This window comes from Amborella trichopoda, chromosome 8 (genome assembly GCF_054954075.1).
Source record: "Amborella trichopoda isolate Santa Cruz 75 chromosome 8, AtrichopodaSantaCruz75HAP2 v2.0, whole genome shotgun sequence".
NCBI lineage: Eukaryota > Viridiplantae > Streptophyta > Magnoliopsida > Amborellales > Amborellaceae > Amborella > Amborella trichopoda.
Window position 1 is genome coordinate 3,839,948 of NC_142343.1, and position 55,842 is coordinate 3,895,789.

The 55,842-nt window shown below is 34.5% G+C and overlaps 3 protein-coding genes and 2 long non-coding RNA genes across 12 annotated transcripts in view; 1 reads left to right on the forward strand and 4 right to left on the reverse strand.

Annotated features, from left to right (window-relative positions):
- LOC18440223 (protein NRT1/ PTR FAMILY 5.6) overlaps positions 1-1,676 on the reverse strand; it is a 4,112-nt gene extending 2,436 nt beyond the window's left edge. The window contains exons 1-3 of one of the 2 annotated variants that reach the window (XM_006850375.4): positions 1,491-1,676; positions 1,131-1,348; positions 1-399 (exon numbers count right to left, since the gene is read on the reverse strand). The exon at positions 1-399 is cut by the window's left edge and continues 155 nt beyond it. In XM_006850375.4, the coding sequence (XP_006850438.1) occupies positions 1-399; positions 1,131-1,348; positions 1,491-1,617 (744 nt within the window). In that variant the 5' untranslated portion in view covers positions 1,618-1,676. The remainder of the gene's footprint in view (positions 400-1,130; positions 1,349-1,490) is intronic. The other variant, XM_088873410.1, reaches the window with a different exon arrangement.
- Positions 1,677-15,905: 14,229 nt separating this feature from the next.
- LOC18440224 (ras-related protein Rab2BV) lies at positions 15,906-24,511 on the reverse strand. Of its 2 annotated transcripts, XM_011627289.3 has the most exons (3): positions 24,136-24,511; positions 23,823-24,014; positions 15,906-16,775 (listed from the first exon to the last, which is right to left on the reverse strand). In XM_011627289.3, exons 2-3 carry the CDS (start codon positions 23,985-23,987, stop codon positions 16,290-16,292), a joined length of 651 nt encoding a protein of 216 aa, XP_011625591.1. In that variant the 5' UTR covers positions 23,988-24,014; positions 24,136-24,511; the 3' UTR covers positions 15,906-16,289. The 2 variants fall into 2 exon arrangements, with proteins under 2 accessions (XP_011625591.1, XP_006850439.1); XM_006850376.4 differs by having other exon boundaries at positions 23,823-24,511.
- Positions 20,653-24,377, forward strand: LOC148780716 (uncharacterized). The gene is made up of 2 exons (XR_016060390.1): positions 20,653-21,938; positions 22,293-24,377. It is a non-coding gene; the product is annotated as an uncharacterized LOC148780716 (long non-coding RNA).
- Positions 24,512-33,482: 8,971 nt separating the features above from the next.
- LOC148780717 (uncharacterized) lies at positions 33,483-33,783 on the reverse strand. The gene is made up of 2 exons (XR_016060395.1): positions 33,717-33,783; positions 33,483-33,684 (listed from the first exon to the last, which is right to left on the reverse strand). It is a non-coding gene; the product is annotated as an uncharacterized LOC148780717 (long non-coding RNA).
- A 360-nt stretch (positions 33,784-34,143) lies between these two features.
- Positions 34,144-50,536, reverse strand: RECQSIM (RECQ helicase SIM). Of its 6 annotated transcripts, none has more exons than XR_016060391.1 (17): positions 50,292-50,536; positions 48,437-49,290; positions 48,085-48,304; positions 47,885-47,995; positions 47,441-47,630; positions 46,870-47,152; positions 46,322-46,548; positions 44,561-44,617; positions 44,207-44,287; positions 43,552-43,615; positions 41,551-41,650; positions 41,362-41,445; positions 38,066-38,153; positions 37,074-37,190; positions 36,788-36,880; positions 35,201-35,606; positions 34,144-34,878 (listed from the first exon to the last, which is right to left on the reverse strand). XR_016060391.1 is itself a non-coding variant. In XM_088873412.1 (16 exons), exons 2-16 carry the CDS (start codon positions 49,131-49,133, stop codon positions 35,310-35,312), a joined length of 2,709 nt encoding a protein of 902 aa, XP_088729538.1. In that variant the 5' UTR covers positions 49,134-49,290; positions 50,292-50,536; the 3' UTR covers positions 34,932-35,309. The 6 variants fall into 6 exon arrangements, 2 of the variants coding, with proteins under 2 accessions (XP_088729538.1, XP_088729539.1); XR_016060392.1 differs by having other exon boundaries at positions 48,437-49,343; positions 50,292-50,402; XR_016060393.1 differs by lacking the exon at positions 34,144-34,878 and having other exon boundaries at positions 34,932-35,606; positions 44,207-44,399; positions 50,292-50,486.
- Between the last annotated feature and the right edge of the window lie 5,306 nt (positions 50,537-55,842).

Genomic DNA, 55,842 nt, shown 5'->3' on the forward strand with positions numbered 1-55,842 from the left:
CACCATATACCTATAATAAGGGGTCCCTAAGAGTAGCAAAATTATAGCAAGGGCCAATGCTGCAGTTAATATGGATTGAGCCATGCCCCAACTAACATAGTCTTGAACATAGACCACAACTGTGACCCCCAAAATAACGCCGCTACATAGGCCGAAGTACCACCAATTAAAGAAGGAGATCTTCTGCTTTCTCTCTTCTGTGTGTTGTTCGTCGAATTGGTCGGCTCCAAAGCTTTCGAGAGATGGCTTGTGGCCGCCGGTGCCCAGGGAGACAAGGTAGATGGCGACAAAGAAGGCCACCTCGTGTGCTCTCATGGGGTTGTGGGTGCATGGCTGGGTGGTGCACGTTGCAGGTTTGAGGGCTGGGAGGAATTCAGAGAGGGTCAGGAGGCTCAAACCCTGTAAAGAACCAAAGGTTGTGAGAGAGAGAGAGAGTGTGTATGTGTGTGTGAGAGAGGGAGAGAGAGAGAACCCTTCTCTATGTGCGTGTGAAAAAGATATGACCCTTCTCTACTGTTGGGACTAAGGAGTAGCACCTTGGTGTACCATACTCACCAATCATGTCTAGTATATGGTACAGCTCAACAATATCCACCGTCAGGTCCAAATAACCGATGGCTGAAATTAACCATAATACTCCATGAAGCACAATCACAGGATGTGGTAAGTCATCACCCACCATCGTTGGAAATGGATGGTGTATGTTCCAGTGCTCTACGAGATACAATGTACCATAGGTCTATGGTATATTTTCCTATTTTTTAGTAAAAAAATTATATATATACAGGGCAGCATTTTTACTTGTAGAAGTAAGGTTGCTTAATCTAGAACATCTATTTTAGTTAGACACTATAGATTTGATTAAGAAGTTTTATCAAAGAATTGATATTGTCTTAGAAGATGTACCAAACTTATACTATTCAATTGAAGTACACATTTTAAACCCCCTAATTTTTGAAGTACACATTTTAAACGCCATAATTTTTTCATTTTTACAATTGCTACGTTATATAAACCACACCCCTTAAATAATAAAAACAAAGTAATATTAGTACTTCTGTGAGCACTGAGCAAGAGGCCAACAAAAAAGCAAAAGCAAAGGAAGGTGCTTAGGGTTTAAAGAAGCTTACAGCAAGGTATATAATGGAGGAGATGAGGATAATGGGAAATCTTCCCATGTAAGAATCAGCTAAGAATCCACCAACTAAAGGCATCACAGTTGTCACACCTAACCAATTATTAACATTTTTAGCAGCAACTTTCACCTCTTGATGAAGGATTTTAGTGAGATAAGTGATAAGGTTTGATGCAATCCCAAAGTAACTGAGTCTCTCACTAAACTCTATGCCTGAAAGAAATCACCATGAGAAAAGCAAGAAACAGCTCAGTGTCTCACTAGAAGAAGTGCAAAGTGCAAGACATTTTTAGAGAGAGAAAGGTGTTTGACAAAGAACCATGGCCAACAATTCATAACATTTATGTACCAATACCTATGATGAAAAGAGCAGCTTTCCATCCACCAGTTGAAGCTCTAAGAGGAATTCTACAATTGTAATCCACAGAAGAATCATAGACCCATTTCTTGCTGCCCTCATCTCTCTCTAACCCAATCTCCATCTCTCAATGGTCAGCTCTCAATGCAACAACCCTAAAGTGTAGAACCAGTGCTTGCTGATAAAAATAAAGAGAAACCCACCTCAATTTATAGCAAAAAAACATTCCACATTTTCCGTATTCTTTATTCCAGGGTTTTGACTTTCAACCCTACTAAAGCCATTGCTAGCCTCAAAATCCATGACATGACTACATTGGCAACCCATTAGGCCATCTGTAGAGAGAGAGTTAAAAATCATTGCAAGTAAGAAACACCTGTTAGGCCTTTGAGCCCATGGACTTGGATTCCTATTCGTCTTTCTCTTCTTCTTTTTTTCATGTTCTTTAGTAAGTGCCATGAGTCATGGCCTTTCAAAGAGCCTATGCACACTGTAGCTTTCAAGAATTGCGTATGATATTGTTATTTTGTTGGAGTGGATTTGATAGTGGACCTGGAATAATGGAACCCAGTTTCAAGAGTAATTGGAGTTTTGACACAAGGAAAGGAAGGAATTTTAGGTGGGTAGGAGAATTTTGAAAAAGAAAAAAGCTGGAGCAAAAGGGAAAGTTGTTATCCCTTCATTTAGAATGGCATGTTATGTATGACCAAACTCTCCAATCAAATTCAAACAATGACATGTAGATCTCCATCATCACTATATATGAGAGTGATTTCATGCAATAATTTTATGGTAATATAATAAATCAATCCTAAAAAATACATGGGTCATTTGTTTGACCCCAGTTTTTAAAGGAAAAAGCTGTGAGGCTCTAAACAATCAAATTAAGGCGCATCTCAAAAATTTCATTAGAAAATGTTGTTTCGATGCCCAAATATTCTCAAAGTGATCATCTTGACTTCAAGATACATAGCCATGAGAAAAATATGAATTTCAAGTTTTGGAAATAGTGCATCTTGTAATGCATTTTTGGACCGTCAATTTTTAAGTCTTTCAAGTTTCATAGATCTGCTCTATCTATACTATATTTGAAGCTTTAAATGTTATAATTAGATATGAAAATATGTTTTAAGGCTATCACAAAGATCTCTAGTATTCAAACCACATTTCTCAACACTATTTGAAGGTGTGCTTTACTTTGATTGTTTAGAGCCTTGGCCTTATAAAAACCTCACCCATAATTAAATATACAGTCTTTCCACTGTAATGAGCTATCGTAGGAAGAATTTGAAAGCACACTATAGAAATTATTTTTTAGCCCAATTAATATAAGTCATCCACTTTATAAGATACTTAGATTTAGGCTTTAGAAGGAATTTTTTCCTTTTCAAATTTTTTAGATAGATTTATTATTATCAGATTAAAAATATTAAAAAAAAAATTTGATTTTGTATTCATAAAAGCCTAGATCTTGAAATTCACCAAATGAATGGTCTAAATTCATTTGTGAGGGAACTCATTTTTACCATATCTGGGGCGCAAATTGAATTTTAATTTTTTTAGATTGATTATTAGGGTGAAGAAAATGTGTTTATAAATTTGAAGTCATACAAATGCCACAAACATTATATTTTATAGGTGTTTTTTCATCATATTATGATGATACTATGACATGGAATTATTTTCTCTATAGTAATATAATGAGACAATATTAAGAAACTACGCTAGAGCGATTTGTTTTATCTCAAATTTTTAATATACACTCTTTTCATTCTACTGAACAATCACAAAGGATAACAAAAATTTTAAGAAACATCTTAGAAAGTGATTTTTTAGCTCAATTAATAGAGGCCATCCATTTTAGTGAGACCCTTAGATCTAGGCCTCAAAAGGATTTTATTTTCTTTTTTAAATTTTTTAGGTTGCTTTATTATTATTAAATGAACATTGTTAACAAAAGTTGATTTTGTATTTGTAAAGGCCTAGATTTTGAAATTCACCAAATGGATATTCTAGATTCATCAGTGGAGGGACTCATTTTGAGCATATCTAGTGCACAAATTGAATTTTAATTTTTCTAGGGATTGATTCTTATGACGAACAGAGGGTTTGTACAATTTTTAGGGTCATACATATGCCGCAAACATAGTTTTCTAAAAGTGTGGCTCATTATGTTACAATAATACGGTGACATGAAATCGTTCCCCATCTATATATATATATATATATATATATATAATCTTGAGATCGAGATAATCAGTTTTAAGATTTTCACTGCCTGAACCATATTTTCTATTGGGTTTTTGAAGTGCACCTTATTTTATGCTATAAAATTGATGCCTTGTATAAACTTTTTCTTATAGGCAGGGGTGAAAACATTGGTGTAACCATAACCAAGAATTAAATGCTCCTTGAAGAAAATTATATAAGAGTGATTTACCTAATGATAAAGTTGCATGAGAGAGAAATAATCAAATTTAAATACATTTAAGAAAGAACAATAAAATATCCTTAAATGGTGTTTGTGCCCATGGATAATGGATTTGAAGTTAGAATCCCCCTTATCCAAATTAATTGGATTGTCTAGCCTGAGTCGGCAAAAGGATGATGTAGGACCATATAGTGGGCAAACATTATTATTTTACCTAATCTAGGTATACAGAGGAATTTGAGGGTTAGCAAGCATAAAGAGAGTTCTACCATCTTTTTTGGTTTTGTTTATCAGCCAGCATATGCTCATTTTTATGTACTTTCAACTAATGATCAAATAATCTCCAACTGTTTCACAAATGATTCTGATTACCACTTTCAGAACAGCAATCTATGAAACAAAAACCAAAATTAAAAAGATAATTAAATTATACCTAAACAAGTTCAAGAACATTGCTCCGGCTCGGGACTTTGATGCAGATAAAAAATGGGTTGATTCAAAATCTAATCTTATTTTTCACATTTTTAGTTTTTAGATATGTGGGTAGATTTTTTACTAATTTTTTAGTATTATATTTATTTTAGGAGTTAGGGTTATATTTCTTCTTTAAATATTTTTTAGTTACTTCTTTATTTTTTGAGTAATGATCCTATAGGACCTTCCCCCACCAATGTGTAGAACCCAAAGGATCACCATTAAAATTGATACGGATCTCTAAAAAAGTTATCACATGAGTGTAGAACTTGACTTTTTCTATAGATCCGTGCCAAATTTAATGGTGATCCCTTTAAGTCCTACACACATGGGTGTGAAGGGATCCTATAGGATCATTTCTCTTATTTTTTTTAGAAGATAAACAATTCCATCATTTTTTAATAAGTATTAGCAAGTCGCACTTTCGTTAAGTATTAGATAAGTTCATCTAAGCATTAGATAGAGTTAAGCCTTGTAGGATGGTTTGTTTTAGATAATATTTTGGAGTAGTTATCCATTAGGGAAAAAGAAGATACGTTTCTATTAAGAGGGCTTGGTAATAATTATCTTTCTAGGAGACGGTGGTTTTAGATAGATTTGCCTCCTAATTATTGGGTTTGATGTTAAGATGAAAATAAAAGTGGCTTGAGGTCATTTCTTTCTAGGAGGGATAAATAGGTTATTTTTTTTATTATTTTTAAAAAAGGTTGGTTTTTTACCTGAGAAAAACGTTGACGTTTTTTTAGGAAGGATGATCCTTTGCTGTAGTATGGAATTCTGTTTTAAAAAGGAAGCACGTTATTGTAAAAGGGAGATTGAATTTTACGGAATAAAGAAAGTGTTTTTTTGGAGAGAGAGGCCCGTGGGTGTTGTTTTTTCTCTTGCGTTTATGGGCCAATACCGGAGTACTCATATCCATGCATTTTATTCTTTTTTTTTGATTTCCTCCACAATTTTTATTGCTCTCTCTTAAACACAGTTATTTTTGTCGGTGTTGTTTGCCAATATATTTTATACTGCGTCAGACTCGAACTCTGCCTGCTTGAGGCGAGTAATTTGGGTGAGTCCACTCTCTAGTGTAGTGTATCGGCAACTAAAAGACACAAAAAACACAAAAAATAAAGTTTATTAAAAATAAAATAAAAATAGTAAAATCAAACTAAAATTTTAATTTAAAAGTTCAAAAGAAAATGGAAAAAAATGTATAAAATATGGATTTAAAAAATGGATTCAAGCCTTAGTGGTATTTCAGAAACATTGAACTTACATATAAATTATTTATAGATTGATATTAGAAATTGATATGTTTTTTGTTTTTTATTTTTAAATACCCCGGATGGCTTGGCAAGGGTCAAGCCTGAGCGAAATTCCACCATGGCCCAAGTCCCAGGCCTACAAGTGTACATGTTCTAGGTTAACTGAAAAGTATAAAAGATGGTGTTCATCTTTGATTGGAGAAAGTAGAGAAATATGCTAGTCGGTGACAGAAGTGGAGTTGTAGTACTTAGCAAGACTCTGGTTGTGAAAAGGAGATACTCACCTCCCATGGTGGCCAGCTTTAGTTTCTGCTGAAGTCATTGATAGCATACAGCTCTGAAGAAGACATTAGCTAACCCATATGGATTGCAGAACATTCGGCAAGAGTGAGTGTGATGTAAGTCTGAGCATGCTTGCCATGCCATTTTTCTCGCTTATCATCAGTGTTTTAGATAAAGGAATTGGGTGTAGACTCGGGCACAATGGGGTGGTCGTCGACATTCGAAAATTAGGTGAAAAAAGAAGAAAAAAGGTATCCGCTTGGTTCTGGACAACCCGGAGTGATTCGTCGGTTCGGGGCCATAAAGAACCAGGGACCCTCCATTTCCAAGTCGAATTAGGTGACCGATGTCCCACCTTTGGGTTGGACCGATGTTGTCAAAATCGCTTATGGAGGTCTCTTTCTTTGGCAAGAAAAGGGAAACACTTAGGTTCTTCGGCAAGTCTGTGAGCATATTTCTAAAACTCCAAAAATAAAAATATTACAATCAACTTGATACTTTTGTAATTTCTTTGCTTTTTGTTTTCTAATATAAAAGCATATGTTATGAAGTTATTAAAATTAAGGAATTGCTTTTCTGGCATTTTGTATATTCTATGGCTACGTCTATGAAATTTTTAAATATATAATGGGTTTTTCTGAAAAATTTACTTATATACTTATTTTAATCGAACCATTTTTGTAACCGTATTTCATTTTCACCGCATAATTTTATCTAGTCAATGACGCTACCTTTTCTTTCTTTCTATCACCACCAGCAAAGTGATTAGACCGTGGTTCTGGACAAGGTTATGATGGTAACCATAGGGTTCATTTTTTACTTTTCCTGGTGGAATTTTAGTTAAAGAACATAATTGCAAGAGGCTCAACACTCATATTAACAAAACAATGATTACAACTATAGGGGCATGATTTGGGAGGAAATTTTTTAGGGAAATGATCAAAATACTTACATTTTACCCATATAATTTTGATTTTATTACAAAAAAACATATCATAAGTTGGAATAATTATAAACGTGTAAACATATTAGATAATACATCTTTTAAGATGATTTCCCATTTTCCAACCAACTAAACTTGAGCTGAATTTCGACGGAATTTCGATACTCAAAATTTGCCTCAAGCAGGCAAGGTGACAATGGACTGCGACCCGACCCGAGACCTGAGGGGTAAAATTTATCCGGGTTCATGAATGGGTCTAAAAATTGGACCCGGTGGGTCAGGTTTAAGTCCAAATCCTGGACCTGAACACTATTCAAGCCCAGGTCCAGGTTCCAATATATAAAATATATTTAAATATAATTAAATACATAAATATTTTAATTTGTGAGTCGGGTCCAATCTGGGTTGAGGTCCCGCATTATATTTTCAGGTTTGGGTTTAGGTCCGGTGAATCTGCCCCCGGTCAGGTCCGGGCCCAGTCCCATATCATTTTTTCGGGTCCAGGTCTGGCCGGACCCAGACTAGACCGGACCCCTTGCCACCCCTGAAGCAGTGGAGACTATAATTTCGAGAAACGTTCAGTCAAATTTCAGAATTCGGCCCAATTTTTGCCTGCATCCTCATTCGAAAATGTAATGGTCGATGGAAAGGGATACTAAGCAATGTCCCTTCAAAAGGATTTCTATTTGGAGGTCTCAGCCGTAGCTTTAGGGTTCAACTTTCAATGAAAAAGATGTGACAAATTTTCCTATCGCATTTGACTTTGATGCCATTTTGGGGCCTCCGAATCTTACAACCCAATCTCCATATACTTTGAGAGATCCAGAGAGGCCCTATGTCCATAGATTGACAGACCGTATATCCACACACAGAGAGAGTGCATGCTGCACTTACATATTCAATATTAGAGAAAGTGGAGGGTGGACAGTAGCTCTTGTCCTCTTACAAAGTCCCTCTTTGAGAGAGAGAGAGAGAGAGAGAGGGAGAGAGAGAGAGACTCAATTGGTTGTTTATTTAGAACAAGACAACAGGTTATAATAAGGCTCGGGCCTTATGAAAAAGGCGAAGCCGCAACAAAAAATTATAATTCCAATATTGAAAACTTTCAAATCGATCATCTCAAACCTTTAACTATTACGGATTTGAAAAAATAATTAGGATTTTAAGCCAAAAAACAGTCTATATTTTAATATAAGGATTGTCACCGTTTATTTTTTGTATATTGAGGTCACAATGATTTTTGTGTCTTAAATTTCAAAATGGGTGACGGTAAGAACGTCATTGAATAGACACAAAGTTCTATAAAAAAATTTTAGACTTCATGACTCCCCTAAACCATCCAATTTGATATCTAATGAGTGAGAGTGATTGTGATCTCCATGAACAAAAGATAAATTGTCTCTTTGTAGAAATTTCTTTTTCATACGTTATCTAGACTGTATGTTTTCAAGGGTTAATAGATTGACGAGATCTGTATCACTTTTTGAATTACAAGTTTTATTATCAGTGGTGAAATAGATCTTAAAGTCATTTTCCATACCCAAAATATTTTTCACAGCATATTTTGAGGTGGGGCTTTAGTGGTTTCCCATAAGGCATAGGGATTACCAAAACCACAGCCATTTGCAATTTCGCACGAGAGAGAGTCGGATCACAAGGTCCACATTTTGCGTGGTGTAAAAATTGGTGGTGGGCTCACCGCCCAAGTCATTGTCATGGAAAATTCATGGGTAGTGGGGTTCTAATCATTTCCTTTCTAAGGAGTTTGGTTGTCGCAAGGAACTCAATTGCACCAAACACAAACTTATCATTATCTTATGTATTTGACCTTTGCATTTGCCCCCACAGCCTTAGAAGGATGGGTGCGGGTTGTACAGAGCCTAGCCTCTAAACAATCAAATTAGGGCCTACCTTCAAATAGTATCGAAAAATGTGGTTTAATTATTGAAAATTTTTGTGATAGCCTTAAAATATATTTTTATATTTATTTATAAAATTTAAAGCTTTAAAAATAGTGTAGATCGATAAATTTATAAAAATCTTAAAAATTGACGGTCCAAAATTGCCTCACAAAATACACTATTTCCAAAACTTGAAATCCATTTTTTTCTCATGTTCATGCATCTGAACGTCAAGATGATTAATTTGAAGATATTTGAGCATCAAAACAAACTCTTCTAGTGAAATTTTTGATATAGGCTCAAATTTGATTGTTTAGAGCCTTGGCTGTATATAAACTTTTCCCTGGAAGAATTGAGACAATTCTATTTTCCAAACGGAAATATGGTCCAACAACCCATGCCCCTTAAGCTTTGTTCTAGTTTGGGTAATGTATTGTGGAGGGATACAGAGTCCGTTTTATTTGGGGGGGAACTTTTAGTATTTAATTCACGTGTCCTTAGGGAGGGAGCTTTTTCTATCTAGTTCACGTGTACAAAGGTACTTAACTATCCAATTTTGATTAGATTATGAGTCGACAACAATATCACACTACTAACTATTCATAATATTAGTGTGAACTCACTATTAGTCGTCCTAAACTGCAATGGTTATATATTTCCAATAATATAAAATATAGAAAAATGATTTGATAGGGCAGCAGCCTTATCTAAAAAGTAAAGCCTCACCTCATAAATCATCGTAAATTATAATTCAAGCATTAGAAAACTTTTACATTGAACATCTTAGCTTGAACATTTTGGTCATGAAAAAAAAAAGAATTTCAAGCTGTAAAAATATTGTATATTGCAATAAAAATTATCTAGACCGCTCATGTTGCCCTAAAAGTAAGTTTTCATAGATCCGCAAGATCTATATCATTTTTTGAATTTTAAATTTCATGTTGGTGTTGGAAATTGATTTTAGAGCTATCATAGATATTTCTATTGTCGAAAGTACTTTCCAGATGAAGATTTGAGATGAGGCTTTATTTTATTTTGATAAAGCCTGGGCCTTGTAGAAGCATCATCTTAAAACAATATGTGTGTGTATATATAATGGGTGTAGTTTGTATAAGGTTGAGGCATTAAATTATCAAAGTAAGGCGCACCTTCAAATAGTGTCTAAGGATGTCGTTTCAGTACTAAAAATTATCGTGATGGCCTAAAAATAAATTATCTTTAATTATAAAATTTAGAGCTTTAAAAATTGTGTAGATCGAGCATATTTATGAATACTTGAAAATCTTGAAATTGATGGCCAATAAAATGTATTACAAGACACATTCCAAGACATGAAAATCCATTTTTTTCCATGTACATTCATCTTGAGGTCGGAATGATTGATTTGAGGATTTTTGGGCATCGAAATAAACTATTGTAGTGAATTTTAAGGTGCTTTGGGTCCCACCCTTATATAAACTTTTTTCATGTATAAATACAAGGTGCGGTTTGCATAAGGTTGGAATTTTATTTATAGAAATAAGGTTGCGATGTCTATTTTACTTGGAGACTATGTAGACTTGACACATCTTTTAAGACAATTTTAATACATGATATATCTCTTAAAATAATGTATAATCTACGTCGTCCAAATAAAATGAATGGTATAGATTACAACAACATTACTTTTAAAAATAAAGTTATACAAACTTTTTCCATTAATACATTTATACTGAAAGATATTATAGTCCCCGCAGGATTATGTTGTCCAGTTATTCCTTCGGGTAAAAACCCGAAAGTTTGGGATGTAACCTTTTCAACCCCATATATTAACCTCAATTTAAAAAAATTCTTAATGGTACCTTCAATGCACTTAAAAATAATAGTATCCCAAAATTGAATAGAGGCTGACCAATTTTTAGAGGGCGAAATCTAAGTGTAGGAAGAGTCAAACTTTCATTTTTTGACTTTTGAGGATAATCATGTATTGATTTTAAGGTGGTTTCTGAAATTCAAATTGAGAAAATCTTTCCAAGTAAGTCCATTGAAGTAGATGTACACTATACTCATGTGAGAGCATTGTAAATGCGCTCGTGTGTGTCGAGACAATGAAAGGTTTCCCTAAATAGGGATTGTCTTTAAATATACTATTTACCTTTTATACAAGGAGGTCACAATTATTCTCACTCATCAGACGACAAATAGAATGGTTTGGGGTGAGTTACAAAGTCAGAAAAAAAAAAAATGGAACTTTATGTCTACTCAATGACACTCTTACAACCACCCATTTTGAAATCTAAGAGCCTGCGACCTTTTTGTACAAAATATAAATAGTCACTTTGTAGACAATCCCAGCAAAATATGCTTAAAGTATAGAAGCATGGCTCCTTCAATTATTGCCCTTGAATTTAATCAGATGTTTGAGGTTCAAATTTGCTCAGTCACTTCCCAATGACCAAAGGTGCATTATGGGTGGAACCTGAGTTTTAACATCACTAAGCACTAAATGAGTAAAAGTTCGTCCATGGAAAGGAGTCAAAAACACTTTGAATCCGTTGAGCATTAACTCGCTTAAAATAAGGATAAATCATTTTGTAGGGTCGTCGCTTTATAAAGTTAAAGCTTCAAATTTCGTAAAAATATGTCATTTTGTTATTAAACAAAAGTTATAAATCAATCATCTCGACCTCAACAAATCATGTATTTAAAAATAAATAAATAAATAAATCTATCCATTTAACATGCGGACCATCCATTGCTAGTATTCATGGATATGTGAAATCTGCATCATCTTCGGAATCCACAAGTAGTGGAGAACATACATACGCAAAACATTACAAAGTTTCTGACGCTGAAACTACGTCTAGCACGATATGAAGTGAGGATCTTACTAAATATTGTAAAGATGTGCTTCCACCAAAGCCTGCACCCTTAAAAAATAAAATAAAATAAAATGCAGAATCCATTTGTGGAAAGGAGTCAAACGCATTTGGAATCCAGAAAGGAGGATTGTGGCGGCCATTTTTTTCACAGGTGTTAGGTCCATTAGCTTTTTAAATTGAAGAATCGCAAGCAGCACGTTCAGAAGGGTGGGGTCTGTATAAGTTGTTTACCTCATACTAAGGGATATCTTAAAACAATGCTGAAAGATGTTTTGGTGCTGGAAGCCCTACGATGACATAAAAATCTATAGTCACCTCTGACTATGATACGGAAAAAGTTTATATAAGAGCGAGGCTATGAACAATCAAATTAGAACGTACCTCAAAAATTTCATTAGAATAGGTTGTTTTGATGCCCAAATGTCTTCAAATTAATCATCTCGACTTCAAGATGCATGAGCATGAAAAAAAATGGATTTCAAATTTTAGAAAAACTGCATCTTGTAATACATTTTTGGACCGTCAATTTTTCAAGATTTTGAAGTTTTCATATATTTGCTTGATCTATACTATTTTGAGAGTTTAAATTTTATAACTAGAAATGAAAATATATTTTAAGGCGATTACAAAGATTTCTGGTCACTTACCTTTTTCTTCTTTTTTTAGTAATGAAAACACATTTCCCAACACTATTTGAAGGTGTGTTTTACTTTGATCCTTTAGAGCCTCGACTTTATACAAACCTCACCCTTATGATATTCAAAGATCCAAAATGATGCACATGGAGCCATAAAGAAGTAAAATTTTTGAAAATGGATTATCTGAATGATGCGTTACAAGATGCACAGCTAGAAATCCTTTTTTCTCGCCATATGATACTCTCTCTCCATCTCTCTCTCTCTCTAGATCTCAATTTTTATCGCACCATATAATATTCTCTTTGTAGCATTCGGTTTCTCTCTGCTCTCTTCTATACTCTCCAGAACTTTATTTGTCTTATTGCGTGGAATACCTTAGCTATATTACTTCATATTCTCTCCAACATTTCATCCAAAGAGAGGGAGGAGAAATACAAGACGAGATAGTTGATAAAGGAGAGAGTAGTGGCCTTTGCCATACTGGAGAAAATTGAGGCCAAATAATGCATTTTATTTGTTTTATTGCATTGAACTTCTTGGTTATTTGTTCATATTCCCTCCATTTAATGGAGAGAGAGAGAGAGAGAGAGAGAGAGAGAGGAGCGAGAAAGGACGATATAGTTCATAAAGTGGAGAGTACAACTCTTTTTTTTTTTCTTTTAAACATTACGAAAATTGTGAGTCCAGAAAGAGAGAGAGAGAGCGGGAGGGGCCCTCTAATGAAAAACTCCGGCAAGTCTAAGGGAAAGAAATAGGTTTTCACGTTTAGTTTACGTCGTTGATTGGGAAAAAAAGCAGGAAGAGATTGAGATTGAGATTGAGAGTGAGAGAGATGAGAGAGAGAGATGGAAGAGAGAGAACGTTAAGTACACGATTTTTTTCATTCATGGGATGGGAATTTCAAATTAAATGCATTCTATTTATTCTTGAGAAAATGTCCTACAAATGTCAAAAAAATTTAATTTCAGATCTAATTGTTTAAGAACTCAAAAAATTTATTTATTTTCATTGGAAATACTCATTTGACTTAGATCCCAAAATTTCAAATCAAGAAAACATGTCTTTTGCCCAAAGAAGTATGTGTATAATGTGCTCCCACAACTTAAAGAGCACACCCTGATCTGAGATCCAAATACACAACAATCCTCAAGGCCACAGAAAATCTATAGGAAAAAGTTTATTTAATGTGTCAACCTTATATTATAGCCGAGGCTCTAAAGGATCAAATTAGAGCCTACCTCAAAAAAATCAGATTATTTTGATGCCCAAATATCTTCAAATTGATCATCTCGATATCAAGATGCATGGACATGAAAAAAAAAATAGATTTCAATTTTTGAAAATAGTGCATTTTGTACCGCATTTTTGGACCCTCAATTTCCAAGATTTTCAAGTTTTCATAGATCTGTCGATAGACACTATTTTTGAAGCTTTAAACTTTATAAATATAAATAAAAATATATTTTAAAACCATCACAAAGACTTCAAATATTGCAACTACATTTCTCGATACTATTTGAAGGTAAGCTCTAATTTGATTGTTTAGAGCCTAAGCACTATACAAACCGCACCCTCTCATAAATCCATCGAAAAAGGTTGTTCTAATGCTGAAAGACCTTTCAATTGATCATTTCGACCTCGACATATCCAGATATGGAGAAAAAAAAATTTAAATCCTAAAACTAGTGCACCTTGCCATGCATTATCAAGACCTCCAGTTTTAACATTTTCGAGTGTTTGTAGATCAACACATTTTTTGAGTTTTAAATTTCATAATTAGATATGAAATAGATTTTCAGCCCAATTAAAATTTCCAACATCAAGATTACATCTTTGGACAAGGTCTAAAGGTACGCCTTACTTGGATTGTTAAATGTTAAAGGTCGACACTTTATGCAAACCGCACCCAAATCTATAGTGCAAAAGCCCCCATCATGGCCAAAATATGGGTCATAACCTATCTCCTCATCACCATTCAATCATGACCCTCATGAACATGGATTCACATTATTCATGAAGATGGATTCACATTATCAATGACGATTTTGTGATGCCAAGATGTCCAAATCACATGAATCTATCACACACATATGGCTCCTGATGACATGACACTAGTGTGTTTTGAGGAAAACAAAGCCCATCACTCATGAACCAGCTAACCTACCCAATGAACAAAAAGAAAAAAGAGTGGCTCTCTCAAGTTGGAAATCAACCACTACAAATTCCTTCTTATCCCATGGTGACAGGCTCTAATGTGACTTTCCTCAGAGGCACTTGTGAGGAAAGGAGAAATCACATCTTCAACAGCAAGAAACTCAAGAACCAGATTCAATCGCATGGCACTAAAAGCAAGTTCACTAGAGCCAATCACCCTTGTGGCATCCGAATGGAAGAAGCATCAGCCCAAGAATCAGATTCAATCATCTTATATCAAAATTGGGAACCCACATTCCTTTGAAAAGGATAAACTGAAACTGTACAGATGATTTTTCAAACTCAAGAGTAAGCAAAACGCCCAAATAATTGGGAAAAAACTCTGCTGATGATAATAATCATGATGATGAAAACACAAAAAAGTTATTCTGTATCAAATCAACTGTCCTCGAGAGAATGTTTGATTAAAGCACTTGATGCTAAAGTAACTCTTTATCCAAGTGACAATGACCCAGTCAAAACAGCATAGTTGTTAGTCTAGGCCATGATCCATGACTCTGGAATAGTCCCCCCTTTTCTTTTGGGTAGTTTAGCTAGGTTTGCATGGGGAACAAAATTTCAAATATTTGTTTTCCATAATCCATATTGGGTGTCACAGGTCCCTGGACATATTGAACACCATGCAGAGCTCATTTCCATATTTACTGATTACAGGATTAAAAAAAATGATTTCTATGATAATCAATGCACCAGTTACCTGAAGCAAACCAAATTTAGAAAATAGTGTTTCTGATGAAAATCAGATAATTGTGATCCAAAGTTCAATCTAAATTCAGCATTTCCAAAAGAAAAAGCCGCAAAGTGACGATTAAATATGGCAAGCAAAAACTACCCAATACCCAAGAATTTTGCACCAAACCTTCTTCAAAAACTGAGAGAGAGCACATTGTTGTGAAGCCATTAACATGCAAAATCCATGTAAAGCCTAGTCTCACTATCTTTCAAGCATCAAAATTGGTTAACTAATATGGGTTCATCAAAGGAAATGGATTATGAACATTAAAATTCAGAAGGTCTTTATATGTGCAGGCTTTGCATACAATATGCTCAACAAGAGACCAATCAACCTAATTTACAGCACTTGTAGGACAAACCATTCTTGTCTGGCATACTTCGGAAAAATTTCAAGTCATGATCAGTGATATTGAAAATAAAAGTGGAAAAGAACAAATTAATTGTCAACATGTATGACGAAAATATTAGTTCAAAAAGTTCAATTAAACAAAGAAAATCATGAGCAACAGATCTACAAGATGGCACCTCAAATTTCAGAAAAAGAAAGGCAACTCACAATGTCTAAATTTCATAGCTCAACTATCAGTGTGACATATATCTTCTCCAACCACAATAGTTTCAGGTGAACAAGAATTAGAATCATATTATAACTCACATAAAGACAGAATGCACCAATAGAAAAAAAGAAGGCAATCCCACTTTAAAGAGTGTGAAAAAAAAATCCAAATGAGGTACAATTGGAAGTGGGAATAAGAAGTCAAAAAAACCCAAAACACAAGATAGAACCCCAGCAGCTACCTCTTGCTACACCCATTCCTCTCAAGAAACTCCTTCACTGAAAAGGTAAAACCCCAACCTCCCATGCCCCCGGGAGGGCCCACCCAAAAATAAATAAAAACAAAAAAAAAGGAAAAAGAGCTCACAACACAAAAGACACCTCTTGAAATCTAAGTCAATCTCTACTCTTATGTCGACAAGTATTTCACAAAATTAGATAGAAAAGAAGAGAAGAAAATGAAAATGAAAACATTATAAAGCCTAACTATTTCTCCATCATGCATTTATCCATAACAGCAATTTTTCTTTGTCAAATTGCCAGGAGAATCAGCCACATTGATGGTAGTTCCTTGACCTGGACCAGACGCGACTGCTGCCTCTTGAGCTGCCAATGCTTTCTTGCTTATTATGTGATATATCTCAGTAAGAATAGTTTGAAAAGCCTTGTCAATATTCACCGCTTCTAATGCAGAGGTCTCGAGGAAAGAAAGCCCTTCTTTCTCCGCCAAAGCTTGAGCATCTTCCTCAGAGACAGCCCTCAAATGCTTCAAATCCGACTTATTTCCAGCCATCATTATAACTATATTGGAGTCTGCATGGTCTCTTAGTTCTCGAAGCCACCTTTGAACGTTATCGAAGGTGGCTCTCTTGGTTATGTCATAAACCAGCAGGGCCCCAACAGCTCCTCTATAATAGGCACTTGTTATGGCTCTGTACCTCTCTTGGCCAGCTGTGTCCCATATCTGTGCTTTAACTGTTTTTCCATCGACCTGTTTAGGAAAAAGTGCATCTCTTATTAAATAAATGTATACTTTTTTTTCAATAAAGTAAATAGCATTGATTGTTTGTTGCACATATGGCACTAATTAATTATCATGCAGCGTGGATGAATAAGAAGTGATGTCAGTCGTCAGCAAATAACAAAGTGCAAAAATGGGAAAGTAAAAACAGACATCCATGTTGGTAAACCTATACTTAAGTGCAGTTTTGACGATTTAAAAGGTAAAATTCACGTAGCATATAATCCAGTGTCATATTTGGTATCCTCCTGTCCAACAATATCTCCCTCATTTTCTTTCCAAGTTTTTTCTTCTTCCTCTTTATTAAGATCGAAGACAATAAGCTTCATAGTTCATGCTTCTAGGCTGGGAGATTAGAAAGTGCCATAAGGAATGCTCCTCTATAATGCTTGCTTTCTACCATTTTGTATCACTACAGAATTTATAGCAACAGACACTTCCATAAAAAATGATAACCTTAAAATTGGTCTTTTGTTTTCACAAAAAAGTAAAGTTAGCCTTTCATTCATGGCCATCCCTACTACTTTTAAAGGGGGTGGGGATGTAGGAATTTTATTGTAGATAGTTATGTAGTAACGTTTCAAAAGAACATGTCGTATCCTTGGAGTAACTCATGCAAAGAACCATGGACAATGATGTCCAAGTTTTAAAGTTTCTAGGTGAAGCTTTATAATCCCAAATATAAACTCTCTCTCTCTCTCTCTCTCTCTCAAAGGCCATCATCAATTGACTCAGATCCTGCAGTCACAATCAGCCATGGACAATGATGTCCAAGTTACAAAGTTTCTTGGTGATTCTTTATAATTCCAAATATGAACGCTCTCTCTCTCTCTCTCTCTCTCTCTCTCTCTCTCTCTCTCTCTCTCTCTCTCTCGCCCCCCCTCCCTCCCTCAAAGGCCATCATCAATTGACTCAGATCCAGCAGTCACAATCAGCTCAATTGACTCAGATCCCGCAGTCACAATCAGCTATTGTGGGAAAAGAAAATGGGCTATCAAATAACCAAAAATATATGCAACCAATGGAATATCACTGACTCCTCAGAGGCTCCAACTGACACACTTCACTTGGCAATGTGTTTTCCCCAGCTATCACAGAGACCAACATCTCTATATCTCTCAACTTAATGAAAATTCCTGATCCCAAACAAAAAAACAATTCACTGCTCAAAGCTAACCCCAACAACACTAATAACTTACAACAGCGCAAAATATCCATAGACCACATAGATTGATAATATTAAACCAACAGATGGGAAATGATTAGTCGAATTGATATAAATACAGGTTTAAACTTCAGAAGCACAAATTGTTTACAAATGGAAACAAAATGATTCTGCCTAATCACCAACATGTACTGCTGAAGCAAACACAATCATTTAGGACATCACCAAGAATTTTAACACAGGGCATAAAGCTCCCCTGTCCCTAATAATAGAACTATAAAAGAGCTCGGATGACAAAGTTATTCATCCCATACTCTAGCAAATCCTCCAGAAGTACCTCGTCTGGCAGAGTGAGACCCTTCAAAATTTCAGTACACGCGCTTTAAGTATTAACTGTTGCCCCTTTCATAGCGTTCAAGACCCAAATCATAAATCATTTACTTGGAAGAAAGGTTTTAAAATTCATCCAAGACAACTGACTAAGCCAAGTTATTAGGACCGGGCACTTTGCCGATCCAAATACTGGGTACACACTCGGACATATAAAAAGAACTATAAAATCCTATTTTTTTTTACTAAACCAATGCATATATATGCTTTATTTTTCTAGTTTCCCACTTTATGGATTTTTCTGAATTGTTTCCAGCTATCAATCAATTTTCCCAAATTCCATCTTTTAGCTTTAAGTTGGCTTAGTCCAAGCTTTATTTTTAAGTTAGCTTGAATTTTCCCAAATTCCATCCTGCTATAAATCAATTTTCCTGAGTCCAGAGCATGAGCCAATTTTTAGCACGCTGCTTCAAAGTCATACAATGCCAATTCAAACAAGTAACAGAAGTCGCTAGAGGCCTGCCAACTTACAGGCCACATTTTTCTTGAAGAAGTACTTATGATTATAAAACCAGTGACTAATGAGAGAAGTCATAGCATCTTCAAAATGCATTGAACAAGCACCTATTAGTAGGACCATTGTATTCAGATTGGAAAGTACATGCAAAAGTCCGATATATCATTAACATTTAGAACTACTAATCATTACTTTGGAAAGCTAATATTTTGCACAAATTTAACATTAGGATTTGACATTTCAATGGCAGTCCACCACTTTGCATTGCTCTTTTACAGTCAATCCAAAAAGACCCATTCAGCTGTTTCTAGATTGGCTGCTAAAAATCGTAATAGCGAGCCACACCTAGCAAAATTAAATTTTTAAAAGCAGAAAAACACACCCTAAACCATACAAGGAAAAAGCCTCCTCAATAGCAAATAAAAACATTAAACAATAGTATGTCCCCTTGCTCCTAAGATTAATTGCTGCAGCCACCTCAGGATATGATATAGAAGTAAGAGCACCAGGAAGCAGCAGTCTCCCATTAGTTTTAGGGTTCCTTGCATGTCTAAAAAGCATCATTTGCAAAACAAGCAGTGCCTAAGGTAGAAAGTTTCCAAAGGAGGTGCGTTTGATTATTAAATTAACCACAAAGAGTGGATGTCAGGCAGGACTCAAAATGCCTTTTGAATAGGCTTATGATGCGATGTTGTGCATATACCAGTCAAACAAGTATCCTACAAATGAATGAATCGCTTCAATCGACATCGCTCATTTTCCACTCTCATTTTAGCCTATCAAATGATAAGGCCATTTTGAGAAACACTAGGGGAGGTCAAATTTAGACTTAAAACCAGACATAGGAATATATCAAATTGTAGGGCAAAGCACACTAATTCTTCATTCTTGTTTTGAATAAAACTGCTGATATTTATTTTCAAAATACAAAACATTATCAATGTTGAGACAGGGTAACGTATTTGTTTATAGTCCTGATTTTGTTTCTCTGCTAGACCATAAGAATTTTTAAGCTATTATAAAAACTCCAACATCAAGAAAGAAAAAGACATAATAATTCATACAAAATGATTGAGAAACAACTCTCCAATACATCAAAACCAAAATATTTTCTGGAAACTCAGGCAAAAGTGTCAACTCAAGACTATACTTCAACCCAAAAAATAAAGGACATCTCAATTGCATCAACAAAATGAAATGCTAAAAGTTGTCACAAATAGGTACAAAAACTACCTTACCAGATGAAAATTTAAGTTTATAAGCTAAAAAGCATGCATTTTTCACACCAAAAAACAAAATTAGCCACATGCACATAATTGATAAAATCACAAACACAGAAGGAGAAATGATGTCCTTCCCTTGTGTATTAGACAATCAAGGACAGATTCCTCAATAACGACCAATGTATTAGAAGGCCTGAGAGGACCAGGGGTTCTCCTTGCCTAGACACAGAGATGATGCCAAGGCTGTCTCACCTCAAGCCCGAGACCCATGTCCAAAAACATGGAGAAGTTTAGGGCTGTTCACAAGATTTTAAAATTTCAGCTTATTCTTCTGAAAAAAGGATTAGATTGTTTATCTATTGATAAATTTCTACTGATAAATTGTCTCTATTTATACTAGTGTAGGAAAAATTGGGCGGTTAAAATTCTAACCGCCCAGTTAGAGTGGCCGGTTCCGGTTTCGACCGTTTTCGGTGAACCAACAGGGTATTTTAAAAAAATTCAAAACAATTAATATAAAATCCCAAAAAATAAGGGATTTTGTTTGTAATGCATTTTTTAATGTTTTCCATCATTTTGGAAAATATTTGAAATTGTTTTGGTCATTAATACTTTTTTTTACATTTTCCATCTTTTTTAAAAATATTCAAAAATATCTTTGGGCACAAATCGATTCTTTAAAACCCAGTTTTTCATTAATTTTCAACTTCATTTGGATGTGCTTTGTTGAATCATGCTTTAAATATACTTTTCGTATTTTATTAGATTTTTTTGGTATTTCTTTTAACACTTTTTTGACCGTCCGGGACTTGCCAGTTAGGCCGGTTGAACCGCTTCCGACAGGATGTTCAGTTAACCGTTCCGATTCGATTTTTCCTACACTGACTTATACTAGTGAGTCTGATAGTGTGTCACTGTACGTGTGACTCTGAGTATGAGTCAACACGAAACTATCAACAATAGTATTCAACCAAATCCATAAAACCATTAGAGATATATAGATAGCACCCTCGCATTGCCATATGCCAATCAAACAAAGGTTAGATGCAATTTGATTTTTTAGGGGGAGAAAACACCAATCACTAAAGAATAAATTGCACGAGTGCATAGTGGGTTGGGTGGTGTTGGGGGCTTGAGATATCACTTCAATGTCCTTGACCAGGGGAAATGATCAAAATGCCCTTTACTAGAGGGCATTTTCCACCATTAAGTATAGAAAAGCTGAGGTGGGTGCCTGAGTTCAAAGGCACAAGGTGCCCACCTAAGCACAGGAGGAGGTGGCAGATCGCTTTGAAGAGGCGGGGTGGCTGTCATTCACATTCCCTTAAGGAGACCAACTTCAAAACATTGATAATGACTACAAAGGCCAAAATGTAAAATAATAAAAAGAAAAGCGGCATATATAATGCGGTGCGCGCACAATATAGCACAAATTAAAAATTCAAAAGCCCATAAGTTCCATGCTTTCTAGAAATAGCAGCATGAGATTCTTGCTTCAGCCAAAATATATTATTGATATAATGACAATGACTATGATAAGGACAATACCAGTTCAACTATTATAAATAGGAACATGCCTATCATCCAGTTGCTCCAAACCAGAAAACTTGAACTAAATTTGAATCTAACCAGTTCAAAAGACCAGTCCAATTGTAAAGATAGGATTAAACAACCCACTAGCTGAAGAGTATGTCTGGTCGAAACCAGTTTGCGCAGTCTTAAAAACTAATTAATAAATGAATAAATATTTAAAGAGATTACAAATAATCCAAAATATCTCAAGTCAGTTCAACAGGTTGGGCACCGCCTGTTTGGTTTTTTTAAACTTTTTGGGATTTGACAAAACCCAGGCATTTTAGGCCCAGTTCCTGATCCAGCAGGTCAAACTGATAAGCAAGGTTTCAAAAAACGGTCCGCCCGACGCCTAGACGGCTTGAACAAAAAAACCGCACACCTCAACCCAAGCAACCCTACACGGGCGGTTGTACCTGGGCGGGCGCCCAGGGCCCAGTTCTGGTGGGCGCCCAGAGCTGTAAGGCATTTTTCGATTTTAAATTAGCCCAAAAGGGAAGGGGATCATTTTGACCCCCAAGTTTGTATAAAAATGTTATAGGGTTTATTTTTGAACCCCCAAAGTGAAAAAAATAAAAAAGAAACCCTCAATCTCTAAACTTATTGCACCACAGGGCGCCCAGAAAACTTATTGCACCACAAGCAGGCCGACTAGTGTTTTTTGAAACCTTGCTGGCAAGTTGAGTTCAATCGTTACAACATCTCCCTAGTTAGAACCAATATGACGGTGCCAATTTTTCTACCAACGGTAGAAAAAAAAGATCGTGTCAATAGATCATTACTAGTTTGAATGAAATCATGTAATAAGCCACAACATTTTTTCTCAATCTTTCAATTCAAACAGTGTCAAGTGGAGGGAATAGCTATTGTATTAAGATTAGACTAACCATCCACTTTTCAGAGGGGTCCAGTTCCTTACACATTTGGTAATGGCAATATTCCCAACAAGTGCCACAAACAATTAGATTGGACTAGATAAAAATACTGAAAAGCCATGTTTTCAATCTGCCACAATGTTGTTAACACTTGTGTTGACAGATCTTAATCATATTTTTAACTCGTCCATGTTTGACTTGACCTTTAAAAACACAAAAGTTTACCTTCCTCTCAAGTTTTGGAGTACTAGAAATACTTGTTTCTTCTCCCATATCAGATAAACGTTTTGCTGAGGTCTTCATTTCATGGCATGAACTACAGATATCTAATAAATTATTTACATAAAATGGACATTATGAACGGACATAAATCTCAACTTAAACAAAACTATTTATGTTATCAAAGAACACAAGCTTCTGATGAGGCACAAGATTAAGGGAACTAGAAAGTGAATAACTTGAGAAAAGAGAACAAAAAATCCATGCTTTTAACTAACATGAAGAATTACTGAAAGCAAAGAAAAATATCAAGAAATTTAAATAAATAAAAAAAAACAAGCACTTCAAATTGAATCCAGTCTGAAATTCCTTCAGACGGGATCTCAATCTAAGTGCTTCCTTTCTTCATTATCATTTACCAGGCCCTTGGATCTCATTTAATATATTTAAAGTTTCAAGTATCATAACAGAATCTTTTCTTCACAAAAATGCATAGAGAGAAAGAGAAGAAGAAGAAGAAGAAAACAAAGGAAGATCAGGTGCAGAGGAGTCAGAGACACCAATGAGGACATGTATGTAGCCAAAAACATACTCTAATTATTGATCGCACTGATAAAACAGATCCTGAACTAAATATCACCACAACAAGCCATCAAAAGTTATTAGAACCTGAACAACAAACAATGAACATGTAAATGCAATAAAAAGTAAAGTTAATGTTTCCTGATCATAAATTAGCCACGCAAACATCATGTGCTTTAATTTTACCTAAATTGGCAAAAAAATCATCCTTTAATCAATTTGATGCAACTTTGAACCACTAAACCTCAACAAAACAAAGAGTATTTTTACAAGCACGACTTTGACCTGCCATATCCTAGATCCAAATCCAAAAATAAAACCAAACTCCTGAAACCTTGTATGAACCGTATTTTAACAAACTTCTCTCCAAAAAAAAACCGTACTTCAACAAACATAAAAGAAAGAATAAGCACCAAATTACAGGATCAGATTCAGAAGAGATCATAAATTAGATCATCTACAATAACAGATACAAAGCAATTTTTAAGTTCCATATCATTAGAGAGAAATCACACACAAAAAAAAAACCCTAACCTGGAGGGTCCTGGTTGCGAATTCCACACCAATCGTTGATTTTGACTCTAAACAGAATTCATTACGAGTAAACCTAGACAAGATGTTCGATTTCCCGACACCTGAATCTCCAATAAGAACAATCTTGAACAGATAATCATACTCATGATCAACCTTATGAGCCATCCCTCTTTTGTCCTCAACCGCTCAATACTGCATCAAAGCCGCTAAATTTGTTCAGACAACCGCTAAAATGGTCCACAAAACCACTTGAATGGAGAAAACAACACCTTAAACGGCCAACAAACCACTCAAACGGCGAAGGAAAAACCACCTGATGGGCAGAAAACCAGCAGAGATGAAAAAAAACGGTAAAGGAAAAACCGCCTGAGGGGCAGAAAACCAGCAGAGATGAAAAAAAAAAAAACAGTTTTTTTTAGGAAAAATCGAGAACGCAAGTTTGACGAATGATAGGGGACGGAGTTCAATAGTGGAAAGAGGAAGGTTGATGAATTTTTAGATAGAGAGAGAGAGAGAGAGAGGGTCTTCAAATTGTAACGAGAAAACCGACGAAAATGGAGGAGAGAGATGAAACGTCTGAATTTTAAGAGGGGCTTTAGAGAGAGAGAGAGGGTTTAGACTTTGGAGAGAGAAGGGCGGGGCGGAGTTTGTTTGGTAGGGGTTTGTTTGACGGCGCCAGTTGCGGGTCTGAATCGATGTGTTGGCCACTCTTTTTTAAATTCCTTTTTCTTCTTCCTCTCTTACTCCCTTCCGTGGGTCGGAGTAATTCACAGTTATACCATCGTCCGTACACATACAACGTAGAACTGCGGTAAAAGTGGAAGGTCCACCTACTTGTCCAATACAACAGAATAATCATTTACGACTTGGTGTTGGGTTGGGTTGGAGTTTGTTCCAGGGGCACTCGAGTAAGATGAACTTCTATAATCGGAAAAGTTTATATTGAGCCGCGGCTCTAAATAATCAAATTAGAGCCTACCCTAAAAATCTCAAATCCATCATCTCGACATCAAAGTGCATTACACGAGAGAAATTTTGATTTCAAGTTTTTGAAATAGTATATCTTGTAATATTTTTTTGAAATGTCAATTTTTTAGATTTTTAAGTTTTTATAGATATGCTTGATCTACACTATTTTTTAAGTTTTAAATTTTATAATTAGATAAGAAAATATATTTTAAAGCTGTCACTAAGATTTTCAATGTTGAAACCACAATTCTCAAATACTATTTAAAAGTGGGTCTACTTTGATTGTTTAGAGCCTCAGCTCTATGCAAACTGCACCCTTTAAAATTTGTTTGAAGATGTAATTGGGACATCAAAAATCTTATAACATCTTGAGAATCTATTTTTATCTTTCCTTATGAAATTTAAAATTTAAAATTTAAAAATAACTAACTAGATCAATAAACACTTGGAAAATATTAAAAGGGAAAGCTTTCTATGTTTCCCCTACAGCATCAAACTTATATCCTTCCCTTATCCAACCCACCCTCCATTCTAAATGTTTCCCCTACAGCATCAAACTTATATCCTTCCCTTATCCAACCCACCCTCCATTCTAAATAGCAGGGCTAAGATTGCCCCAATCACAATGTCACATCTCCATACTATTTTATTTATTTATTTATTTTTTATAAACTATTTTGACATCAAATTTTGGATGTCCAATTCCCTATTAGACTCGCACTAGTGAAAAATAAAAAAAAAATATTTTTAATAAAATAAAATTACTAAAATACCCCTAAAAGTTTTAAGGGGTATTTTAGTCATTATATTTTACCAAAAAATTATTTTACATATTTTTAATAGGTGCAACCCAATGATAATATGACACGTACCAAATTTCATATTCATATAATTTGTATAAAAAAAACTAAAAATAAAATATCTTGAGACGTCGAATCTAATATCAAACAATGAGTGACTCTCTTGATCAAAATTGGACGGCTGGATTGTAAGGGAAGCATAGATCTTCTATGTTATATGGGAAGTACAGAAACCTTTTCCATATTAAAAATAAACAACCCAAATAATGTGTTACAAGATACATTAATTTTCGGACTTGAAATTCTTTTTTTCTTCATATCCATACATCTCGATGTTAGAGATTATGATCAATTGGATGGTTCTTCAATGTCAGAATGCTCTCTTCTAAAAGATTTTAAGGTGCACCTTATATAAATTTTTTCCTTATTAGTATATGCCTAAAAATCCCTTAAAAATGTGAAAAGAAAAAAATATATAAAAAAAAAGGTTTTTTTTTTTTGGGTTGGGAACGAGAGGGGGGTCGAGGGGGGATGGATACCTAGCTTGTAATGGTTCCTTCCAATTTTTGGTCTAGATCGAGTTATTTCATATCTAAGGGTGATAATCCAAGAGAATTGAGAGATTGAGGAAGATATTGCACATAATTAGAGTTGTGTGGGCAAAGTATAGATCTACATCTAGAGTTTTACATCTTTGCCGCATACCATTAAGTCTGAAAGAGAAGTTCTATAGGACGATTGTAAGATTGGTCATACTTTTATGGGGATTGAATGTTGAGCGGTCAAAAAATAACATATTCATATGATAAGCATAGTTGATATGAGGATGTTGAGATGGACAGAATTTTGAATCAATACATACGATGGAACTTAGGCGTAACTTTAATAGGCAATAAAATGAAAGAAAGTAGACTTAGGTGGGCTAGCCATGTGCAGTGTAGACCATACAACACTAATTAAGAGGCACAATTTGGTTCAAGTGAAAAGCTCTAAAAGGGCAATAGGAAGACTCGAAAGGACGTAGATAGAAGTAGTGAGAAACGATATGATGGTTTTTTGTCTTAATAAAAGTATGACTCTTGCTAGAGAAAAATGGAATAGTAGGATTCATGTCGCCGACCCCTATTAATTGAGATAAGCTTGGATAATGATGATGATAGCCGAGTGATTTCAAATCCATACCTCAAATTTTTATACCACTGGATAGAGATTTGTGATCTAGATCATGATCTCTAAATCATCAACAGAGACACGATAATCAGTTTCTTGACCAAATTACTAACCACATTCAGGGTATCCTATAGTTTGTATTCTACAAAATCAGAAAACCAATTCCAAATTATAGATTATGATGTCTATATCTTTATTCTCTTTTTTTTTTTCTTTTTTTTTTCTTTTTTTTTTATATGCTACATTACTGTGTCCTTTTTTGTAATGTCACTTGTCTTTCTCTCTCTACCTCTAAAGATGTCCTCGCCCCACCCAATTGGGTGAGGTTTGTACAAAGCGCCTTTCTTACGCTGTAGAAGTAAGGTGTGTCTCCAAATTTTGATTAGAGATATAGTCCCAATGTCAACAACTTTATGATGGTTTTTAAAAGCTATTCTTATCCCTAGTTATAATATGATACACTATTTTTAAGACATTAATTCTTAGTCTACAAAATTTGCTCAGAGATATAGTTCCTGTGTCTTATGATGGTTTTTAAAATCTATTTTTATCCCTAATTATGACATGGTGCACTTTTTTTCCTCGTATACACACATCTCAATGTCGAGATGATGAATTTGAGGATCCTCCAATATTGTAACACCCTTTTCTATAAGACTTTTAAGCTACATTTCACTTCAATAGTACAAGGTTGCAATTTTATATTGAGAAAAAGAAAATAAAAGTTGTTATATCATTTTCCTCCTTTTTCTTTCTCAAAGATAATGGGCTAGGGTTTTGGCATTGAGCCCCATGATAAATTCTCAAACTCTATTCTCACCAAGGGGATGGGTCCAAATCCCTATTTGCATTTTTTTTTTTTTTCTCCCTCATCCCATTTTTCGAAAATGTAGATTCTTGAATGAAGTTTTATTTCCTCTTTTTTCAATATACCAAGTAAGGATTTGGGCCTCCACCTTAAGTGAGAATGAAATTTGAGACTTCATTCATGAAGCTCGATAATACTACCATCAAAACACAGGTCATTCTTAGTTGTATTTCCTCGTCTCTAGAGAAAGCGCTCTGCTGGAGATGAAGAGAGAAAGGGGGGGGCATTTTCGATGAAGTGCAACAGTCAAACATTCATTCAACAAACAGTTTGTCGTTGCCTTGGGACCAATTCCATTTTATATCCTTCTTGCTTTTTAATTATACAAGGATAAATGAAGACAAGGTCAATACAAGCCCCCCATGTTCCTGCCACCATGTGGCATGGAAACAACAAAAGAATCACCTCTCTCTCTCTAACTTGGGGTATAAAAATCAAAGGACCTTTCTCTCTCTACTTAAGAGAAAGAGAGAGAGAACTTGTTTTCTATGATAGGTGGTTGGACAACCGTGCTCCACTTCAACACTAGCCCCCTTGAGTTTAGCTTAAGAGTTAATTTTCCTTCCATCCATTTTTTTTTTTTGTGGGTGTGGTTGCAACCTTAAACAATCCAATTAACACGTACTTTCAAATTTTATCATAACATATAATTTTGATGAAATTTTTTTTAGGATTATCTCGAAATCTATTTCTATATTTAATTATAAAATTTTAAATTTTAAAAATGATTAAAATCAAGCAGATCTATAAACATATAAAAATCTTGAAAATGGACAGTCTAGATAATGTAATGCAAGATGCACGATTTTTATTTTTGAGACTCAAAATCTTTTTTTCTTTTATATTCATTCATCCCGATGTCGACATGATTAATTAAAAGTTTTTTTAACATTAAAACAACTGTTTCCAAATGGATTTTTGAGTTGCATCCGTAATCCTACATTTTAAAGTTACAACCTTATATAAACTTTTTTTTTTTTTTTTAATATACGCCAACTTTACTTTCCATTTTTTTTTATTTTTTTATGTGAAAAACCTTATGATGTGTTATTTCAAGGGGGGTGGTGATGATAATAGCGAGGGGGATGTTCTTCGAAATTACCGGTCGAAATGTTTTTACTTCAGTTTTTTAATGAAAATTACGTGAATAGTTTCTATTATTTTGAAACTTAAAAATATTTTTTATATTTTGTATTTTATTTTTTTATTTTTGATGTTTTATTTTTAAGCTTTATCTTTTTTTTCGACTCGTATTGAGCTCAATTTTGGAGTGTCCATCTTTCTCCCTACATTGTACCAGTAAAAAAATTAAAATAATAATTGTAAATGAATAAAATGATCAAAATAGTAGATATACCTCTAAATTTTGTACAGATATTTTAATAATTTCTTTTTATTTAATATTTTTATTTAAGAGGAGGATAGAACTTCTATGTTGTAAGAGAACATAGAAATATTGTAGGGGAACATAGAAAGCTTTCTCAAAATATATTTACGTTAAATTACCTTTTTAATTTATTTTTTATTTATTTGAAGTTGTCTTGGCTTTTTAGGCATGCACGTACGACTCTTTCTAAATAACTGGGGTTTTATGGGTCCCTCTTTGGCTTAAGTATTTGGCCGATTTGGGATAGAGGTTGGGTCGTCGCGGCCCTCATATTTTTTATGTTTTTATTTTTTATTTTATTTTTTTATTTTTTAGACCTTTGGTAGGAATTGAGCCTCGACCGTAGCATTGTGGGATACTTTCAAAAACTATTAATCATTTCAAAAATGAATAGGGGCTTGTATTTCCCACTGAATTATCCAAATATATATATATATATATATATATATATATATATATATATATATATATATATATATATATATATATATATATATATATATATATATATATTTGGTCGACCAAGTTTGCCTTAGCACTCTCTCTCTCTCTAGTGTTGAGCCGTGGTCGGCTCATTCACTCTCTACACGTGTCCAATAAGAAAAAATTTCTATAAGGTTGCAACCTTAAAATGTATAATTAAAGTGTACTTCAAAAATCCATCATAAAATATTGTTTTAATTTTGGAAAACCTTCTAATTGATCATCTCGACATTGAGATGAATTGAGATGTATGAATATGAAAAAAAAAAAAAAAGAATTCGAATCCTAAAAATAGTGTATAGACTGTCCATTTTCAAGATTTTATGGTGTTTATAGATCTACTTGATTTGAACTATTTTTAAGTTTAAGATTTTATAATAGGGTGCGGTTTGTATAGAGCCTAGGCTCTATACAATCAAATTAGAGCCTGCCTTCAAATAGTGTCGAGAAATATGATTTTAATATTGAAAATCTTTGTGAAATCCTTAAAATATATTTTATATTCATTTATAAAGTTTAAAGCTTAAAAAATAGTGTAGATCGATAGATCTATGAAAACTTGAAAATTTTGAAAATTGATGGTCCAAAAATACATTGCAAAATACACTATTTCCAAAACTTGAAATCCATTTTTTTCTCATATCTATGCATTTTTATGTTGAGATGATCAATTTGAAGATATTTGAGAATGAAAACAACCTCTTCTAGTGAAATTTATGAAGTAGGCTCAAATTTGATTGTTTAGAGCCTCGATTCTATATAAACTTTTCCCTTTATAATAAGATATGAAAATAGATTCTCAAGCCATTCTAATATCTTTTTACACTAAAATTATATTTATGATAAAATTTGGAGGTGCGTGCCTTAACTTGTTTAAGGTTGCAACCTTATACATACTCCCTACCCTAAACAATATGGCTGCTCTCCTTTCGATACTGACCCTATATCCACTTCATTATCTTTATATTTAACAAACAATTTTATCGACTCGGCAAAACTATTTACATATGCGTATTGCAATACAAATTTGTTTGTCATAAGGGCTAATGGTTATTTCTTAGATATATTCTCTTTGGCTATATTAATGTCCATGGAGTTTGAAGGAGATATTTTGATACTCCCTTTGAAATTGACTTCATTAACGAGTCCCTGAACCCGTTACACTAGCCTAGTGAACCATAAGACACACTAACCTGTAGTCCACACTAACCATAGTCTAGCCCAAATACTCCCAAATATTCTCAAATAACTCATTTTAGGAGACTATCAAGCTAAAATATGCAAGTCCTCAGTCCAAGAGGAAGAAAATTAAAATCATCTGACCCCAAACTTCAAAGGAAAAAGTTTAAGGTGTAAACCTTATACTGTACGGGTGAGGCGCACCGAATAAACCTACTAAAGAAGGTTGTTCTAATATTAGAAAACACTTAAATCAATCATCTTGAGCTCAAGATTCATAGATATGAAAAAAGGGGATTTCTAGTCCTAAAAATAGTTCATCTTTTAATACATCATCTGGACCGTCCATTTTCAAGATTTTCAAGTGTTTATATATCTATTTGATCATCACCATTTCTTGGACCTTGAATTTCATAATTGGCAATAATAATAGATTTTTCATATCATCACAAGGATTTATGACACCAAAACAACATTTTCTGTATAGTTTTGAAGTGCACCTTTTACTATAGTATAAGGTTGACACCTTATACAAACCTCACCCAACTTCGAAACGTGCTGGACCCCATCAAAATGGAGGGCATGGAGATTTGCATGTAAACTGAGGCAAAAGTTACCAACGGCACGGTGTGTGTCGCTGCAAAAGCACGATGCGTGTCGTTGCAGTGACACATACTACGCCACCACCCATCCGATAGGCCAGATTTGATTGGTAAGTCATAGGGTGATTTGGTGCCCCCGCCTACATATATACAACTTCTGGTGTCGTCCAAGGTCTCCAGAAACCCTGGAATTCAGAAGCCCATATAAAACCCTAGGATCTTAGTTTGCAGCCTCCCAACTTTAGATACCCTAGATGCCTTAAACCCTAATCACTATGCAAACTTCGGAATCCTAGGAGATGAACACCCTTCTTAGATCAACGAACGCCTTAGAAGCAAATTCTTAAGCAAACTTCCTTGTAGTTCAAGATAACTCTGGATCGGTAAAAGTCGAAGATCAAGGAGAAAGATTTGCATCTTTGTATGGTATGGCTCCAACCCCAAGTGCCAAGCCTAGAGGCTCGGCTTCCCAGATACTTCTCTTATTTCCATCTATATATTATTATTATTATTATTATTTGTTCTTGCTTTTTTAAAAAAATCTTCCAAAACTCTTTTCTCTATTTTCTCTTCATTTTTCAAAGGCTTCTTTCGGTTTAATGCAAATTTAAGTAGCTTGGCCAACTGTGAGGAAATGGTTTTTCGAGACTCTCTCGTTATATACTGCCATTCGACAAAACGCCTATCTCTATTTGATTACAAGTTTGGACACAAGTCAAAGATGGGATTGCTCTTGATTGCTTGATTTCATCTTAGACTCGCATGTAAATAATTTGGGGCCCACCATGGGGTCCATCAATCTTATATTCGTGTAAAATCGGCCAAGGACAACCCTGAATTTTTGACCTCATGGTTGTTTCTAGTGCAATTGTGATGAAGGAAGATTCTTGGGAGAGGTTCAGAGCGACGGAGGGAGACATGCTTTAGCGGGGCGATCCGCCTCTCTATAACCAATCGCCCGGATGTTGTTTTGTGCATCAATACTCTCTTTTGCCTCATTCTAATGCAGTCAACAGATCAAGCCCGAGATGTCGGAACCCATGGTGGAATCCTGGGCTCAGTCTGGGCCCTGTGAACCCACAAACTGACCATCGTGAGCACACGTAGGCCCCGAGAGTTGCCAGTGGGACCTACGCCATCCAGCTCCTAGTTTTCCTTTTCTTCCTACTATATTTTAACTGAAAATTGAAAAAGAGGGAAAATAGAAAATAGAAAATAGAAAAGAAAATCTAGAAGGAAATAAAACATGAGAAAAGTTTATATAAGGTTGCAACCTTAAATGTAGAATTACAGATGCACCTCAAAAAGATATCATAAAAGTTGTTTTAATGTTGAAAAACCCTCTATTTGATCGTATGAATATAAAAAATAAAAATAAAAATTGAATCTTAAAAATAATGCATCTTGCAACACATTATCTAGTAGATGTATGAATATAAAAAAAAAAAAATTTGAGTCTAAAAAATAGTGCATCTTACAATACATTATCTAGACCGTCCATTTTCAAAATTTTCATATGTTTGTAGATCTCCTTGATTTTAATTATTTTAGAGTTTAAAATCTTCTAATTAGATATGAAAATAGATTTTAAAATAATCCTAAAAAAAAATTATAACAAAATTATATGTTAGAATAAAATTTGGAGGCCCACCTTAATTGGATTGTTTAAGGAAAAGGTTTATATAAGGATACTACCTTACAATGTAGAACTACGGATGCCCCTCAAAAATCCATCGGAAAAGATAGTTTTAATGTTGAAAAGCACTTGGATTGATCATCTCGACATCGAGATGTATTACTATGAAAAATAAAAAAAATTTAATTCTCAGAAATGGTGCATTTACCGCATATTATCTACACCGTCCATTTTCAAGATTTTCATATGTTTATAGATCTACTTGATTTTAACCATTTTTGAAATTTAAAATTTTATAATTAGATATAAAAATAGCTTTTGAGATAATCCTAAAAACATTTTACATCAAAATTATATTCCATGACAAAATTTGAAGGTGCACCTTACCTCTACACCTACGGATGCATCCGTATGGCAACTGCACCCTTGCAAAAAAAAATCCCTCAAAAACCGGTAGTAAAGTAGAGAGGGGCACGAAGCTCCTAGAGTTTGGAGAGTTTGGAGCATGGAATTTTAATGGGAGCACCCCTCTGCTATTCCTACCTCTAACAGCACCTGACACATGGTAGGACCCCATAGCACTCTCATAAAGGCAGGCATCGCACCTACATGGGTATACCAAGACCGTACAACATTTCAATTTCCTTTACCCGTAGAACTTAGGGTTGAAGATTTTCAAACCTCATTTTGTTTTGTGGTATACGCCAAGATAATCATGTCTTACGACCACTCTCCAGTGAGATCCGGCTCGTATGCAGAATCCTTGGCCTCATCCCCGGCTCGTATGCAGAATCCTTGGCCTCATCCCCATTTGGGACGGGGGCGTCAAGCCGTCCATACGGGGGGCACCGCACCCTTGTACCGATGATATCCCAGTAGGAGAGTCAGACCACCCACATGGGACCGTAGCCAGATATCCCAATCTCCAAATTGGGACTCCCCACGACTATTTAGAAGTTGTCGACCACTAGATTAACATGGTCCACAGTACCTTGAACAATCGAGGAATGAGACCAGGAGGACTTCTGCAAGAGCTAGTAATGAACCAACCTGGTCACTGGTCGAGTCCAGGTCCAATCCTCCAACAACCTCAAGCCAACTGGCCCAAATCAAGTTAAACCCAATAGCCAACCATTGTCCAACCATCCAAACCCGAGATCACCTGCTTGGACTAGAACATCTAATCAGGGATCCAATTCGAGTTATGGGTGTTAACCCCAAGGAGACTTAGATCCAATACACCAAGTTTTATTACACAACTTGGCGAGTCAGGGTTATATGCTATACAAACGCTGGAAGGTGGGCTCATTAAACTCAACAACCTTAGTAACCACATGACCAACAACCAACATATTCGGCCCGGTCGTTTCCCCATGCCCAATATATGGGGCAACCTAGCCTGTCAGCCCACCAAATATACCAGTCCATGACAGGCAACCAGTTGGCCGGCTAAGCCATTCTTGTGCCAACGGCTTAGTTAATCAAAATGGAAGGAAATATAAAAGCCCTTCGGGACACTCTAAAAAGAATGGGGATTCTTGACTTCCAAATCCCGAAAGGCCACATGCAAGGAACCCACAGAAATCTCAAAGATCTACTGACGGGCTTCACCATACTTGAAGTCAGAAACATGTCCTCCAAGAAGGGAGATCAAGACTCACATGTTCAGGCCAACAGCTCTTGGTACAAGTCTATGACATAGGACCACCTTAAACCAATGTTTCAACACAGCCTTTCAGCTGAGCCCTTCTTGTGGCAGAGAGAAGATAATGAGGACTCGCCTATATCACTCCTAATGAAATGTTTTGGTACTTCATCAAAGATTATCACCAGGCAAAACCGAGGCCTCTTACTCTAGGTTAGTTAACAACCTTTAGGAAAAACCAATAGTGTCTTTTAGCGACTACGTCGCCAGATCCAAAGATGATGCTTCTTGGGTCATTGAGTATCCGCTCTCTGATCCTGCAAAGATAAGAATCATTATTGAAAACGCCACCTATTAATATAAACTCTTCTTCAGCCAAGGTACCACACTTCTCATTTAACTTTATGTTAGAAAGAGTCAAACTCTACGAACGGGCTAGGGGCACGCTGCTAGCATCAAACCAATAGAAAACCAAGTACTAGCCACATCCCCACAATAGCACAAAGAGAGAGAGAGAGAGAGAGAGAGAGAGAGAGAGAGAGAGATTTCCCTTGTCATAGTCCCTAGTTCAGACTCATAAAAAATCCTCTCATGTTTCAAGCTCAAAATTTTCTTCTTATGACTGTTTTTATCCATTACCTTCCCCGTTGACAATTTTCTTTGACTTATGCCTTGACTCTTCACGTTTTGCTCCGAATCATGCATTCCCAATCTTCATATCATAACTAGTTTCTGATTTCTTGGTTTACTAAATTTTCTTCACTAGTTTTGCTTTGAGTCTTCCTCTAACTGTTTTTAAATCTACTTTCTTCTTTCTTGGGTATTTTTTCCTCCCGCCTCTCTTCCTCTTTAAGCTTTGGATACGTTGGCGCCGGATCTCTGGATTGGCCCATCCTCGAGCCCATTCTGAAGCATATGTTGATGTTGTTGGATTTTGCAAAGAGAGAAGCATATCTGCTTCAGGGTACACATAAAGATCTTCTTTGGCTTCTAAGAACCTCATTCCCAGCTCTGTTGGTTTTGGATATTTTATACTTACGCGGACCTGCACATGAAATAAAAAACATGCACATATGATACCTCCAATTAGTGAAAACAGATAGTTGGATCATGATATTAAGCATACCGCATTTTGATAAATTCCGTGTGCACGCTAGGCGACAAATCTAGCTTGACTACCAATGGGACTTTGCAATTCATGGAGAGCTAGGCTGTGGTCGGGAGTGTCATGCAATATTGACGGAAGGGGGATTATTGAAAGGAAAAGATCAAATGTAGTTCAATTCAAATGCAGTCCCCTTCTAAATCCATGTTATACCTCTGATTAGTGAAAATAGATAGATCATAATATTAATGTGCAGGCTAGGTGACAAACCTAGCTTGACTACCAATGGGACTTTGCAATTCATGGAGAGCTAGGCTGTGGACGGGAGTGTCATGCAATATTGATGGAAAGGGGGATTATTGAAAGGAAAAGATCAAATGTAGACCAATTCAAATGCAGTCCCCTGCTAAATCCATCATAGAGACGGATTTAGGATCTAAAACACATCCTCAGTTAATCTAGATGAATTTTCACTTTTTTCTTTTTTTGATGAAGATGAATTTTCACCTTAAATCCATAATTATGCAGATTAAGAATCGTGCATATCTATTGATCTGGGAAAATTGAAATGCATGTTCCAAAAATGAAGCTTAAAATGATATGCTAAGAATTGAAATGAATGTCTCAAAAATGAAGTTCAAAATAGTAAAATTTTAGGGTTCAATTTTTTTTTTGGATTCATAATCATGGTGGTCGAGATTATCAAATTTCGAACTTTTAGGTCCGAAATCTATTTTTAAGATAGAGTTTTGGAAGGAGACCACATTTGAATAAATGAGTTGCCTGACGCACCAAAACCCCATCATTACTAAGAACTCAGACATTCTAATATTGTAAAGCCTGTCTCATATCATGCTAATGGAGAACTGTCACAGTAGTCGAAGAGAGATTTTGACTCGGTGATTGATTCCAATTGGAAAAATAAAATATATCAGTTTCTGATAGAATGATTTGATAGACTCATTGAGGACTGCACCTAAACTCCAAGGTTGAATATATCGAATCAAAAGGACAGGCCATAGACTTCGAATGGACTTAGTGTAGAATATCCCAAGGCCTACAACATCAGCAATATAAATCACATAATTTACAATCATTTAGGCGGTACAGAATGTGCATACCAAATCATCCCCTTCCCTTATGTAACCTTTATCTTCCAACATGCGTGCAAGGCCTCGCCACCATAATTTACCCCTCTCAGAAAAACCCTTGGCCTGCTCAATTAATCATCATTTATTAAAAACACATAACTGGAGAAACACTAAGAAAAAACAGCAAGGGATAAGTTTGAAAAAATCACATATTCTAAAGCACAATATTTTCCTTCAAGAAAGCATCCCAGTATACACCTAAGCCTCAGCAGATATGTAACAGGGAATGATAACAACCATCCAGCTGGAAAATTACCCGTTCCCATATTTTGTCCATGAGCATATTGAAATTTGGCCTCTCCAAATATTTCTGTCTTGCAGTTTGACTGTAAATTGCATCTGAATAGCTACATTTGGTGATTTCGATTAATCCCTGAAAAGTCCAAACATCCATGACTATTTTTAGAACTTGGCATGCAGCCTAATCAGAATTGCATTTAGATACACTTGCTGAATGCATTCTATTCTATTCATGAGAAACAAGGAGCATAAAACTAAACCAATGGAACAAATAAGAATTGCATGCACATACCTTTTCTTCCTATACAGATTCTGATGCTATTAGATGTAAAATAAATAGAACAGAACTGCAACGAGTAACATTTATACAAATTTGCAGCTACAATGAAGCACCCCATGGTGTAAGTTGATGTCACTAGTTTAACTACTTCAATACATATGGCCATTAGAAAATGCCAAAATGGACACCCTTGATTTGCGCATAATTGTGAAATGTCATTAACTTGGTGAAGTAGGTTGGTTCTCATGCTTTCCACTTTAACTAAATTGAATACCGAGTTCAAAGGAAAATAGAGCTGGAATGCACGAGGGCTTTTAAGCTCAATGCTTCAAGGGTCCATTTTTGTTCCATCCAGTCACACTCAGCGACCATAGGGCAATTTTGTCTCTTAATACAATAATTTGAGCAGCAACTGATTTATGACAAGTCAGTATATCAACACATGTAGCAAATAAATGTCAATAATAGAATTTAATAAATTTGCCAACCCCAATTAATTGGGAAAAGGCTATGATGATGATGAATAGAATTTAATGAATTTCATTATCATCTCATACTTTTGCAATTACAATACACGTCCATAATGTTTATTCCATGAAGAAGTTTTAAAGTATTTGTTGACCAAAGAATGTTAAACAAACAATAGAAGAAATAGGATCAATGTTAATAAGTAAAATATTACAAAGAGCAATGTTAATTCAAATGAATTAAATGTCTGACATACTCACATACTGAGCTGCAGCAACCTGCAAAAAAATGGCAGCCGCATCCTTAAGATTCTCCAATTTGGGAGGTCCAGAGACACATACGTCACACCTGTAGGAAGCCAAACTTTTAGCAAATAAAAAAGTTGTGATTTGAATGACATGTCATAAATAAAAAAGCAGTAAGTGATATGATTGCTATATAGTAAGAGGAATTAATATATGTAGCGGCTTTATTTGGAAAATCCCAAGGGCAAGCTAAGCAGGCACTCCAAAAGGGATAATGTCTTGGATTGTAGCGGCCAATTAAGCTTGACCATGACCCCTGCAAATCTGCTTGCCTCGGCTCCATCCAAATTTGGCTTTCTAGATACCCAACAAATTATATCCCCTTTTTGATGATCATGACAAAGATTTCATTGTTCCGATATGACCATTAAGTGAGCTACAATAATTTTTACTCAAAAAATTGAGATACTATAATTTAAAATGTCCTTATGTGATTTTCTTGTTAGATACATGTTTAACTCTTAATGCAGTTTCATGGAAGCATCTCCATTTTTGTTTTCCCCAACCCCGAAATTTAATCATCCTTAATAAGACATCAAACATGGGCTAGGTCCTTCCTTGCAGTCTGAAGTTTTAAATGTTGAACAACGAGTAGGAATCTCCAAGGTTTCCTTCATGCTTTCAATATCTCATTTAAGCAACTTCAAACCATTGGTCCACTGTGATCAATGTTACCATCAGTTATGTAGATGTTATTCTTTATTCTACTACATTGCATTGTTGGTAGGCAAAAGCACTGTCCAAGTTAGAAAGGTTAACAATGCATATGATAGCAGAATTTGGTTGAAGAAATTTCAATTGATTCTTCATACAACTCTCTAGATCAAACAATGAGTCTCTGATGCAAGAACAAACGCCTCGAATTTTTTAATTTTTCCTATTAAAATTCAAGGATGTATTTTTAATGGGATTTTCGGGGTTTATTTTTCTGGCTTTTAAGTATTTTATGGATTTTCGCTTTTATTAGTTTTTTAGGACATGTTTGGAAAAGTAGTTAGAATACTTTTGAATTTTTTTTATTTTAATGTCATTACGGATTTTTCTTTTAATTAGGACTTCTATTTTAATTAGAGCTTCTATTTTTCTTTTAATCTTGGGGCCTAAGTAAAGTCTTTATTATAAATAGGGATTCAAAGAAGGTTATAAGGAGATGGACGTGATTTTGAACTAAAGAAGAGAGCTTTGCTCTAGAATCCCTGGTTAGGGTTTTGTGTAGGAAAACCCTTAGGATTCTCTAAGAGATTGCTCGTGTTGTCTTGAAATATTGCTGATTTAATGTTCTCTATCATTTTTTCTACATCAATTTGGTATCAAAGCTCATGTTTCTTCAACAGCAACGCTTTTACTGAATTTGTGTCAGGGTTTGCTAATTTCAGCCGAACTTTAAATGATCTCAGCCTAAGGTTTGATAACTTCAGCCTCGATTTTGCTGATTTTCTGCCTAGGGTTTTTGATTTCGGCATACCTATGGCAGCAAGAAGGGGACATGGAAGGGAACGTAGATCTTTCCCCAGGATGCCAGAGATGAAAAAATTGCAGATCTCAGGAGACAAGCTCAACAGCTTGCATATTAACTCACATACATCACTCATGGACTAGACGGTGATTTTTCGGCACAAGAAGACGCCGACCACAATCTTTTTGTTGCCATGCTTCGCATGGGAGTCAAGTGAAGAGGAAAATGAAAGAGGCCTACATGTGGAGCACATCTCTCTAGGTTTTCAATATGAAGGTTGATATTCCCAATTGTGACGGTAAGCCTCAACCAGGAGAATTTGTTGACTAGTTAAATATCTTAGAGATGGTTTTTGATTACCAAGAAGTCCTTGAAAACAAAAGGAATCTCTTCCTCATATCCTTGACGGTCGTCGTGATTTCATGGGTGATCCAATTTTTTATGAGGAATCTTTTAATGGAGTTAGTGATCTTGTCTTTGATAGTAATCCCATCTTTGATGAGGGTCCTATTGCTAATAATGATTGGTGGGTATTATATGTGGAGAACAACAAAATGAAAAACTCCAAGGAGAATCAATAGGTGAGGTTGTTGGTTTGGTCATCGAATCTAGTGCTCATCATCACGATGCTCTCTTGGTTTGTCTATGGTTGAACCAAGCATGCATACCATACCTCGTCCATCGACATACAAAAACCATTTCCTGGATGCGTTCTCAAAAGAGTTCGTGAGTGTATCAGTCGATTGCAAAGACTATGTTTAAATGCACAATGGCTCTATCTGTATTGAGCCAATAACCCACAGTTCCCAAGATTTAAGGCATAATGTTAATTTGAAGAAGATATCATTTTAGTGCAGGATTCATCTTAGCCTATTTCAAAATTTGAAAACGAGGTTTTCCAACCAGAGGAGTTTGATGCATGAGAAAATGCCTCGCATGTTTGAAATTTTCTTATTAAAATCCAAGGATTATTGTTTAGGGGATTTTCAGGGCTTAATTTTCTGGTTTTTAAGTTTTTATGGATTTTAGGGTTTCTTTTTTAAGTTTTTTAGGATGTTTAGGAGATGTTTTGAAAAGTAGACCTATGGAATTATTCGTTTTATCAGGGTTGAAAATATCTTTATAGATTTTTTTAACTAGTGCTTCTATTTTATTTAGAGCTAAGATTTCTTGGGGTGTAAGTATGGTCTTCATTATAAATAGCAATTGGAAGAGGGTTGTAAGGAGATTGACATGATCTTGAAATAAAGAAGAGAGCTTGGTCTAGAATCCCTGGTCAGGGACTTGTCTAGGAGAATCCTCAGATTCTCCAAGTGATTGCATGCATCGTCCTGAAATATTGTTGATTTTCTGTTCTTCTTTGAATATTCAACATCAATTTCCATCAGAATATGGCAACAAATGTAAGGGACCACATGCCTATATTGTCATCGAACGTGTGAAGAAGAGAATACCCAATGATCGATAGATTCATGTATCTGTAAAACTTAAAGTTTTTAATTGAAACACAATAAAGTAATGCACAAGAAATAATGCCAGCACCTAATAAAGTTCTTTCTCTATCGTGGAAAATTGATGACTAACATCAAACAGTAAACACTTTACATGCCCTAATGATATGATAATCAGAGAGTAATGCGCACACATGTTTGCTGGCCTAGTAGTAAATATATTAGAGGCAGACCCAGTCACTCAACATAGAAAAAATAACTAAAGATAGCTGCTCTAGTGAGATGGGTCTAGCAGACAATCTCAAGATAAAAAGGAAAATCTTATGTCAGGAAAAAAGACATACAAGAAGCACTGGCCACTGATAAGTTCTTCTCCAAAGTACTTTACAAGTGTTTTAGCTCGACAGCATGATGTAGCCATCCCATATCTGCAACCTCTCATGGATATCATATTTTCCATATCCATGAAAGGAGAACAATAGTAAACATAAAAGAAAAAGAAACCACCAAGAGCAACAACTTCCGAAGCATACCTGAAGCAATCAGACAGCATCAATACTGCATTTTTTGCCTGTTCTGCATCTCTTTTACTAGGTAGAAGTGTTGGAACTCTTGAAAGATCAGCATATAGAGCTGAGAAAGCAAAACATTTCAAAGTGATTCAAGAAATGATAGGAAGAGGGCTCGTATGAAAGATTCTATGAAATATGTTTGAATGATTGTTCAAATTATCAGATAAAAAAAATAAAAAGTTTTTGGTCCAGAAAATCAGAGGTCATTTGTGAATAACCATTATCAATCTATACACATTCTAAATGAAATCATGTGTTCAATGAATAAACAATGGAATATGCACTCTTATGGGAACAATACAAGTCATTGCGTGTAGTCCTTGGCCATTATCCTGCCAAGTAGAACTCAGGATGGAGCAATCATGCTTTTCAAGGTTATTGAGAATTTGAGAGGCATCCCGTACATCCATATTTGAAATACATATAGAATTCTGTCATGACGGGTCATCAGCATATTGGTAGGATTACCATGGTACCCAAATAATTCATGAGCCATCCATTATTGCTCATTGTTACTTTTTCAAGGATGTGATGAGGATGGAAGTTGCAATCAGTGTGTTTCTTTAGTGACTTGGACATTGCCATGTCTCTTTTCATATTCATGAATGGAAGGTATGTCAACAATTTCAACTACTTGGATGATTTCTACTTTTTTAGTAAAGACGCATTTGTTAAAATTTAAATGGTGCACTTGGCCATTCGTATGTGTCATATTCTTCCTCTAAGTTTCTAGCAAGTGATGGCAATCCCAATTCTAAACTACTCATAGGAAATTCCAATGTGATGATGAATACCATGTCTTAAGCTATGATTCACAAATACTTGTAAATGTTTACATGCCGATATTGATACCAAATATTGCTAGCATACTCGTAAACAAATGACATAACTATGAACAGTATAATATAAATAAAACAAAATATTATGCATCATGTATGGTTTACATATGTATCAACATATGGGATGCATCATGATATCGTTTATATATATATATATATATATATATATATGGGAAAAGACCCTGTCAGCCCATGGGCTGACTTCTACAGTAAACGCCCACGGTCCATATTGAATATGGGCCAATCTGACAGCCATGATCTCATTTCGTATTTGAATTTTCATTTTTTTTCTACAAACCCAAATCACTTGAAATTTGGAGCGTCTATTCTTTAAAAATAGTAGAATCTAATAAAAATATAAAAATAATAATTCACAAAATATAAATGGATCAAAATACCCCGAAATGTTTTAGAAGTATTTTGGTCAATTTATATTTTGCAATTTTTTTTATATATTTTTTTATTAGGTGCACCTTGATGGGAAGAATGAACACTCCAAATTTCAAGTGATTTGGATTTGTAGAAAAAAAATTAAAATTCAAATACGAAATGAGGTCGTGACCGTCAGATCGGCTCAGATTCAATCTGGGCCATGGGCGTTTACTGTAGTAGTCAGCCCATGGGCGTATGGAATCCACTCCCTATATATCAATGCATTGAATGCACATATTTATGTTTTATAATATCTATAGATGTATTTGATACGACAACTCATATCCATATCCATATTCAACATATGCTAAGTCGTATTCCATTCTTAATATCCATGTCCATATCCCTACTCCTATCTCCGCATCTTAGATCTTAAGCCTACAACTGTTATGCCTAGGGTTTTGTAATCACTAGATGCATATAAAACTCTGTGAACACCGCATCTTTGGTTAAAAGAAGTATAGGCAGCATAAAAAGGTATCTTTTATTGACTATCAATATTGGAGACAAATATCTGTTGTGGTAAGCCTGGTTTAATGGGCCAAAGGTAATCAACATGCAGACTATGGCCACCCTAGTTTTCAGAAAACCAATATATAACACCATATGAAGAATTTTGAAGGTTAATTAATACCCAGTCCATGCTAGTAAATTACTCCGAGAAAAAGAAAAAAAGGAAGGGAAAACTCACTGCATTCAGCTAACTTTCCATCTCTTCCAGCTCGACCTGCTTCTTGGTAGTATGCTTCCAAACTCTGCAGAAAACATAAACCATTAGATCGTGGCAGATATTAGTGCAAATGTGTTATACGAATCAAGTTTTTGCGATTAAAATGTTATAGAAGGTCACTAATTGAGAACAATACATGCTTATAGGATCCCATGTTATGAGAGAGTCCTCTGATATCAGATACATAAGCAAATTGCGTACACTCCTTTGAGTTGAAAACATATAACTTCAGCAATCATTCAAATATGAAGAAGCATCAGACACAACAGAACAATGAAAAGGCTCCTTTCTTGAGAATACTATTAGTTGCAAATTAATCAAATATTAGTATATTTGAAGAAATCAAGCACACTAAAATACACACATGCATACATACATACATTTGATATAGACATGCATAACATGAGAGAGAGAGAGAGAGAGAGAGAGAGATGTTTGTAAAATTTGGATTTTGAAGGTTGTACAGGAGAATCTAGAAGATTTAGTTTAGCTATTTTGAGAGAGTGAGAGAGAGAGAGGGCGAGAGAATCTAGATATTTATTTTAGCTATTTTGAGGGAGGGAGAGAGAAAGAGAGAGAGAGAGAGAGAGAGAGAGAGAGAGAGCAATCATCAAACCTGTGGCCAGCCATAGTGAATGATTCTACGAACATTTGACTTGTCAATGCCCATTCCAAAAGCTATTGTTGCAACAACCACCTGAAACTTCAAATTGTACTTTAGACTCCAAACTGAACGCTAATGTGTATGTGCATACACATACACAAAAAGTCCCAAGAGAAGTACATCCAGTAACAGCTGCCTAGTATACCTGAAATACAAGTGCAAGTAAAAGCATGATAAGTATGACAAAAAAATGTTATGCTTCAATGTGAAGTCAAAAATATTGTATCACAACAAAATGCATCAAAAATAACTCAATTGTGATATGATCAAAATGCAACTCCAGACGTTAAAATATTTTTGAGTTACCTCTAGATTGTTTCGATGGAACTCTTCATGGACACTCCTCAAATGCCTTTTTGGTAGCTGCAGAAATTGCCAGCTTAGAATACAGGAGGAGGTACAAAGATTCTATTCGCTTCAAGTCGAATGTTTTAATACTACCCTTAGAAGTAAAGAGAACAAGTTCAAAACAGGAAATCATGTCAACTTTATAGTGAAATTCCCTCTTTCCACACTCATTGAAAGAAAAGAATCCACTCTGTCTCAACCCATTGCAACAAGAATGGCGTACACCATACATGGCCCAGCCATAAGGGATATAAAACTTGATCTAATACATATAGGAATTGCCATCAAGGCCCCCCTTTTTTTTTAGTGACATTCACACACAAAGATGCAAACAACTATACCATGATAAATAATGGGCATTCATTCAATATGTCAAAACCCAATGTTTAAAAAAATAAATAAACTGATCCATATTGGGAATTGCAATCTGGATCAGATTCAGGCGATTGAACCGGTTCCTTGCAAAACTGAGTACCAATCCAACTCACAGAGAATCACCATGCTTTGCCATAAAACAGGGTGAATCTGTTAGGGAACTGGGCGATTCTGTCAATAGCCCAATTCCCACCCATTTTAACAGCTTATATATATAAAAGCAAACGATGGTCAAATGTTTCTAATTTATCTCCCATTTCTCTATGATTTTTGCTGAAATTTGAGGGGCTTTCTTCTTTTTTGGATTCGCTTTCAGATCTGTATAAATATTTATGGATCAAAACTCCAAATCAACAAAAACAGAGATACAAATTTTGGCCTTTTTTCCCCCTTTTTATACCTGGTCCACCATTTCTAATTTCCCTCTTGTTTTTCAACATTTTTTTGTATTATTAGAGGTATTCTTGTTCTTTGCTAAATCCTTTATCAGGGATAATATTTAGATCAGCACTCCAGATCGAAAAAATCTGAGCCGTGAATTTTGTTTCTGAGCTGTGATTTTTTTTTTTTTTTGGTTCACTTTTTTCTGCAGCCCGAGTTGCCATTTTATGAGTCTCTCTCAATTTTCGTCTCTTTTGTGCGAAATTACGGGGATTTTATTCAATTTCCAATCACAAATCCATGTTTGGTGATGCACGGAGACAAGAAATGAAACATCTCTCTCTATCATGAAATCTGGACATAATGACTGGGTAATCCCTTGAGAGATCAAATCCCAGTCAACACCCTTAGCACTATTTTATTTTTTTTTTCCTGAAAACACCAACGCCTTTAGAATCAGCAATTCGTTAGCTATTCCATGATGACTCCTCAGTAACTTCCATTAAGTTCAGTTCAATAGACTATTATTATTGACTAAGTGGAAAATTTAAAAATTTTGCTGCTCACCTCCTATGAACTAAAGCATTTATAGTGCCATAGAAGAAATCACATGCAGTTATATTCACCTAAAGAATTCCATCATCATGAACCTCAAATGAATGAGCCACTAGGAAGGAGAAAAACAGGAAGTAACCAGAATTTCCCGGCCACAATCCACTTCAGAGTGACAATGTGTGCATGCCTCTCAAATAAACACACTGTTAAATAGTGAAAACTTGCTTTCTCATTTAAAAAACCCAGTGATTTAATCTAAAAACCCCTGATTATCCTCCTCTTAGATATACAGATTTCTAAACTGATTTTTTTAATACCTGGAAAAGGACACCTGAAAACAAACTGGACCCATTCATTCCATATGATCAAACAAATTTTCTACAGAATATGATGGCATATAGTACATACCTTTGCATGATAAGCTGCAGATCTGATACCGCACTTACAAAGGTGCCCAGATAATCTTACTGTCTCCTTTCTGGTAGGTACATATATAATAGTAGTACCTTCTCCTAGAGATTCTTGTGTAACTCTAAATTTCTCCACTGGTTCAACAGGATCAGATATTACCTCATCTGGATTGTACAAAGCCTGGTCTTTGACAGGATGATCCGCATTGAACTCGCCACAGGTAACTGTGAAGAAAGAACACATTTCAAAATTATTTATGGAGATGATGCCTTACAATCTTAAATCATTAACAAAACATGCACATGATAAAAATATCAAAACCAGAAATTTGGAAACAAAATTATGACACTAATAACAGATCTATGGCGGAGCTTAGTTTGATTTTGCACTATAAGGGAGATATCCCAAACCATAAGTGGGAAGTGGAGAATGACATTCCATTAAGTCCCAAAGGTTGCAACTATATTCACTTTCGCCAATATTAACAAAATAAATAAAAGAAATGAAAAGGTTAAATCAAAGTTTCAAATAATAAGTAGCAATACCATCAATATCATCCACATTTTGCTGCAGGTCTAGTTCATCCTCCAAGAAATCAACTGACAATTCATTGTCCTCTATACCATCATCAATATTATCTTTATCTGAGCTTGCTTCATCATTTGAATCATAAACGTCATCTTCAGAGCTCTCATCTCCATCAGATGTATCAGCAATTGATTTCCTTTTACTGTCAGCATCCGCTATCCTGCTTCTACTATATGTAGCTATCAATTCTTTGAAATCCCTCTGATAAGATGATACAGATGACGTTCTACTATGGCACACCTGAAAATTGTGAAAAACCAGATTTATAAACTGAGAATAATGCAGACATCAATTCAATAAATGGAAAACTCACCCACACCCTTAACACCTTAAAAGCCATCATTACTAAATGATTACATGGAATCCTGGCTTAATGGTTAGGGAGTTGATGACGGTAGAACAACATCACAGGTTTAAATCCCTGCTAACATTCCCACCAAAAAAAACTTGAGGCACAAATCGTATATCTCCCAAAAAAAGGACAGACATGATGCCAATTACTATGGAATAGCAGGATAATCGACTTACTGAAAAACGAAGATTGGGACGAAAGAATGAAGTGATCACAATCTTTGTTTCCTTTGACATGTGCAAGGATTTTATGATGTCTTCTCGTGCGTGATGTGTAGCAGTAGCAGTCAGTGCCATCACAGGGATATCATGCTCTAACGATCTTATACTACTGGTTCTGAAATTTTTTCTCAAAACAGATAACCGCCTGAAAATTTGTGAAGGTACAAGAAACTTAGCAACTTTAATGATCTTCAAACAGCACTTCTCTTTCTTTTTTCAATTGGTAATGAACCATACAATTTTAGTAAAAATTCCAAACACCCAGGCAAAATAAGTTTGTTCTTCAATGACTCTAGAGTCTAGACATTAACTGAAATTATGCAGATTTAAGAACCATGGGTCTTTTTGAATAGTGAAACCAAATAAATGATGCATGAATAGCACATGAAAGAAGCACACCTGTAGTCAGGCCGAAAATCATGGCCCCATTTGGAGACACAATGCGCTTCATCGACAGCAAAAAGTGCAATTCCACGAGTTTCTGCTAGTTTCCGAAGTGGCGCGATTAGTCTATTGAAACAAAAAAGTGGTTACTTATGTTTCTATGCATGTAAATTTAAAGTAACTAGACAAATTTAACATTAGAGTAAACCTTCTACCTTAAAATTGTCTCTGGGCAAATGTAGACTATGTTATACTTTCCATTCAGAGCTTTATCTTCTACAGAATTGTCAGGCTGCCCAGATCCCAAGAAGCAAGCTGACACACCTTGTTTGGATAACTTTAAACACTGATCGTGCATCAAACTAATAAGCGGTGAAACTACTACAACAACTTTCCCAGTCAATAATGCGGGAATTTGAAAGCAAAGTGATTTTCCTGCACAATTAATAAAGAACTAAGTTTGCATAAATTCCAAAACCAAAACATATTGAACAAGAGTAGCCCAAAAAGTACAGAAACAAGGACAAAGAAAGAAAACCCTTTTTCATGATAATTGGGTACACATACCAGATCCCGTCGCAGCAAGAACAAGACAGTCTCGATGGGCTAACCATGCTTCCAAGGCCTCCTTTTGGAAACTTTTGAGGGATGAAATTCCAAAATAGTTTTTCAGAAGAAAATTAACTTTCGTTTCCCATTTTGAATCGATGCCTTGACCTTGTGACCAATGAGTAGAATGAAAACTCGAGTTATCATTCTTTAGAGAACATAGATCCTCGGTAGGAAGCTCATTGAGAGTCATATCATTTGCAGATGATTCAACTGAGAGCATTTTTCTGTAATCTATAGAAGAGGATTGTACCATATCAGGCTTATGTAGAGGTCCACACTTGGACTTTGCTATATTGAACCCACCCGCTAAAGTATCAGAACTACCTAAAGGTTCAGATTTTTCAAGTTTAACTGATGAACTCAGATGATCTGTGATCAAAGCCTGCTTCATATGATCCTTAGAATCAAATGATCTCTGCATATTCTTGGAAGTGCAAGCTTCTCTAGATGAAGTACCATATGCATTGTTCAGGTGCTCTTGAGTTGAACTTGGCTCGAACTTTACATTGCAAGAACCAGTCAAAATGAAGTCCACCGCATCATAGAGGGATGGGCCCACAGCTTCTATAGCTGCTAGGGCAATGGGAAATTCAAATCCCATTTCTAACAATTCACTGACAACGTTATCGGTTGGTGTATTGTTTCCATTCATGGTCACACTAATTCAGTTGACATCATGCTTCTGAAAACTTAGAGAACACATTCCTTTGATGCATATGCATCTCTGTGTAAAGTACATAAATTCCAACTCCCTCTTGACCATACTAGCCGACGTTTTTGGGAGTGTTCAGTGGAGAATTATTCAAATTCTGGGAAAAAATAAAGATGCAGGTAAATGGAGTAAAATGCCAGAAAGAAAAATCTGCCACAGGTGGGCCATATGTCAGTGTGATGTCCATAATATGTGTAAGTGCCTCTAAAATAGATAAATATGGTTATATCACTCATCACAACAGGTACCTCCATGATTATAAATGAAAATGTTACCCAACGGTCAACAATCGAAAACAAACAATGATTAACCTCTTTGTTTATTCATAATTTCATAGTTCCATTTTCTTATAGAACGACCAAATAATCAATGCATTCCATTCTACCTAAAGTTACAGAAGGAAAATATATAAGATAATATATAAATAGGAGCATAAAGTTCTCTTCTTACTTGCTTTATATGCTTAAAGTTTGAACTAATCGCAAGCCCATAAAAATAAGAGTAATGCAATATGAGATTTACCCAAGCAACGTAGAGAAATACAAGGGAATAAAGTCAAGGAACTTCTACTCTAGAAACCTATTTTTTCAATGCAATTTTAGCAAAAAGGTTAGGCACAATTTACATTACTAAGTGAATTCATTCGGCAAGTAAGGTTTCTATATGTTTTGAATTTTATTATTGTATCATTCAGAATTGTTTCAAAGAGCATTTATCTGTAAATTTAAGTAATTTGTAACAATCTATTACGTTATCTACATTCTAGTTTTCCGCGATGGTTTCAGTCTTAATTTAAATAAACCATTTTCTACAATGGCTTTCGAAAATTTCTGTACAGAACTATCATCTACAATAGATTGCATAAGCTGCCCAATGTACCATTTATTCCTAGACATTGAATTGAAAGATCAAACCCTAGAGTGACAAAAAATGCAACTCAATTAACTTGCAGAAATGGGTTTCATCCATGGCGCAATAGACGAGATAAAATCACATAAAGCCTTCAAAACTTTCCAACAAAAACAAATACAGAAAATAAGACCATAATTCATCAAGATAAGATTAAGAATGAAAATATTCAGAGACCATAGGTCTTACCTTGAGCAAAAAACTCATACACTAAAAAAGACCGCATAAATGTCTGAGAAAAAAATGGAAAGAGGAATTGCGATTTTCGCAAACAGCGAGCAATTTCGCAAAGGGCGGGCAAATATCATGAAACGGTTGCCAGGGCATTTATAGGTTAGGGCCTGAATTATGCTCCCACAGGAATATACTGTACATATACTCCCTCTGTACGAAGACCATTTTGAGGGGATTTTTTTCATTACGCAATTTTCGGAAGGACCTAAGAAACACTAGCTGATTATTTTTAAAAGATTGAATTTTGATTTTTCTGACCCTTATATCTCATATCAAAATTAGATGGTCTTCTTTCAATTTTGAGACATGCATATAGAGGGTGCAATTAGGAAACTCACTTTATTAAGGTTAATGTATGGGTTGAAGCGGTTTCATCCCTAAAATTTGGGGTCCTAAAATTGAACCTGGATTCCGTTTTTGCCCAAGGGACTAAAGTACTAAACTATAATATTACTCCGACCGGAGTATAATATATTGGAAAAATTGTATAAAACCCCAAAAAAAAATAGACTTTCTAGGTATTTACCCCTACCTTAATTTTTTTTAACATATTTTTTTCAAAAATCAAATTTTATAGCAAATACCCTCTAATACAAAAAGTTTATTTTTTTTACGAAAATACTATTCCCGTACTTGACAAATCATTTTCAGATCCCAATAAAAGGAAAGACCGACCACAGTTGCATGTTGTCGGATCCATCCATTATGCGGGACCGAAACTATATACTGTCAGGCCACCTATTCCAAACACAATTTTCAATTTTGCCGGACCGTAGCTCACAAATGCAAGACTAATCATTAATCCATAAACAAATGTTAGACCGCCTCTTCCAAACTCTGGACTATTATAACGAAGTACCAGATCACAACGGTGAAGTGTCGGACCACCATGGTCAATGCGTAAGTTAAGGAAGGGGTATCTTAGTCTCTCTTCTTTTTTTTAATGAGTTTGGGAGTATTTGCTAGGAAACATGGCTCTGGGAAAAAAGTTGTTAAAAAGAATTAGGGGTAAATTGCTTACAGATTCATTTTTTGGGGTTTTATGCAATTTGCCTTACTATCTTTCCACTTTACTGGCATTTGGCAAACGTCACTTGAAAAGTACCGCAACAAAAACACTAGTGGAATCATGTATGTTGCATGTAGAAATCAAATAACTGATCGCATAAATAATTACGTAAATTTGTAATCAAGAGTACCTAGACATATTTTAAACATTTATGTAAGGACACGGTTTTCATGAGTACATGTAGAAATGAATCACCTCTTAAAAATCAATTTTTGAGATGGATTTTTTGACTTAATTTTTAAGGACACGTAATCTTTAACATGGAGATCATGAATATATAAAAAATAAATAAATTTTGAAAATTAAAAATAATAATTCAATTAAAAGGAAATCGGACTTTTAGTTTTAATTGTTTTTAGGTTGACCACCTATTTGCATCTTTCTTTAAGATGGAGGCTTTATACATTGAGACCGCATATTGTAGAAATGCGGTCCAACCCACATAAAACAATTTTCCTTTATGTAAATAATTCCATAAATATGTCATGGAATAGCATATTGATATGAAATGTTTTAAAAATTGACCCGATCTAGATCGGGCCATAAACGGGATCCAACTGTTTTTCTCGCTTGATGACATCACAGGATCATTCCATGACATCACAAATTGGACGGGTAACCGATTATGTACTTGTTCAAGTCCTAAATCTTCAATGTGGGATTGTTTTGCTTCTTTAAATAGGAGCACTAACATATTAAAGTGCATAACTTAAGAATGGCACGACACAAGTGGTAGATCATAGGGACATAACAAAGAGTCCATGTACCATGGTTCTTGTAATAATCCTAAAAAACAACAACAGACAAAAAAAAAAAAAAAGAAGAAGAAAATAAACTTTTAAATAAATGATAATTCGTATGAATATGATGGTCCTTAAAGACCATTACTACTTCCAAAAACTTTTACCTAGTTTAAGCTTTTGCTCTTGCCACGTCCTTTAGGGGACGTGGGCTTCAAGCGTTTAAGATGTAATTTACCTGTGTAACTTAATAAAAGATTATAATAAGGCTTCGTAAATATTTAAATAGGAGAAGTGAAGACTTCCACCCTAGAAAATTTTGAAATCTCTCTCTGGTCGAAATATAGTAAGCTCTTTCACTCTCTAGCCAAATTTTTATCAAAAGCTCTCTCTCAAATATTTTAGGTAAGTGACTTCATTATCTTGAAAAATAATCCGTTTTTTTTTTAAATAAAATGAAATAATTATTTATGCTTATTATCATGAATTTAAGGTGCGATAAATTTTATGCGCAAACGACCTCATTATTTTGGAAAATAATCTTCTTAATAAAATTGTGATATTTTATCTATGTTAGAAATTTTAAATGCTGTAAATTCTTAGAAATAAATTTATTTATTTTTCTTGTCTATTGTTAGAAAATTTTAGATACTGTAAAATTATTAAAAATAAATGTGATATTTCTGCTTTTGGTAAAATTGTGAGATTTCTTTCTACTGTTTTTGAATATTTAGACATTATAAAATTCATGTGCAAATGATTGTCTTATTATTTGAAAACTGATATTTTTGCAATTGATTATAGCATTGTCTGTGAAATGTTTATTTGTGAATTGACATCCCATAAATTGTGATAATTTCGTATTCTTGAATTTCTATATGAGTTTTTCTATACATATCATATTGGAAATTATGCTAGAATATCTTTACAAACTGCTCCCTTTCTAAATTTGAGCCCAAAAATATTTGACTAGTTATTTTTTAAATGTTATTGAAAGTGACTGTTATTAATGGTGTCAATGAAATTCATATTAATAATTTCAGTGATATATTGAGTATATGATATTGCTGCTTTCGAATGTTTAAAGAGATTTAGAAATACTTTAAGTATGCAAGTGGACTCATCCGGTTCGTCGGTGAGGTATAAGTGGACCTATCTGGTATGCCTGTAGGGATTAAGTAGACTCATCTGGTATGCCAGTGAAGTATAAGTTAACCTGCAGGGATTAAGTGGACCTATCTAAGACACCGATAGGGATTAAGTGGACCCATCAGAACGTTGATGGGGTATGTAGGTGACCTACTTAGGACGCCAGTAGGTTAATTTGTGAAATCCTTTGAATTATGCACTACCGTTAAAATTTTATATACATTTCAATTATTCGGATTATACTTAATTATGCATTTTTTAAAGTGAAAGTGTTCATGCATTTCTGTTAATAGATCTCATTTTTTAAAATGTTGATATCTTTCAATCATGATTAGTTTTAAGATTATGATGATCTCTTACTGAGTAGCCAAACTCATCAAATTATGGTAAACATTTTTTTCAGGATAATTGCGGTTTCATTTTGGGTGCTCATCAAGATCAACTTTGGAAGATATTGTAGTTGTGCTTAAACTTTCTTTTGTTACTTTGTAATAATTCGCCACTGTAAATTTGTCATATCAAGAGATGTATATATGTTTTGACTGTCACATCTCAGGAATATCAGTATTGTAAATTCTTGGGTTATGACAGTTCTGCAGTATCACAATGTACACTTAATCTCTTAGGTAAAAAAAACTTACTTATGGAATACTTTTGGATCTAAAATATTTTTTTTTTGAACAATAAAAAAAGATCTAAAATATTGTGTTCCACTTTATAATCTATCAATATTTATAAATAAAATAAAATAAAAAGGATTTTGAGTTTCTAAGTACTTAGTAAAAAAAATTTATTTTTTCTTATAGTTGTCAATAAGATTTTGTAAATTAAATGATATTATAAGATATTTTAGATTTTTTATTATTTGTATAGTAAAAAATTATAAAACATAAACCAAGAATTTCAATATAAGTATGCAATATTATAGTTGGTTAGGTTGTGACAATTTTGGATGAGTAAATCAAATTAAAAAACCGATGCCCACCTAGCAAGTGAAGTCAGTCCCTCTACTTCTAACGCCAGCGTACAACTATCAGTCACACATCGTATCGCCGTAGTTCGATTTCTTTTATACGACATTTTCCTCCCACATCTCTTTGATGTGAGATAATTCTCTCATACAACTTTTGTATTGAATAAACTTCATACCTAATAAACTAATAGGTGTACGATTAAGTGAGGATGGGCATGTTAATGAATAAGAGGGGTGTACGCCCAATGGTGGCATTAAATTATAACGATAAAAAAAAAGAGATAAATTATTAAAAATAAAAATTGGTTGATAGGGCCCACCACCCCTATCTTTCATCAAAAAAATTTAAATATACTTATCCAAAAAAAAAAAAAAGACTAATACTATTAGGCTATTAGCTAATTGAGATTAACAAAATTAGTACTAGCTCGTAGGATATTAAAAAAAATAATAATAATACTAGTACTAATACTAGTTTATTGAGCATTAAAAAAAAAATACTAATTTATGAGATATTTTAAGAAAAAAAAATAACACTAGCTCATACCACTTTAGAACTTATTTCAAGTTGCTTTATCAATTGTCCCACATTACAAATATGAATTTATTTATTTATTTTTCTAATTTTATTAAAATATGATTGCAAATTTATGTTACTAAATTCTATATTTCTATCAAGATGAATTATTATATATTAGATTTATTTATTTGTGAGGGTCATACCTTGTTTTTTTAATCACGTTTATTATAATATTATAATTAAAAATTATATTAATTACAATGATAATCAAATCTCATATTTTATTTATTAATTTATTTACAACATAAATTATGCAATGCATTATTTTTTGTTATAGTTGTAAATTAGATTTTTAAATTAGATGTTATTATAAAACAAATTTCAAATTTATTCTTATTTGTATAGTAAAATGATGATAAAATAATAAAATACAAACCAATAATTATAATTTCAATGTATAATAATATATTTAATTAGGTTTTAATAAATGTTCGATGAGAATCTTCATACAGGGAAAGAACATATCAATATTCGCATATTGATGAAAAAAATAAAAGTTATTAATGTAGTACCCTCATTTCTTATTAAATTCTTAAAAAAAAAATTATAATTATTTTTAATAATTTTTTTGAATTTTTTTTAAGGACGAATCCGGCCGATTCCCGATCTGAAACGTCGATTCACCGATTGAGACGGATTTTTGGGGTGCCCAACCCTGGGCACCGATCCATTTTATAAACCATTGTTGATATGTGCTAGGCGATCACCTAAATTATTGATTGATTTTCTAATGGAAAAGTGCATTACATGTAAAACACATTCACAATATTTATCTATGATTCTAATTATATTTACATAATTATTTTAATATTCATCATAACATTATGATCACATTATTAATATTAATTCTAATATTGTTATAAAAACAGTTAATGATAAGAATTTAAATTATTGTCTTAATTATAATAAATTCATATATTTTTATTATTTGAATATACTAATAATATTTAATTGCAATTTTATTATTCTAAATAATTTTCAAAATTGTAATTAAT

Coding starts and splice junctions, on each gene's coding strand:
- LOC18440224 (XM_011627289.3), bottom strand. CDS start 23,987: ATGGCTCATAAGGTTGATCATGAGTATGATTATCTGTTCAAGATTGTT. Junction 16,776..23,822: donor TCGCAACCAGGACCCTCCAG/GTTAGGGTTTTT, acceptor TTTCCTAAACAG/GTCGATGGAAAAACAGTTAA.
- RECQSIM (XM_088873412.1), bottom strand. CDS start 49,133: ATGAATGGAAACAATACACCAACCGATAACGTTGTCAGTGAATTGTTA. Junction 44,288..44,560: donor TCCATCGAAACAATCTAGAG/GTAACTCAAAAA, acceptor TTGAAGTTTCAG/GTGGTTGTTGCAACAATAGC. Junction 37,191..38,065: donor AGGTTGCTGCAGCTCAGTAT/GTGAGTATGTCA, acceptor TGGACTTTTCAG/GGATTAATCGAAATCACCAA.